Genomic DNA, 72,089 nt, shown 5'->3' on the forward strand with positions numbered 1-72,089 from the left:
AGAAAACACACCCAAATGATTGCCTTGCATACATGAGATAGTTTTTCCCTACCCTCTTCTCCAACTCACCCTCCAAATCCACTAACCATCACTGCCAAGTCTAATCAGAGCCGTTCCTCATGGTTTGTCATGCTTTCTTCTGTGCTCTCAAAGAAGGTGTGTGTGTGTGTGTGTGTGTGTGTTCATGAAGCTCATTTGAGGGGGAAATGAAATGATACATGATAAAGCCTTAGAAATCTGAGCTACTGCTCCCAAGGAGGGTGGTAATGGTGCCCCATCGGAAGTGTCATGGTACCCACATGTCTGCTTTGTTTCCAGTTTACACTTAATTTTGAAGACAAAGGGAATCAACCATAACACTCCCATCCCTTCTCCAAAGAACAAGTAGAACACACGGGTGGCTGCCCCAGGAGCTCACAAAGCTGGCATTAGACACTATTAATAATCACACTGAGACAAAGTCATCAATGAAACGGTCCCAGGCAAACTAAGATATATAGTTACCTGAGTTGTAAGCACCGTGTACTTCTCAGAGTATTTTAGAAGGCTTTTATCCCTACAAACACTGAACTCAGTAAAACTTTAGCAAGTGAATTAGCTGAAACTGAAAATAAGGTCCTAGCATTTCTGTCTCAGAGGCACTGGAGACATATCAGAGGGTTACTGAACCTGAGGCAACAGAAGAAATATCAACTGGATTAAACCAGTCAATTTACCTAAATTTGCTACATCAAAGTTTTTCACAAGTTCTTGAGGATAGAGTTCGATATTAACATCTATCTTCTCCTATCTTATACATGGATTATTATGCACAATTACGCTCAGGATAACTGGTTAGTACACAGTATGTAGTTCTGATTCCAAAAATTAAAGGTGGTGGTCCATACCACCACCACCAGTGAATCATTGTGGCTGTCATTCCTGAAATCCAAACAAAAGTACCTTTTGGTTTTTCAAAGAATGAAAGTTAGGCTGAGTGTTCTCTGCCTTACTAACCTGTTAAAATCCTGATCCTTCAAATGAACATACCCATTGAAGTAGACCTCCTTCAAGAATACTGAACTTACATGTTTTATTTCTATCTGGAGACCCATTTATCATACCTCCATTTCATGCTGTATTGCAATTATTTATTTATTTTCCCCACAATATTGCAAACATCTCACCTCATTGACAGGGATGACATCTCGTCCATCTTTGTTCCCCTAATGCCTGGAATAATTATTGGTGTGTAGCATGTGGGTTCACTTTTTGGTTGGTTAACTGGCTGCTTGGTTAATTTTCAAGTTAGTTGTTTAGCTACTTTGACTGGTTTCCCAAGAAAAGAAAATTAATTAGCTCATTACAACCCTCTTTAAGCAGAAAACTATAACTTCTTCAAGGTGTAAAATTACAATTTTACCATATGCCATCTTCAAGAGTATTTGTCAAGGCTTGGCAACTGCACTCAAAACATGATTGAGAGATTATTGAGCAGAATACTGTCAATACTGTCAAGTTCGTCACTTGTCTTCCTACCCTCAATACTTTCTTCAAGGCTCTGAGCACTTTGTCAAATGTAAATGAATGTCTTTAAACATGCTCCTAAAAATACCATTTAAATGCCACTGAAAAAAGTTTTATTAACACTTTAACAGATAAAACCTTATCAGAGACTAACCAGCTATGTGCAAATATAATGTAAAGAAGTTCACCTAAGGAAAGGAAAAGTCAACTGATTTTTCATGTTAAGACATTCTAGATCATAATGATTCATAGTTACTAAAACAGCATACATGATAATCTATGATTATTCTTCAAAAACTTGGGGAAAAAGTATGAATTGTTGCACTGACCTCATTGCTAATGGTTAGTTTTTGACATAAGCACCTGTGTTTGAAATGAATGTATATGCCAAGACCCCTTAAAGAATATAAAAGATACCAACAACTCATAGTCACCCAAAATAAACTAAAAGAGAGTTGCTTCCTGGAACCACTGTGTCTTCTTTGCTGCTTGGCATTGTGACAAAGCTTGGAAAACAGCTCCACTGTGTGTGTTCCATCCACCTTTATCAAAACTGAGGAGAAAGTAATGAGTATTTCTGGTTGTTCATTTTTGGTTTTGGCACCAACATGGTTTCTGAATGAACTTCATAGTAATTTTAATACCAAATAATAGATATCTGATGTTTGGGGGGAAAAAAACCCCATGAAAGTAATTAAAATTGATCAATTTAATTCATTGGTCATTTATTTTAAAATAAATGTTCTTATACTGATTATAAAATCATTCTGAAATAGGACTGGCATCAGCAGTGGAGAATAATTTTTAATCATTTAGAAATTGGGAGCCATATAAGACAAGTCACTGAGGTGAAATTCAGCAGCCATGAGAAGGCAAATGGGGACTCATTAATAAGCAAAGCATTGGGGCTTAGACCTGGAGGAGTCGTGACGTGCAGGAAACCACTATAACCGCTTGGGCAGTGCTCTCTGGCCCCTGCTGCCCACCCCCATCCCCCCCCCACCGCCCTTGCCTACGGTGCACATTAAAGATCCAAAACCATGACTGACTCCAAGTACTTCACAACCAATAAAAAGGGAGAAATCTTGGAATTAAAGGCTGAACTCAACAGTGAGAAGAAAGAAAAGAGGAAGGAGGCTGTGAAGAAAGTGATTGCTGCTATGACTGGGGGGAAAGATGCTAGCTCTCTCTTTCCAGATGTAGTGAACTATATGCAGATGGACAACCTTGAACTGAAGAAGCTTGTGTATCTCTACTTGATGCTAAGAGTCAGCCAGACATGGCCATCATGGCTGTCAACAGCTTTGTGAAGGGTTGTGAAGATCCCAATCCTCTGATTCAAGCCTTGGCAGCCAGAACCATGGGGTGCATCCGGGTGGACAAGATTACAGAATATCTCTGTGAGCCCCTCTGCAAGTGCTTAAAGGATGACGATCCCTACGTCCGGAAGACAGCAGCAGTCTGTGTGGCAAAACTCCACGACATCAATGCCCAGATGGGGGAAGATCAGGAATTTCTGGATTCTCTGCAGGATCTCATTAGCAAATTCAAATCCAATAGTGGTAGCTAATGCTGTAGCAGCATTATCTGAAATCAGTGAATCTCACCCCAATATCAACTTACCCAATCTATATCCACAGAACATTAATAAGTTACTGACAGCCCTGAATGAGTGTACCAAATGGGGACAGATTTTCATCCTGGACTGCCTGTCTAATTACAATCCTAAAGACGACCAGGAGGCTCAGAGCATCTATGAGCAGGTAACTCCCAGGTTATCTCATGCCAACCCAGCCGTGGTGCTTTCAGCAGTAAAAGTCGTAAGGAAATTTCTAGAGTTGCTACCCAAGGACTCTGACTACTACAATATGCTGCTGAAGAAGCTGGCCCCTCCACTTGTCACTCAGCTGTCTGGGGAGCCAGAGGTGCAATATGCCTGAGGAACATCAACCTAATTGTCCAGAAAAGGCCTTAAATCTTGAAGCAGGAAATAAAAGTTTTCTTTGTGAAGTACAATGATCCCATCTATGTGAAACTAGAGAAACTGGACACCGTGATTCGTTTGGCAGCCCGAGCCAACATCACTCAGGTTCTGGCTGAACTGGAAGAATATGCCACAGAGGTGGATGCTGACTTTGTGTGCAAAGCTGTACAAGCCCGTGGGTGGTGTGCCATCAAGGTGGAGCAATCTGCTGAGCACAGTGTGAGCACGTTGTTGATCTCATCCAAACCAAAGTAAATTATGTGGTCCAAGAGGCGACTGTTGTCATCAGGGACATCTTCTGCAAATACCCCAATACATATGAAAGTATGGCCACACTGTGTGAGAGCTTAGATTCCCTGGATGAGCCAGACGCTTGAGCAGCTATGATTTGGATTGTGGGAGAATGTGCTGAAAGAACTGACAATGCAGATGAGTTACTAGAGAGCTACCGGGAGGGTTTTCATGATGAAAGCAGCCAAGCGCAGCTCACTCTGCTCACCGCCATAGTAAAGCTGTTTCTCAAGAAACCATGAGGAACACAGGAGCTGGTACAGCAGGTCTTGAGTTTGGCAACACAGGATTCTGATAATCCTGACCTTCGAGACCAGGGCTATATTTATTGGCACCTTCTCTCAACTGATCCTGTCACAGCTAAAGAAGTAGTCTTGTCTGAGAAGCCACTGATTTCTGAGGAGACAGATCTTATTGAGCCAACTCTATTGGATGAGCTAACCTGCCACACTGGTTCTTTGGCCTCAGCGTACCATAAGCCGCCCAATGCTTTTGTGGAAGGAAGTCATGGAATCCATTGCAAACACTTGCCAATACACCATGGGAGCACCGATGCGGGTGACAGCCCTCTTGGCAGCATTGCCACTAACCTGGAACCGCCTCAGGTTATCCCCTCCCAGGGTGACCTTCTGGGGCATCTTTCAAACCTTGACATTGGTCCCCCAGTCAATGTGTCACAGGTATCTTCCATGCAGATGGGAGCAGTGGATCTCTTGGGAGGAGGACTAGATAGTCTGGTGGGACAGTCCTTCATCCCATCATCGGTGCCTGCAACCTTTGCCCCTTCCCCTACTCCTGCTGTGGTCAGCAGTGGTCTGAATGACCTGTTTGAACTTTCCACAGGGACAGGCATGGCACCTGGCGGATATGTGGCTCCTAAGGCTGTCTGGCTGGTAAAGGTTAAAGGCCTGGCGATTTCAGGAACATTTACTCACCCCCAAGGGCACATCTATATGGAAATGAACTTCACCAGCAAAGCTCTGCAGCACATGATAGACTCTGCAGTTCAGTTTAACAAGAATAGCTTTGGTGTCATCCCCAGCACCTCTGGCCATCCACACACCACTGACACCAAACCAGAGCATTGATGTCTCCCTGCCTCTCAACACCTTGGGCCCAGTCATGAAGACGGAGCCTTTGAACAACCTGCAGGTGGCTGTGCAAAACAATATTGATGTCTTCTACTGCAGCTGCCTCATCCCACTCAATGTGCTTTTCGTACAAGAGGGCAAAATGGAGCGCCAGGTCTTCCTCGCAACATGGAATGATATTCCCATTGAAAATGAACTTCAGTTTCAGATTAAGGAATGTCATTTAAATGTTGACACTGTTCCCAGCAAGTTGCGAAACAACAATGTTTATACTATTGCCAAGAGGAATGTAGAAGGGCAGGACATGTTGTACCAATCCCTGAAGCTCACTAACGGCATTTGGATTTTGGCCGAGCTATGTATCCAGCCAGGAAAGCCCAATTACACACTATCACTCAAGTGGAGACCTCCCGAGGTCTCCCAGTACATCCATCAGGTCTACGACAGCATTTTGAAAAACTAATAGACTGGTCTGGTGCCCTCTGGCTACCCTGTGATCGGTGCAGGCCAAGAACTCTTAACTGGAAGAAGTTGTTATTGCCATGCAGAATCTGAACCCGGACACCCTGAGGCCACCTGCCAAGGCAGTGACTGGTTTAACCTGTGCTAACGCGAGGGCAATGCCTGTTGGAGAGTTTTGGCTTCCTGTGAACGTCTGTAACCACTGCTCCAATCACTTCCCGCCTCGTGCCACCTGCTGCCATCTGTCCTTACCTGTGGGCTTCTCCATGCTGCCCTTACAGTGGCTGGCAGTTTTGAGTGTACTCTGATATTCTGCAATCAAGAGTTCATTTCAAAAGCAGAAAAAGACAAAAAAAAAAAATACTAAAGCAAGGAAAAGTGTCACTGAGACGTCAACTGCACTTTATTGTTTTATATTTTTGTACATATGAGAAATTGAGGGAATAGTGTGTAACTGAGAGAAGTGTTAAAGCAACCGCACGGTCCTGGAGGAAAGAGACGTGGTTTCTTGCCACCCTGTGGCAGCCTTGTTCTTGATCACCTTTTTTCTTTCCAAACTCCTTTTCCTGTGATTCCTCCTAGCCTCTTATTCTCATCTCATTTGATAATCTGCAGCTAGGAACAGTGGTCTTCCTTGAATGGTGCTGGAGGGTGTAGGAAATGGGGCTTGACAGTACCGAGGCGCCATCCAGAACACTGTCAAGGCTTTGGAGGGAGGCAGATCCTTCTGTAAGAGTGGATGATTACGACTCACTTCTCAGAAGCTGTGCTCAAGTGTAAAGTCAAAGACCAAGTTGACAGCAGGTGGGTCTAGGAGAGAAGTGACATCCCAGCCCAGGCCAGGGTCCTCAGAAGAAAGCCACACTAGGTCTATGAATAGTCCCTTAATGTGGAGGAAGAGGCCCCAGGACCCCATATGTGCCCTTGCAATCCATGCATACACGTGTGGAGTAAATTTAACCTCATTTGCATCAGCATGTGTGGTCTATCATCTCATTCATTTCTTTCATTATTTTTATAAGACCTGAATCAATAGACCACACCAAAAAGTTCTGAACCAGATGATAAGCATAGTCAGAAGTCTGTGTCCTTCTGGGACAAAAAACAGTGGGACAAAATCATGTCAGCAGCAGCTCCTACACTAACCACCAGCTCAGTTTCCAGCTTAGAAAAAAGAAAAAAGGTACTAATATCCTGGGGCCAGGTTTTAACTCTGAATCCCAGCTCCCCTCCTGCTCTTTAAAGGAAGTAACACCATCAAAAGAACTCACAGTTTAGGGTAACAACCACATGGGACTCGATTCTACTTCACTGCTTATTGTCTATTTAACTTTAAGCTCACTTTCTTTATTAGCAAAATGGGTAACACCCATTCTGTGCACCTTCCAGCACTGTTACAAAAATAAATAATATATGTAATGACACTTTTCAAAGTATATATGAAAGTGCCACCATAATGTTAGATAAGGTCACATATCCACCATCAACATCTATGGAACTGTCAAACATAAACAAAGGTGCAATCAAATATCATATGGTGATGTTTTCCTGAATAGTGGTCTCTCACACAGGCCTTTTAGCTACCAAAACCAAGTAAAACACAATGTAACATATTGGGTTATTTTTTAAAAACGGTTTCTTCACTTTTACAATATGGCAACAACAAAAAGATTTATTCATCCCTCATTTAGAGTACTCAATCAGATAGAATTTGATTGTCACCATCATTATCAATCACTGGAGTGATTGATATTTAGAGTGGCAAATATTATTGCAGAGGCCCCTGTTTTTTTTAAGACAGATGTTTCCAGGTGAGAACTATAAGGCAAGCTACCCTTGAGTTTACATGGAAAAGACTCAAAATCTTGTCAGGAATAGAAAAGTTGAACAGAGCAATAAACTTCAAGAATTTAACTTGGAGAAAATGTAAGGTTTACAAACTCATAGTGGATTACATTTTTATATTATCAGAGTAATAGAACATGCTTGTCAATAAGGGTATTGCCATAGAAGTTTTGATAACAGGTAAGAACCAACCTAAGAGATAGATCAGGTGGTTGGTTTCTTTTCTTTCTTCTCAAAGATGTTGTGATGAAATCTTGTTTATCATACTTACTAACAATCCTTGCATCCTTCTAAAATCTTGGCCACTGTGTCTCCCGCTTTAAATTCTCTTAAAGTTCTCTTTCAATTCTTTTTCTCATATTCATTCCTTTGGTCTTCTGTGAGAGATTTTAGGGCATGTACTCATTTACAGGCAACACATTATTTATTTATTTTTTGCATGCAGCACTAACAGTTCTTCCAGAACAGGTCACTTCCAGTTCTAAAATGTATAATCAATGACACTACACGTGTTTTTTAAAAGTCTGATCTGTTGAATTTCTGAGTGAGTTTCTAATTTAATGTGCAGACACATGATATTTCATCACATCATTCTGACCACTCAGATTACAGAAGGAGGAAAGATTGTAAAAGGTGCTGTAACTCCCATCATATCACTTGTTGAGCACTTACTACAAGCCAGGTCTGGTTTAAATGCTTTCGCATATGTCATCCCCATGAAGCCTTCCAGCATACAGTGGAGGGAATTATTATTGACAGAACCCTCATTTTACAGAAGGCGCAGTTGAGGATTAGAGACATTAAGGAACCTGCCCAAGGATATATGCCTAATGGTAAATGACAACACTGGAATGGAATTGGGGCTGCCTGTCTTCAGAACCCCATGAGACTCTCTTGGGCAAGAAGTGGTCCAGCCTTAGCTTTATAAAAGCCAGCTTCTTTGCTAAGTAGCAACTGAGGTCAGTAGATTTTATCAAAGAGAAAACATGAAGCCCAAGCAGTTTTTCTGAGTTAATAGGGGTTCTTTTTGTGATTTGGTTTTGTTTGCTTTGTTGTTGGTTTTTAGTTTTTGTTGGTGGTAGTGGTTTGATTTTTTTTGTTTGGCTCTTTTTTTTGAGATTTAAACTGGTTAAGCCAAAGATCCTAAAAAGGGACTAACTCCTTGGAGACACTGTAAGTTTCTTCTTTCCTCCTCTCCTCCCTCCTTCCTTCTCTTTAAACCCTTGGGACATTGGCAAACATTTGTCCAAACAAAAACAAGCTTGGATTTCTGTTCCTTCACACTTTAGCTGAAAACATCCAGAAATGTTCACAGGAACTTATGTGACTATCAGAGTAACTTATAACAACACAAGCTCTGCAAGAGCAGAGATGTTTTAATATTTTATTCGCTACAGCCTGCCAAGCTCCTAGACTGGCCCCAAGCACACAGCAGGCGCTCAAAAAAGATGCTCTGATTGGATGAAGCCAACTTTAAGTGGCAAGGGTGAGCCGGCCCTCTGGGGCTCCGGCCTGCTTCTTGATCCTGACACTCCCCTTAGAAATGGAGACGGGGTGGGCTCCCTACCTGTTTTAGACTATGCTCTGGGGTCCGGAACCTCCCTCTCCTCCCCACCTCTCCGCAGCTGGAAGCAGCTGCGCGCGGTCTGGCCACCAGAGCTTGTCTGCTAGGACTCCAGTCTTGCAGAGAAGAAGGGCGTTCGAGGGGAGGACAGAGCACTCAGGTTTCCGCGGGGCCGGAGCTCCAGGGCCCGGGCGGCGATACTGGGCCCGCCGGGGGCTCGGGGCCCGCGCGGGGGACCGTCAGGTCGGGCTCCACCCGCCGCTCCTCCCAGGGGCGGGTTGACCGACCGGTGTCGCACCGCCCTGAGCATCTTCTCTCCACCCCCAAGGTGTAGAGTGGGCTTCTGCGGAAGCATCGGCGGGACGGAGCGGAGAAGGGCGGGTGGCCAGTGGGTTTCATACACAGGAAAGAAAATGGAAACACAGATGGGAAAAGAAAGGCAGAATGGCTTTCAGAGAAGCAGCAGCCGCAGCTCAGAAAGCTGGAGCGCGCGGAGCTCATGCATCCGGCGTCTTTCCGAGAGGAAAAATGCTGAATCAGAACGGCGAAGGCGAGGCATGGATCGCTGCGTTGTGCTTCCCTAATCAGGGGTGCAGGGTGCCTTTTCTAAACTAAAAAAGCCAGAGTTCCTCAGCTCTGATGCCCTCGCCCCCTCAGCTCACACCGCGTTCGCGCCTCTGGTCTCTGGGTTAATCTTGCATTACTCATCTGTCACAGGGCGCGTGCAAGGTTGTCAGAACTCTGCCGATGCCCTTAGGAAGTTAGCAGCTGTCAGGGAACCAAGGAGAGCGGGGAGAAGGGAAGGTGGGCTTTTGTGCATCAGCCCAGAGCTTCTCAGAGTCCTTGGGAAATTCTTTCTAAAAGTTATTTCTCTAGCAATGAGAGAGAAATGCACCCTCTTAAACTTCTTAGGAAGGTTTTGCCCCAAAGTTTTGTATCTTTATTTGTAGTGGAATCTTCTTATTAAAAGGCCCCTGAAGCTACTACTAACAGAAACAGGCGTAAACATGCAATTGTCTTTATTTCCTGTATGCACAGAAATTTCACTGAACTTAGCTCAGTGCAAATGTGGGGGCCAGGTGTTTTCAATGAATGTTTTCTGATTTTTCTAATGTTGCATTTTCTATTTAACCTGTTTCCTAATATAACTTAGTGGGTAGAGATGTGGAAAGGGGGTACCACCTGACTGGTATGACAGGATGGGGAGCCCACTATTTGTTTTTCATTTGGATCACAACATCTGTTTTATGTCACAACTGAATTGGCCTTTTGCAGAGCAGACATGCCCTCATCTATTGCCTCGTGGCTATGACAAGATAGTTATAAGGTCAGGATTGCTTGACTCCTAGCCTAGCACAACTTGTTAAACTGCACAGAGTAATATATTCCAAGAAAAGAGCTTGGGGAATAAAGAACCCTCAGTGTGCAGCCCACCCAATGTTTCTGAAATATTAATGTTGATTGTTAAACAGAAATTGAGATTGAGTAGGAAAACCATCACCCACTCCACTGTTCTTGCCTGGAGAATCCCAGGGACAGGGGAGCCTGGTGGGCTGCCGTCTATGAGGTCGCACAGAGTCGGACACGACTGAAGCGACTTAGCAGCAGCAGCAGCAGGAAAACCACCGGGCACTTTAAAGAGGAACCTGGTATGGTCCTATGGGTCCAAGATGCTACGAGGGAATGAATTTCATGTGTAGTGTCAGCCTGCTTTCTTCAAACCCCAGAAATGGATTTGGGGAGAGGGTTACTGCAATCTAGTGATAAGTCTAGCATCTCGTTAGAGTTGAGCCTGTACCTCTTAACACAAGTGACGGGCTCAATGTGTAAGGTGCAGCAATTGTTCCACCAGACACCAAATTTCTCAATTAACTCGATTGGTCCCATAGTACGATATGGGGGTTCCCTCTACAGAACCTTTGAAAGCCCACTAGATCCAGTGGTCAGGGCAGTGTCTGCTCAGAGGCCCTAGGTGCCCTGGGAAGGAGAGTCACAGCTCCCAATCCACAAAGGACAAACGATGGGACATGCCCCGAAGACACTGGGACACTTCTACCTGTCACCATGACGCTCCCTCCTGCATGCCACCTGGAAGGAAGCAAGGCTTTCCCTTACCTCGCGTCCCACACTCACCCACCCCCAATCCCCTCTGCATTTATTTTTAACACTCTGATCCTCAGACGTGAAATGAAATAAATACAGGTGGGGGAAATTGGAGACAGCAGGAAATGGGGAAAGAGGGTGGAAGACTTGTTCATGCCTCAGGCCTGAGGAAAAGAAAGAACTTTTGTCAACAGCCTACTCTGCTTTAAGCAATGTTTGGGTGCTTCATTGTATTAAACCCCCACAAGTGCGAAGATAGAGAGTATCATTCTCCCACTTCACCAATGGGGAAAACGTGGGTGGGAAAAATGAGGCTCAGAGAGGTTGGTGACTATTGAAGTCACACAGCTAGAAAGTGACAGGGTTCGGAGTAGGCCCTAAACTGTCAGATTCCTCCAGGAAGGTAGCATGCTTGACCTGTGAGGGTGGAGAAGGAAAGTCCGCGTGCCTCTGTCCCCGCTGTGTGTCTAGCTCCTGGCTACCCTGAAGAGGAGGAACTTGGACTAAAACGATCAAAGGCTGTGCCCCAGGGATATAAAGAGATACCTGGGCCTCTTACAGAAGTGCTGGGCCTCGCAGATGGTCTACTCCCCTTCTCTCCCCATCCTCTATCTCCATGTCTACACTTTCTCATCCCAAACTAGGGGTCAAATGCTAGAGAACCCCAAATGCTAGGGTTCCAGAACCATTGACATGTATCCTTTTTCTCCCTGGGGTACCACCTTTTCACACCATACCTGGGTTTCTTCTTTCTATCCCATGCTAACGGGATTGGGGATGTTATAAAGATCCCTTGACCAGCCCTGGTGTCTGAGTGATTCCCTAGGTCCAGCAAAGGGACCAAGTTTCCAGAGCCTTGAAGACAAGGGCTAACACCCCAAAATACGGACTCATTTTCCACTCTACTTTCATTGGCCGAGCAGCTGCCAAGAACAAAGGCCGCATCTCCTGATACCTGGCAAACAAATGCAGTACTGTCTCACCTATCAATTGCTTCTCCGAGATGCCCACCAGTATTTTGGAGGAGAAGCTTCGAGAACAAGTTGAGGAGCAGCTGTCCTTCTATGAGACTGGAGAGATTCCCAGAAAGAATCTGGATGTCATGAAGGAGGCAATGGTTCAGGCAGAGGAAGCGGCTGCTGAGATTACTAGGAAGCTCGAGAAACAGGAGAAGAAACGCTTGAAGAAAGAAAAGAAAAGGCTGGCTGCAATTGCCCTGGCTTCTTCAGAAAATAGTAGTGCCCTGGAGGAGTGTGAGGAGACAAGTGAAAGACCCAAAAAGAAGAAAAAGCAAAAGCCCCAGGAGGCTCCTCTGGAGAATGGAATGGAAGACCCATCTGTCTCTTTCTCCAAACCCAAGAAAAAGAAATCTTTTTCCAAGGAAGAGCTAGTTAGTAGTGATCTTGAAGAGACACCTGGCACTGGAAGTCTTCCCAAGAGGAAGAAATCTTTTCCCAAAGAAGAACCAGTTAGTGACCCTAATGAGTCAGAAAACAAAAGGGTCCCCAAGAAAAGTGGAAATTGTCTTCCAAGGAGGAGCCACTCAGCAGTGGACCTGAAGAGGCTACTGCCAGCAAGAACAGCAGCTCCAAGAAAGAGAAAAGGCTCCGAAAGTTATCCCAGGAAAGTTAGAACAGACATCTTCCTAGTGGGGCATAACTTACGAAGGTATTCCCCATCCCATCCCCTAAAGCCCAATAAAAATTAAAAGAAAAAAAAAGATCCCTTGAAATATAGCAGCAGATGCACATCTAAGGCCCAAACTAAGTGTGGCTTCAAGGTCTGCAGAGTGTAGGGAAACCCTGCCTCGGGTGGGAAGCGGGAGAGGGTGGATGATTGGAGATGCTTAGGCAGACTCGGGGGTCTCTATCTTTGGAAAGGGCAGGGGGAAATGGAAAGGGAGGAGATGGAGAGGGAGAGAGAGAATGGTTCTGATGCAGGGAAGACTTTATGATTATAGAGAAGTTTTTAAAAATTAGATTCAACTGTGTAAAAATTAATGTTGACAAAATGACAGTCTTTAAAAAATTTCCTGTGACTTAGAGCTAATTATCATGCATCACAGTAACAGTTGTATTTCATTAAATTTCATAATAACTTGGGTACATTTTATTTAATTAATAAAACTCTTAACTCTTTCTGTATACTCAAGTAAAATAGAGTGGCTCACGGATCCAAGTATTTGGCATGATTACTGATTGCAATAAACACACACACAAACATACATACAAATATACCCACGTACTCCCATACAAAAGCAACCTGTTTCACTGTGCCCTGCCCGGCCCTGACAACCAGATGTTCCCAGGTCAGGTGACCTCTCCTTAGCATAAGAACGGTTCAGATATAGTAGAGGATGATGGAGTATACTGAGCTTCCTTTGGCCCATCTCACTCATCTGTGTGGGAGAGTTTGTGGTACTGAGGAAAACTCCTTCACCTGGAAACTAGTATTTAACAAAGCCCCACAGTTGACTGAATAAAGCTTGCCAGTGTGCTTTTAGAATGCTTACTTTCTCATTAATTTATAGGCAAACAATAAAACATAATAATCAGTATATAAATTGAAATTATCAAATTAATCAAAATATGTGCCAAACATAAGCCACTATATTCATATGAGACTATTTAACACTAGCAGATTTTCAGCAATGGACTCTCTTCTTAAAATAAAAAGCTTATAGATTAGGTGGGCAAAGAGTCAAGTGATTAAAAATATATATATATTTTTATTTTAACTGTTTTTGCCAAGAAGGAACATAAATTTTTCAGAAATTTTCTTCTTTAATCTTATTTAGGATTATACCCCATATAGTCCTTTAAAAGGATATGAAAAAAGAGATAAACTAAGGCAAGCTAAAAAGGATATGAGATAGGTTAGAATTACATTAATTAAATTGAATAATAGCAATATAAATAATTATTGTATGTTATCAAGGACATTTTCTCTAATCAGCATTCTAAGGCAGCTCTGTCCAATAGAAAAATGAGCTACCAAGGCAAACCACATATGTAATTACAAATTTTCTAGTAGCCACATTTAGAAAGCCAAAAGGAACAGGTAAGATTAATTTTAATAATATATTTCATTTAATCATTATATAAAAATGATCATTTCCATATGTAATCAACATAAACTTGTAATTAAGGCACTGATTTATTTTTTTATATTTAGTCAAATTCAAAATGTTGTGTATATTCTATATTTACAGTGCATCTCAATTCAGACAAGCCATTTTTCATGTGTTCAATAAGCCACATGTAGTTAGTGGCTGCTGAGGTGCTAGGGAAAGGTCAATTTCACATGTATACTATGCTACTATATTAGATGACAGGGAAAAAATGATGAATAAAACATGACTCCTGTCCTCAATGAAGGCAAAGTGTAGGAAGTCTTTTGAGCTAGGAATCTTCCTAGGGGGTCCAGGACCATTAGCCTATATGTATCTTTCTCCAAATTAGAGACTCTCTCCTTCCCCAAGCCACTTCACTCCCATCTGTGAGAAAATGAATGTAATACGCTGGTTCTATTGAAATAAGATACTCTACTACCACCAGTCAAAAAATGTTTTTATAAATATATAAACCTATGATGCCTACAAAGTAAATGAAACACCCTCCCCTAGATGTAGGGCTTCCCTGGTAGCTCAGACAGTACAGAATCCACCTGCCGTGCCGGAGACCTGGGTTTAATCACTGGATTGGAAAGATCCCCTGGAGAAGGGGATGGCAATCCACTCCAGTATTCTTGCCTGGAGAATTCCATGAACAGAGGAGTCTCGTGGGCTACAGTCCATGGGGTCGCAGAGAGTCAGACATGGCTGAGAAACTAACACTACAACCCTACAACAAAACATTATCTGAGCCTCAGTTTGCCCCATACTTTGAGATAGGTACAGTTCTTATTACTCTTTTACCAAGGGGGAAACTGAGAGTTAAAGTCCTCAACCAAAGTTACACATTGCAACTGGCAGAATGCAGTACAATTTATATAACCATAAACCCATAAATATTAGGATGTAACTCCAGGAAGCAGAAATCTTATGGGTTTTGTTCTTTGCTATAGACACTGTAATGTTTTGTTGAGTGAATGAATGACTTAAAGTTGAACATACCTGATCATTAAAATAAAGATTGCCCAAAGACAGGTTCAGCAGAATGGAAGGAGATGAGTGGATCAGGTGAAAAATAATGAGATCTCCCAGTTAGTTGGGCCACAACTTGGAGAGAAAATCTACGGGAACTCATAGGTATGTGTGCATGTGTATATGGACGGGGTGAAGGCAGGTATATACAATTGCTTTATTTTGTGCTTTGTGATTATTGAAGCATTCTTAATGATTTTACGATTTGTTAGCAGCAGATTTTTTTCCCCAGATGATTTTTTTTCTGATATTTAACTTGAAAATAGTAACTGGTAGCCATAAAGCTGGTTCATTAGATTCATTTAATCCCATCATCATGACTATGGTTACTGAAAAATAGTTGAGGATTATTATTTCAGGATTTATTTCTAAAAATAATCAAAATTGTGTGAAATTGTCATTCAGATGTAAATAAACTCATCATCTGTTCTTCTGATTTATTCTCCACATCATGCTCCTCTTTGCCATGTACATATTCTTATCACTTTTCAGACTTCTTAACACTTTCTTTTTTCTTTAAAAAAGTCTAATTTCCTTGAAACTCATTCCTTCTTTTGCTTGTCCTGGTCATCATGAATAAATTGTGTATGTATGAAGGTGTCAGTGTATATAGATGAACAATGTGTATCAGAATACATTAAACTGACACTGTCAGTATTCTTTCAACACCAACCTCACAAGCATAAATTTCCTTGTTGTTTTTTAAAGAAAAAAAAATATTCTTACAAAATGACATTCTCAACTACTTAAGACCAGTTTTCTAGGGTTATATTCCAAGTCAGTGTCAAAACTTGCGATTTAATAAATGAGAAAGTTTTCTACCCAGAAAAGTTTCAAGGGAAAGTATTGATTACTTGGGTGGATGGAGTCACTCCAGAGGTACCACATGATGAAAGACAGGGATAGTGCAAGGTGTTTCCTGCAAAAGAGTTTTTATTAAGTTAGTCTTATTTAAGCATTGGCTTTTTTTTTTTTTTTTTTTTTTTTGGTTGCACCATGTAGCATGCAGGATCTTAGTTCCCTGATCGGGGATAGGACCCAAGTCCCTTGCAGCAGAAACATGGAGCCTTAGTCACTTGACTGCTGGGGAATTCCTTAAGCATTGATTTTTGTTGTAATATTAGAGGGAGCTGACCTGGATAAAAATGACCCTTAGATATTATAAAATCATATTTAACAATTGAGACACTGTTTATATAAAAAGTTCTTTAAAATAACCTCCTGAGTAAATATTAATAAGATTTAAAATATGAACAATTTAAAAATAATGCTTAAAAGTTTTCAACAGCTAATATTTACCAGCCATCAGTGAATTCATATTTTCTTCCTATATATTTAACTAATGAGTAGTGTCTATTAAGGATAGGAATATAAGTATATGGAATTTTGTGAACCTTGTGAAGCACTAAACAGTATTGGACACCAGCTTTTCATGTTTGGCAGTCATATATCTGGAGGGCAAGCAGGCCATCACCCGCCATAGCTAACAAGACAAGATGAAGATCAAGGAGATTATTTTCCTTGACATGAATTTATTATTCAACTGATGAATTTCTGAAGTTTGAAATTAGGTGAATTGATCAAGTAAGGAAGTTCTTAAAAATATGATGGATTCACAAAATTTTACTTAGGATTTTCACAGATGCATCAGTTTGCCTTTACTTAGAATACTAACATTTACAGCAGATGCTAAGTATTTGGTTTTGATTGACAACAGGAAAACAGTCACAGCCAAGATACCAGGGATCTTACTCTGTCAGATTTTTACTGATATGAGTGAAAATTTTAGATTAAAGGTTGCAGTTTACTTTCAGAACTCTTTCTACACATAGTATTATTTCACAGATAACTTCCTTCCCCACTCTCTGAAGTCTCCATCTTCCTCAGAGAAGTTGAGAACTGGGAAATAAAATAAAGCAAGAGGTACAGTGAGATAGAAGGGTGAAGATAAAGAGATTTGAGTGGAGATTTAAATAGCCCAGGAGTTGTCACTAACATTTTTAACATTTGTTAAATGTTTTAAAAAATTAATGTATAGCCATATAGATTACACTCCCAAATTTTAGATGTGAGACTCTTAGTCTTGGAAACACACAGTGTGAATGTTGGCTAAAACTTGGGGAGTTATATTCCTGTATATTCTATTTGGAGGAGAGATATTGAAATACATAAATGATTTGGGAGATGATGGATATGCTATACATAATTCATTGGAAAAAGTTTGCATATGTCTTAAACTTAAATCACTGTTTCCAAAAGTACATATGTTTTCCAAGCCTATTAATTTGAATATATAATCCATATTTTCTTTTTCAACTTTGTGAAAATGCTAAAATGAAGTTGTCATAAAAGTTAAATTTTCACCTCTTATCTCGAATGCTAGATTTTTGTGTATCTCCTCAAATCACTCTTAAACATCATATTTTTTCATGACCTAATAACAGAATGAAAACTGGAATAAACAAATCATCTTGACTTTTTCAAATAGCCACGTTTGTTGTTTTAAAGACAACATGAGGTCACTGAGCGTGACTGTTTTTCTGCATGATATTTTTCAGAGTTCAGTCAGTCATATATAACTGTTTTGCCTGAAAATACTTCCTTTGCTAAGTTTTTGCATATATTTTGGCATCAAATTTCAACATAACAAAAGCACAAAGTTAACATTTATATTAGCTGATTTTTAAAGTTTGAAGTAACTGAATTGAAAAGTGGGAAAAATAAGATGGAAATAGGTACTAACATTAAAAAAGAAGAATGAACATAAATTTAGGTTATTGCCTTAAAACTACATGGTCGATGTCAAACTGCTTTGTAAAAACTATTTTTACTGTCAATAGTACCTGCAGAGCCATATATAAAACCCTCTCTTTAGCAATGACCATCAATCTGATTTTTTTAGTTATCGCTTCTTTGCTTTTCTTTATATTTTTACTGTTATCATATGTACCTGTGGAAAATTATTAAAGAGATGGGAATACCAGACCACCTGACCTGCCTCCTAAGAAACCTGTATGCAGGCCAAGAAGCAACAGTTAGAACCAGACATGAAACAACAGACTGGTTCCAAATCAAGAAAGGAGTACATCAAGGCTGTCATCCTGCTTATTTAACTTATATGCAGAGTACATCATGAGAAATGCTGGGCTGGATGAAGCACAAGCTGGAATCAAGACTGTTGGGAGAAATATCAATAACCTCAGATATGCAGATGATACCACCCTTATGGCAGAAAGCAAAGAGGAATTGAAGAGCCTCTTGACAAAGGTGAAAGAGGAGAGTGAAAAAGTTGGCTTAAAGCTCAACATTCAGAAAACTAAGATCACGGCATCCAGTCCCATCACTTATGGCAAATAGATGGGGAAACAGTGGAAACAGTGACAGACTATTTTCTTGGGCTCCCAAATCACTGCAGATGGTGACTGCAGCCACGAAATTAAAAGTTGCCTGCTCCTTGGAAGAAAAGCTATGACCAACCTAGACAGCATATTAAAAAGCACAGACAACACTTTGCCAACAAAAGTCCATCTAGTCAAAGCTATGGTTTTTCCAGTAGTCACGTAAGGATGTGAGAGTTGGGCCATAAAGAAGGCTGAGCACCAAAGAATTGATGCTTTTGAACTGTGGTGTTGGAGAAGACTTTTGAGAGTCCCTTGGACTGACTGCAAGGAGATCCAACCAGTCCACCCTAAAGGAGATCAGTCCTGAATTTTCACTGGAAGGAGTGATGCTGAAGCTGAAGCTCCAATAGTTTAGCCACCTGATACGAAGAGCCAACTCATTGAAAAAGACCCTGATGTTGCGAAAGATTGAAGGCAGGAGGAAAAGGGGATGACAGAGGACAAGATGGTTGGATGGCATCACCGACTCTCTGGATATGGGTTTGAGCAAGCTCCAGGAGATGGAAAAGGACAGGGAGGCCTGGCGTGCTGCAGTCCATGGGGTCGCAAAGAGTAGGACACGACTGAGCAACTGAACAACAGCAAATATGTATCCCTAATAATACTAAAAAGAAAGTGGAGCGCCAAAGAATTGATGCTTTTGAACTGTGGTGTTGGAGAAGATTCTTGAGAGTCCCTTGGACAGCAAGGGGATCCAACCAGTCCATCCTAAAGGAGATCAGTCCTGGACGTTCATTGGAAGGACTGAGGTTGAAGCTGAAACTCCAGTACTTTGGCTACCTGATGCGAAGAGCTGACTCATTGGAAAAGACCCTGATGCTGGGGAAGATTGAGGGCAGGAGGAGAAGGGGACGACGGAGGATGAGATGGTTGGATGGCATCACCGACTCGATGGACATGGGTTTGGGTGGACTCTGGGAGTTGGTGATGGACAGGGAGGCCTGACATGATGCAGTTCATGAGGCCACAAAGAGTCAGACACGACTGAGCGACTGAAGTGAATTGAATAATATAGATTAGTTTTGCCCGTGTTTTAAAATTCTACCTAAATGGAATCATACTATAAAAAATTTTGCTTTTTACCCAATCTTAAGTTGTTAGATTCATTCATGTTATTGTGTCTGTATATATTGTATCTGTTATATATTGTTATCAGTTCTCTTCTAATGCTGTACAATATTTCATTATGTCAATTTATCACTTCTGGTAACCATCATTTTACTCTGTGTTTCTGTAAGATCAACATTTTTAGATTCCACTTGTAGATGAGAACATATAGTATTTGTCCTTCCCATCTTATTTCACTTAGCACAATGCCCTTTGAGGCTCATCTATGTTATCACAAAAGGCAAGATTTCATTCCTTTTAATGGCTCAATATTATTCCTGTGTGTGTGTGTGTCACATTTTCTTTTTCCCATCAGTGCACACTGAGACTGTCTCCATGTTTTGGCAAATGTAAATAATGATACAATGGACATAGGAGTACACGTATCTTATGATACTGATGTATATTCATTTCTTTCACATGTATACCCAGGAGTGGTGCATTAAAACCAGTAGTTCTAGTTGTTAATTTTTTGAGGAAAGTCCATTCTGATTTCCATAGTGGCTGCACTAATTTACATTCCTACCAATAGTGCAAAATGATTCACTTTTCTCCACATCTTTGCCACTTGTTCTTTTCTTTTTTTATAATGGCCACCCAAACAAGTATGAGAAGATAACTCATTGTAGTCTCATTTGCATTTCCCTGATAGTTAGTTTTGTTGACATCTTATCATATACCTGTTGGCCATTTGTATGTCTCCTTTGGAAAAAAATGTCTATACAACTCCTTTGTGCTTAGTCACTCAGTCATGTCCAACTCTTTGTGACCCCATGGACTGTAGCACACCAGGCTCCTCTGTCCATGGGGATTCTCCAGGCAAGAATACTGGAGTGGTTTGCCATGCCCTCCTCCAGGGGATCTTCCCAACCCAGGAATCAAACCCAGGTCTCCCACACTGGAGGCAGATTCTTTACCATCCGAGCCAATTGGATTGCTTGTATTTTGCTAGTGAGTTGTATAAGTTTCTTATGTATTTTGGATGTAAATCACTTATCAGATGGCCGATTTGAAAATATTTTCTCCTGTTCAGTAGGTTGTCTTCTGATTTTGCTGATTATTTCTTTTGTTGTACAGACTCTTTTTAGTTCGATGTAGCCCCATTTGATTATTTTTGCATTTGTTCCTTCATTTTGATGTCATGTCCAAAAAATCATTGCCAAGACAAGTGTCAACGGACATTTTCCCTGTGTTTTCTTCTTTTAGTTTTATAGTGTTTGGTCTTAGGTTTAAGTCTTGAATCCATTTAAATCAGCATATAAGCAATGCTTGCATCTTTGCATGCTTGCTGGTCATTGTCCTCAAAAATATTTTGAGGATTTTCTGATACCTGAGGATAGTTGTTTTTACCTTTAAAAAGGATTTGCTTTTCTATCTACTTGGTATCTAGGGGGCTTTTCAGGCGTGGACCACCTAAGTTCAAGCCTTGAGAATCCATGGCCTGCCTACTCATGGTATAAATCTGTGAGGATTCTTCCAGAGCTTCCTGGCGAAAATCTGCTTTTCTTTTCCTTCTCTGTCTACTCACCATTCCATTCCAAAGTCACCAAGGCAGCTCCCTCAGAGCTCCCACTGGTTGTGGAGGTAAGAAAGGAAAATGTAAATCAGGTTCATTCATAGCTCAGACTTTGCCCCTGGGGCCCCAACTCAGAAGAAGGGTTCTTCTGCAAACTTCCCTCCTTTAATAGGCTGAGAGCCTTGATGTCCCTCTGGACAAAATACAGACATTCACCCAAAGTTCAAATTGCTGTGGCATTAATAAGCACCTTCTGGAGAAAGATAGCCGTGATGATTCAATACTCCTCTTACCTTGTAGTTACTGGATCTCATCTAAAAACTAGCCAAGGAGGGCCCACTAGTTTTTCAGATCTTGAATATTTTTAAATTGCTCTGTACACGCACACACACACACACACGCACAGACATACCCACATATACATTTTGCTCATAATATTTTATTGCTTTCAGTGAGAGGGTTAATCTGAGTTACTCAGTTTACTATTACCAGAAACAAGACTTAGATGGCGTTTTTTTAATGTCTTTTATCAAGATGGTTGACCAAGCAAATAATTTCCCAGCTCCATTGGTTTGCTTTGTTTACTTTTTATTTTCAGGTTGGTTGCTGGACATTTTCTCCTGTGCCGTAATTCTTCTTTGAACATGGTCCCCTGACTTGCTACAACAGTTCCCTTCCCACACAGTCCTTTACTGGTCTAACTCTTCCTCATCCCTCCAGACAGGCCAGGAATCATCTTGGGAAGTCTTATCCCACTGCTTTTCTAAGCAATCAGCGTTGGAGTCTCCCATTTATTTTTATCAGAGATAGAGAAGATATACTTAACAACCTAGGCACTGTGGGGGTTCTAGCCAATACGACTGATATGTAAGTCAACAAGAACAAATACCAGCTATAAACAACTAGTACCAGTGTGTCCTGAGTAGATATTAGCTGTGCTTGAAGCGTGTACTACAATCAGGTGGAGAACATGTAGGCACTATCCTAGTATACTGTTCAATAATTTACTGTTTCCATGTCTCCTCTGGTAATTCATCACATCATATGGACAGGAGGCAATCATACTCACCCTGGAATCTTATGTTGCATGAATTCTTGGAGCAAAGAAAGCCCCAATAAATGTTTTTGGAATTAACAAAAACTTATATGGAAGGAATTACCTCAAAATGTCATTAAATAAATCACATCCTATTCCTTCACAGCTGTAACTACTGGGAGTTCATGGACAACGAATTTACTTCACTCCTCCTGTTGTAACACCTCTGCTGAACTTTTGAACAAATCATGGAATGGAGAGTTTGCTATCAAACCCTCAGCATGGTGGATACTGTCATCCTTCCTTCCATGGTTGGGATCCTCTGTTCAACAGGGCTGGTTGGCAACATCCTCATTGTATCACTATAATAAGGTAAGGGCTTCTTTTTCTTTTCCATAATTAACTATGTTCTATAATTCCTAAATGAATCCTTTCTCCCGTGTAGAATTTTTCCTAATGGAATCAGATTTTGGAAACATTTGTTTAAGATACTTAAAGAAGATCTATAGATATTTTCATCATGTAAATATTTTCATCAAGTAAATGCTGAGTCACAGATTTCAAAATGAAAAAACCTAGGCCAATGCTGACTGCTGAGTCAGTAAATTTTTAGAGCAGCAATTCTTATTCTTAACCACACATTAGAACCATGATGGAGCTTTTAAAAATCCTAATACACAGTTTCTCCCCCAAACAAATTAACTCTGAATCTCAGGCAGCAGAGCCTAGGCAAGGATTGAAACTATTTCAAGGCAATTATTTTATTTTCTGGCAATAAGAGTTATCCTAAGAGGCTGATCTGGTTTGGCTGGTAAAAGAGACTCTTCTGCACTCATTTGGGCAAGAGAGAGACTCTACCCCAATCACCCAAACATTCAGTCAGTCGTGCGTGGTGGGCTGTTCCCTACAATACAGACCACCCCAGTGTGGGCCAAGCTGAGAGGCATTTGCTCCCTTTCACCTCCTACCTTTCTGTCACAACCCCCACCTAATTCAGCTAATTTCCTGCTTCCTCTCAAACCTACAGCATAAGGTTTAATTGGAGCATGAAGAACAAATTAGAATTGGCCCCCAGTATCCATGGGCTCAGGATCTGCAGGGTCCACACCTGCAGATTCAAGCAATGTCAAAAATATCTTGAAAAAAATTTCAGAAAGTTCCAAAAAAGCAAAACTTGAATTGACCATGCTCTGGCAGCTATTTCCATAGCATTTATGTTGTATTTAATACCGTTTACATAGTATTTTCATAGCATGAGGTACTATAAGTAATCTAGAGATGATTTAATGTATTAGGGAGAATGTGTGTTGGTTATAAAGAACACGGCACCATTTTATGTAAGGGACTTGAGCATCTTCGGATGTTGGTATGAGGGGTGGGGGTGGTGGCTGTCCTAGAAACGATCACTCATGGATATAGAGGGACCACTGTACTTGCTCTCTACCAGCTTCAGAAAATGGATTTAGAGTTTGTATACACATGCCGCATTATTACATGATTATCTTTGCTCTACTGATTATTTTCACGTTTAAGTTTTACTTGTTTTAATACATACAAGATGTTAAAACTTTTTTGACCTGGTCTCTGATCATGCTTATAGCCACCATTTTAAAAGACTTTCGTCCTCAGTTCAGTTCAGTTCAGTCGCTCAGTCATGTCCACCTCTTTGTGACTCTATGGACTGCAGCACACCAGGCCTCCCTGTCCATCACCAACTCCCGGAGTTTACTCAAACTCACTCATGTCCATTGAGTCAATGATGGCATCCAACCATCTCATCTCTGTCGTCCCCTTCTCCTCCTGCCTTCAATCTTTTTGTCCTTATTTATATATTATAAAACAATTTTAGGGCTTCCCTTATGCCTCAGTGGTAAAGAATCCGCCTGCCAATGCAGGAGACATGGGTTCCATCCCTGGTTTGGGAAGATCACACATGCTGTGGAGCAATTAAGCCCACGTGTCACAACTACTGAGCCGGTGTTCCAGAGCCTGGGGACCACAAAGACTGAACTCGTGTCCGGCAACTGCTGAAGTCCACACATCCTGCAGCCTGTGCTCCACAACAAGGGAGGCACCACGATGAGAAGCCAGCGCACCACAGCAAAAGGTAGCCCCACTTGAAGACCCAGCACAGCCAAAATTAAAGAAACAAAATTATTTTTTTTAAAAAAACACATTCTGGATTTCTACCGAAAGGTGCTTTCAGCATTATAATAACACGTGACTACAACAAGCTTCTGTGTAGTACGTTACACTACAAAGCACATTATAAACGCATTTACTCCCCCCTCCCCCAAACAGCAGTATTATTATTATTATACTCATTTGAAGAAAAAGGCTCAGGAGAGAAAATAACCTATCTAGCATCACACAGCTATAAAGTAACAGTCCTGGCACTTGAATTCAGATCCCATGATTCCAAATTCCAGGCTATTGACCCCACGTTAATGACATCAAACTGGAGAAGGAAATGGCAACCCCACTCCAGTATTCTTGCCTGAAGAGTCCCATGAACAGAGGAGCCTGGAGAGTTACAGTCTACAGGGTCGCAAAGAGCCAGACAGAACTGAAGGGACTTAGTACGCCGGCAGCGCACATGAAACAAATCAGCAAAACTGTCATTAAAGCTAGAAAGATGGTTGGACTTCCCATGTGCATGGAAGAGTCCTCACAGGACCAACCAAAAACAAGAGCAGCCCTCGGGATGGTAACACGAATGACACTCTCCCTAAGAAAGCCCATCACTAGTCACTTTGCCCATTCGGATTCTCATCAGCCAGGCCACTTTCAAATTTTTATTGGCATTATCTCTGTCGTTAAATATTGTTTATCAATGGTATTTTTATACCATCCATAATTGAAGGTTTATTTGGTATACCGGAATTCTACTTCTAATAAATTCAGGCATTCCTTACTGTGTCCTGTAAAACCATTTGTGAATATCAAGCATTTAAAATTATTTCTTAAGTTCTGGAAGCAGTTCAGCTCAATACGTATTACTAAATACCTGTTATATGCCCAGCACTTTTATAAGTGTTACGTACATACCAAAGAAATATGGCAGCATCTGTCTCTAACAGTTCACGATTTAGTGGAGGAGATAAGATTCAAATACATGAACCCGTTTGAAAAATAATGCAAGGTATTAAAAACAATCAAATGGGAGGGGGAAAGGTGGTTCAAATAATAAGTTCCAGGAAGGGAGAAGAAAGTAATCAAATAGTCTCAGAAAACTTTAAGGAGGCAATAGCATGGAGTAGAAAGCTAATAGAGGACTTTCCTGGTGGTACAGTGGATAAGAATCTGCCTGCCAATGCAGGGGACACGGGTTTGATCCCTGGTCCAAGAAGATTCCACCTGCCTTGGGGCAACTAAGCCCATGTACCACAGCTACTGAACCACACTCTAGAGCCCACGAGCTGCATCCACCAAGCCAGTGCACCACAGCTACTGAAGCTCAGGAGCCCCAGAGCCCATGCTCTGCAACAAGAGAAGCCACTTTGAGTAGTCTGAGCACCACAATGAACAGTAGCCCCAACTCCCTGCAACTAGAGAAAATCTGGGCAAAGCAACAAAGACCCAGCACAGCCAAAAATAAGCAAATAAATAAAAATTTTAAAATGAAAGAAAGTTAATAAAGACCTGGGGTGGGGGGTGCGGTTTCCAGCTCACTCTGTTTGCCTGTTGCACCTGATCACTTCTCCTTCCATCTTTCCTCATGCCCCTCAGAATTTCTGCCATCCTGTCCTAAAGATTTCCTGGTAGCTCAGCTGGTAAAGAATCTGCCTGCAATGAGGGAGACCCCAGTTCGATTCCTGAGTTGGGAAGATCTGCTGGAAAAGGGATACGCTACCCACTCCAGTATTCTTAGGCTTCCCTAGTTGCTCTGCTGGTAAAGAATCTGCCTGCAATGAGGGAGACCTAGGTTCAATCCCTGGGTTTGGGAAGATCCCTTGGAGAAGGGAAAGGTCACCCACTCCAGTATTCTGGCCTGGAGAATTCCATGGACTGAATAGTCCATGGGGATCAAAGAGTCAGACATGACTGAGCAACTTTCACTCACTCCTAAGGATACAAATTGTGTGCCTCATGCCTCTGGAGCCTTGGTCCCACAGTTAAGAAACCAAATTCTTATAAGGTGTTAGTCCTCCAGAAATAGTTGCATTTTTACAGACAACTTTTATTTGCAAAGACTCGAGTGAAATTCAGGCCCCGTGACAAGCAATTGAAGAAATATTTGAGCCAGAGAAATTTCTTGGTCCCTCTCAAATTACACCAGTAGACAATGGACCTGATTCCATCTACTCACATGAAGACCAACCTGGCAAAAAGAAGAAATTTGTAATTTGAACTCTTTTAAAGTCAATATTGAGCTGTAATTCCTAGAAACAGATTCTCAGTAGTAAGTAAACTGCCATTAAACTGGAATAAAAAAAAAGACAGAAAGAAGGAAAACCTGAGCTGTCATCCTTACAAACTATTTGCAATGATTGTGAAAAATCTATTACTTCTTCATATCATCACCATTTTACAGATAACATGTGAGAAGATATATATTAATAGAGCTTTTAAGATAAACCTTTTATTTGTTCAAAAATCATTTGAAGGCAACTTAGTCTTTATTTTTATTGCTAAACTGTTAATATTTTTCTTTGCAAACTCTTCTCCAAAAATTTATTAATCAGTCCAAAGTCATTTGAAAGTAAATTAGTTTTAATATTTTGGGCTTAAAATTTAACACTTTTTGTTAATTAATCTCCAAAATTTTTAAGGCAATTTGCATTAATGTTTCTAATCATGCTTTGCCATGATGTTTTACTTGTTACCTTCTTAACAGAAGGTAGCTCAGTTCAAGAATACACTGAATATTAGTAGTACTACACTAAAAATAAGGAGAAATAGATACACTTAGAGAAGATTTAGGGCTTTCTCATTTATGATAAATACTGTATCAGAAGAGAATGAATAGAATAGTCAGATCATTAGTGACACTAGGAAGCAAGAAATAACCTAACTTCTGACTTTGCCAATGGAAGACTACAAATATTTGAAAATAATAGATTTAAAGAAGATGGAGCTTCTGGAATAAGATATCTAAAATGGCTTTCTTAAAAACTGATTTATGCTTTAGGAGTGTAACTATAAAGTAATAAGGCCAGATCACTATTGGTCTGTCATATTTTAAATTCATAGCAGGTCAAAAGGGATTTAAAAATGTAGGAGGAAAATTGGGCCAATTATAACATAAGACTTTCCCCCTTTTCTTCTTGGGAGAGGGACTTACGAACTCGGCCCCATTACTCAACTATTCTCCATAGCCACAGTGGGTCCTGGGGAACTACTTCGATAAAGGAGACGCCATTTTTCTCCACGGTCCTCCCCCGCCACCCTCAGCGTCCTGAACACATCCTTCTCCTGTCTGCTGACAGACTGTTTCCCAGTGGGCAGAGACTCTCGCAAGGATGCTCTGTCTCCCTGTAAATAAAATGTTCCCATTGTGTCTTCCCCTGCCCTAGACTGGTTGTCAAGTCAACTAATTTACACTTAATCATGAATTACTGAAACATCTTACTTTTTAACCACCTCCCCCGGGTGATGTCTACATTTTACACAGAGGTTACAAGAAGGATAGTTAGTGTTCCTGAAGGAATACTAATGGCCCAGTGATGGAAATCCAGTTGCTAAGACAAAGATGGGAAATGCTTGAGACAAGCCTCCTCCTTTTTCCCACCCAGCTGAAATAATAACTAAAGCCCCCTCTGACCCAGCCCTCTACTGCTCTCCGAGGATCAGCCATATGTAAGCTGTTGTTGGGGTTGACCCACACCCATGCTGCACACATAACGACATGTTTAGATGCTATGAACCTCACAGCCACATTTGTTTAAATGAACTGGAAAGATGGCTGGAGACCCTCGTTGCTATGGTCCAGTGCATCAAGACAACTCTGGAACCTAAAGGGGTTGAATGTCTTCTCCCAAGGACATAATAAATGAAGGCACAGAAATGAAACTAGAATTTCCAATTCGATTCTCTTTATGCAGAGTTAGCAAATATGTCACTCTGCTCTAAACTCTCCCATCCTTGGCAGTCATCTCTAATCACACAGGTCTGTCCTTTCCCAGTGCCCGTGTGATGACTCAAAATTCTTTTTCAGCACAGCTCTTTATGAAATAAATCACTGCTAATCCATTGGAGTTGGCTCATGCTGATCTCAAAACAAATGGACTGCCAGTTATTTCTCCAACAAAAGTGGAGTTTACTCGGGCTCACCAAAGCACAGCAATTTGGGATCCACAGCTATGGCAAGCCATGAGCAAAACCAATCCAACATGGGAAGAACAGTCTCTCATTAGCTAAGCTTTTGCCAGGCAAGAAGAGGAAGTCTTTCTTCTCTTCAAGCTCTGCTACTGCAGAGCGTGAGAGTATCCTCTTCTGGTGCTCTGACTCCATTTGAATTGAGGTTTCTGTTTATTAATTTTTACACTCACAATAGGAATTTAATTCAATGAGAGTTAAATGCCAAACAGGGACTGGTGAGGCAACTCAGAGATAAACAAAATTAGGAAGCTACCCCAAGGCCACCACCCCTTTCCTGGCCCTAGGTTGGATAGAGGGGGGAAAAAGTGGCTTAACAAATCCTGGAAATGTGGGCTGCCTGGTGGGGGCTGCAACCACAGTGGGATCTGGGCCCAAGGAACAGAGTCTGCAGGGAAGGAGGTGGAGCCATGGGAGGGAGGCTGCCAGGGCCACAGATGCCAACAACACAAAGGGGAAGGAAATGCCCCGCCTATCCTTTCTTCTCACCCTCCAATTTCCCTCCAACAGTGCTTCCTATCGGCCAAATAAACCAAATACCAGTTAGCAAGGAGACCTAGAAATAAAGGGCAGAATAAGCTGATCATCAAAGCATGATCCTACATGTGTGTTATTACATGGTTTTTTGGTTCTATTTAACCTATTGCATATATGCGCTCAGATCATGAACTCCTTATTGCCAAATTCAGACTTAAATTGAAGAAAGTAGGGAAAACCACAAGACCATTCAGGTATGACCTAAATCAAATCCCTTACATTTATACGATGGAAGTGACAAATAGTTTCAAGGGATTAGATCTGATAGAACGCTTGAAGAACTATGGATGGGGGTTCATGACACTGTACAGGAGGCAGGGATCAAGACCATCCCCAAGAAAAAGAAATGCAAAAAGGCAGAACGGTTGACTGAGGAGGCCTTACAAATAGCTATGAAAAGAATAGAAACAAAAGGCAAAGGAGAAAAGGAAAGATATACCCATTTGAATGGAGAGTTCCAAAGAATAGCAAGGAGAGATAAGAAAGTCTTCCTCGGTGATCAATGCAAAGAAATAGAGGAAAACAATAGAATGGGAAAGACTAGAGATCTCTTCAAGAAAATCAGAGATAGCAAGGGAACATTTCATGCAAAGATGGGCTCGACAAAGGAAACGGTGTGAACCTAACAGAGGCAGAAGATATTAAGAAGAGGTGGCAAGAATACACAGAAGAACTACACAAAAAAGACCTTCATGACCCAGATAACCATGATGGTGTGATCATTTACCTAGAGCCAGACATCCTGGAATGTGAAGTAAAGTGGGCCTTAGGAAACATCACTACTAACAAAGCTAGTGGAGGGGATGGAATTCCAGTTGAGCTATTTCAAATCCTAAAAGATGATGCTGTGAAAGTGCTGCACTCAATATGCCAGCAAATTTGGAAAACTCAACAATGGCCACAGGACTGGAAAAGGCAGTGTTCATTCCAATCCCAAAGAAAGGCAATGCCAAAGAATGCTCAAACTACCGCACAATTGCACTCACCTCACAGGCTATTAAAGTAATGCTCAAAAATCTCCAAGTCAGGCTTCAACAGTATGTGAACCATGAACTTCCAGATGTTCAAGTTTAGAAAATGCAGAGGAACCAGAGATCAAATTGCCAATATCCACTGGATCATGGAAAAAGGAAGAGAGTTCCAGAAAAACATTGACTTCTGCTTTATTGACTATGCCAAAGCCTTTGACTGTGTGGATCACAAAAAGTTGTGGAAAAATTCTTCAAGAGATGGTTATATAAGACCACCTTGCCTCCTGAGAAATCTGTATGCAGGTCAAGAAGCAACAGTTAGAACTGGACATTAAAGAACACACTGGTTCTAAATCGGGAAAGGAGTAGGTCAAGGCTGTATATTGTCACCCTGCTTATTTAAGTTATTTGCTGACTACATAATGTGAAATGTCAGGCTGGATGAAGCACAAGCTGGAATCAAGATTGCTGGGAGAAATATCAATAACTTCAGACACGCAGATGACACCACCCTTATGGCAGAAAGCAAGGAGGAAGTAAAGAGCCTCTTGATGAAAGTGAAAGAAGAGAGTGAAAAAGTTGGCTTAAGACTCAGCATTCAGAAAACTAAGATCATGGCATCTGGTCCCATCATGTCATGACAAATAGATGGGAAAACGGTGGAAACAGTGACAGACTTAACTTTGGGGGGCTTCAAAATCACTGTAGATGGTGACTGCAGCCATGAAATTAAAAGACACTTGCTCCTTGTAAGAAAAGTTATGACCAACCTAGACAGCATATTAAAAAGAAGCAAATTACTTTGCCAACAAAGGCCCATCTAGTCAAGGCTATGGTTTTTCCAGTGGTCATGTATGGATGTGAGAGTTGGACTATAAAGAAAGCTGAGTGCCGGAGCATTGATGCTTTTGAACCATGGTGTTGGAGAAGACTCTTGAGAGTCCCTTGGACAGCAAGGAGATCCAACCGGTATCAGTCCTGAATATTCATTGGAAGGACTGATGCTGAAGTTGAAACTCCAATACTTTGGCCACCTGATGCAAAGAACTGACTCATTTGAAAAGACCCTGATGCTGGGAAAGATTGAAGGTGGGAGGAGAAGGGAACCACAGAGGATGAGATGGTTGGATGGCATCACCAACTCAATGGACATGAGTTTGCGTAAACCCCAGGAGTTGGTGATGGACAGGGAGGCCTGGCGTGCTGCAGTCCATGGTGTCGCAAAGAGCTAGACATGACTGAGCAACTGAGCTGAACTGATACATGGTTATTTCTGGCTGCAAAAAGAAAACATTTTTAATAGAATTTCTCTTATACATTAAACATATAAAGAATAAGTCAAAATCAGTCATACAGCTACTATCAAACAGATAATTACTGTGATTACTCAGACATACTATTTCAGTGTACTTTAATATTTAAGTAAGTTTGGAAAAAATAAAAATAAAATAAATAACTAAATAAATAAGTTTGGGGTCATAACTAGTTACATAGTTGATTTTTTTTTATTCAATAAGTATTTTCCCATTTGGGCTTCCCTGTGGCTCAGACAATAAAGAATCTGCCTGCAGTGCAGGAGACCCAGGTTAAATCCTTGAGTTGGGAAGATCCCTGGAGGAGGGAATGGCAATCCACTCCAATATTCCTGCCTGGGAAGTCCCAAGGACAGAGGAGCCTGGTGGGCTACAGTCCACTGGGTCTCAAACAGTCAGACATCTCTGAGCAACTAACATTTTCACTTTCCCATTTGATTAAATATTCTTCCAAAGTATGATTTGTAAAAACCATATCATGACTGCAGTCATGAATAAAAGATACGTGCTCCTTGGAAGAAAAACTATGATAAACCTAGACAGTGTATTAAAAAGCAGAGATATTACTTTGCCAACAAAGGTCCATATAGTCAAAGCTATGGTTTTTCCAGTAATCATGTATGGATGTGAGAGCTGGACAATAAAGAAGGCTGAGCACCAAAGAATTGATTCTTTCAAATTGTGGTACTGGAGAAGACTCTTGAGAGTCCCTTGGACTGCAAGATCAAACCAGTCAATCTTAAAGGAAATCAACCCTGAATATTCATTGGAAGGACTGATGCTGAAGCTGAAGATTCAATCCTTTGGCCAACTGATGTGAAGAACTGACTCACTGGAAATGACCCTGATGCTGGAAAAGACGGAAGGCAGGAGAAGAGGGTGACAGAGGATGAGATGGTTGGATGGCATCCTTGACTCAATGGACATGAGTTTGAGCAAACTCTGGGAGACAGTGAAGGACAGGGAAGCCTGGTGTGCTGCAGTCCATGGGGTGGCAAAGAGTCAGGCATGACTGAGCGACTGAACAATATCATTTATCATGTGGTATTGTGGTATACCTTAGTTTATCATATTTAGACACAGTCATATTAACCATATGGAAAACATGTTAGCTGAAATGATCATTGGTTTACATCTTTTTATTTTAAATGTTTTGTTCGTAAGAAACAGAAATCTGATGAAGTCTGACAACAGGAAATCTGAAGATTAATTAGACCTAAAAGGAGAATACAGGTTATATACTTAGAAAATTTACCGTTCCTATTTAACTACTTTTAATTTTATGTTGTTACTTTCAGTTAAAAAAAAAAAGCAATAATAGGATGTTATACTTGTTGCCCTAGTATCTATGACCAGATAAATATATCACTTGCTTCAGAATTCTCTTTTGCTATAGACAGTGTCATCTAGAAACACTTTATTTAATTCTTTTGAATTGCCAGGCAATGACCTGCACTGTCCTCAACAAAGGAATTACCATAATTCCTAATCAGTCAATGTTGGGCACCTATCTGAAGGAGAGCAAGGCTAACAGGTCTAATTGCTGCAATTAGGACCTATGCAACCACTTATGGGTTACATCCCAATTCAAATGGAAATAACATCTATTTAACAGACTAAGATTTATAGGATTTTATATTATTGTGTTTCTGCTTTTTTTTTTCCACCTGACCTCTAGTGTCAGTTCCTCCGCACTGACCCTTCTCCTGGAGGAAAACCTGGAGGGGGACAAAGGAATAGAGACCAAGAACAGCCACTTAGCAGCTCTTTTGGTTGACATGATCTTTTCCTCAACACTCTTCTTGGTTTTTCTGATATGAGTCACTCAACAATGCCCAGAGTGTGTTGCTGAGTAAGGATTTGATGGCAGAAACTTCCTCACATGGTGTGTGGGGCCAGGGCCTGGGTAAAATATCCTGGCCCTGACTGATGCCTCACATGAGCCTTTGATGGCTTAGACGTAAAGTTCACAGGCTGTAGAATTTGTGGGCCCTGGATAACGAAGACAACCACTAGCTTTCAAACAAAAAAGCAATAGCACCAGATCCAGAGTGAACTAGTAATTGTGGTGTAATCTTCAGGCTAATTCTTCTGTGCTATTTAAATCTTTATATGTTCTCAGTACATATGCCGCTTCCTCCAAGAAATATGCCTTGACCACCCCCAGAGGAGAGAGGAGAGACTATTCTTATGTGCTCCTTGTGCTTTTTCTAGCTTTCTTTCATAACATTGTAAAGTCATCACTTATTTACCTATGCTTAGACTATAAGCTTCTTAATATTAGGGTTTATAGGTTATTTACCTTTGCAGCCCAAAGCACAATATTATGCCTGACATATAACTGGTGTTCAATAAAATATTTGTTGAATTAATAAATAATATCTCGTAGATAAAGGTGATACATGTTTATTACTGAATGTCCCAACTCTGACAATAGGGATCAAGTGAATTTTACATTAAAATTTCTGCTCTCAGAAAATTCTTTTGCCTTCATTTTCCCAAACAGGAGGATGGGAAGCTCTCTGACCACCTGTTCAGTCATTTCATATGTCTACTCTACACAGTCTGGATTTCAAGGTCTTAATTAATAGGCTTTTCTTTGAGTTAGATTTTATTGGAATCTTTCTAAATAATGGTTGAAATTTTTTTTTAACAATGGCTTCAGTTGAGATTTGAACTTAATAGCTTCAGTGGAGGGAAAAAAATCACATTGCACAGTGGAAACATTTATTTTTCCTGTTTAGCTGTATTTGATGATGCTGCTGCTGCTGAGTCTCTTCAGTCGTGTCCAACTCTGCGCAACCCCATAGACGGCAGCCCACCAGGCTCCGCCGTCCCTGGGATTCTCCAGGCAAGAACACTGGAGTGGGCTGCCATTGTCTTCTCCAAAGCATGAAAGTGAAAAGTGAAAGGGAAGTCGCTCAGTCGTGTCCGACTCTTAGTGACACCATGGACTACAGCTTACCAGGCTCCTCCGTCCATGGGATTTTCCAGGCGACAGTACTGGAGTGGGGTGCCATTGCCTTCTCCATATTTGATGCTAGGGATAGGTAAATCCAGTCTTCTGCATGAATGAGTTTAGAGTTGGTATAATTTGTTGCTGTGTAGAAATTACTTCAAAACTTAGTGGCTTACTATGGAAAACAGTATGGAGACTCCTTAAAAAACTAGGAATAAAACTACCATATGACAACAATCCCACTATGGGGCATATACCCTGAAGAAACCATAATTGAAAAAGATACATGCCAATGTTCAATGCAGCACTATTTACAATAACTAAGACATGGAAGCAATCTAGATGTCCATTGACAGATTAATGAATGAAGAAGTTGTGGTATATATATACATATATACACACACAATGGAATATCACAGCCACAAAAAGGAACATATTTGAGTCAGCTCTAATGAGCTGGATGAACTTAGAGCATATTATACAGAGTGAAGTAAATCAGAAAGAGAGACAAATATCATATATGGAATCTATAAAGATGGTACTGATGAACCTATCTTCAAGGCAGCAGTGGAGACGCAGACATAGAGAATGGACTAATGGATACAGCGGGGGAAGGAGAGGGTGGGAAGAATTGAGATAGTAGCACTGAAATATATGTATTACCATGTGTAAAACTATTAAGTTGGTGCAAAAATAATTTCATTTTTGCATTGTTGAACTTTGCATTTGATATTGGAATGCATTCTTAAATAAACGTGCTTATGTTATATAAAAAAAACAAACAGTGGGTTAAAACAATCAACATTTGTTCTCTCACACCGTTTTGAGGGTCAGGAGCAGCCCTGCTGGGTGACTGGCTCAGGGTCTCTCTCGCTGTTGCAGTCGAGCCGTGCATCTTTAGATGACCATCCAAAGGCTTGGCTGGGACCGGAGCACCCATTCCCAGGTCGCCCCCTTACAGATCTGGCAAGCTGGTGCTGGCTGTTGTCAGGAGGACTCAATGCCTCTCCACGTGGACCTCTTTATAGTGATACTTGAGTTATTTCACAAGAGGGCAGCTGGCTTCCCCCAGAGAAAGCAATCCAAGAGATAGCAAGGAGAAAACCCCTCCGTGCCCTTATGTCCAAATTTCGAATGTCATACTGTCAATTCCACGACATCCTATTCACTAAAAGTGAGTTACTAAGTTCAACCCACTCTCAAAGGGAGGGAATTGGGCCACACCCTCCTGAAAGCAATATCAAAGAATCTGTGGACATATTTTTAAACCATGGCAGGCAGTTATCAAACAAATAGTTTAAAACGCTTGAATATACACAAGACAAGGCATTCATATGTGCATATGTGGTGCTTTCCTTTTAACTTTTAAACTTAATTTTAGCAATTGAAAAATCTGTTAACAGATGGCATAAACTGAAGATGTACCCTCTCAATGTCAATCCTCAGCTTTCCCTCCATGTCTTTTAGGTCCAGGAAAAAAAATGATTCCTGACATTTTTATCTGTAGCCTGGCTGTGGCTGATCTGGTCCACATCATTGGAATGCCATTTCTTATTTACCAGTGGGTGTTTGGGGGGGCCTCTCTGCAGGATCATCACATCCCTGCAACCAGTTTGCCTGTAGTGCCATCATGACTGTAATGAGTGTGGACAGGTAAGTGAAGAGATTCTGAAATATCTCAACCTTATTTAGAGGTTCCTGTACTTCCCCGAAGTCATCCCAATTTCAGCAACATCAGTGCTGGTTTGTAATAGCAAAGCTCCTCTCCATTCATTTGTTTCATTGTAGGACAAATCAGTTAATATTTTCCAACTTTCACAGAGGTCCATTTTTTAATGGAAAACTTAAAACACTGAACATTTCCCTTTTCCCAATCATTCTTTCCAACTCAGTTTCATTTACAATTGACTGCAAGAAAAAAGCCCACAAAATCATGAACTACTAGCAACCAGAATGAATTCACTCCCCCCACACCTGCCCATCATTATTGCAAGAAGGAAGCCAAAGTCCTGAGAAGTAAAGGAAACAGCTAAAGACACACAGAGTCAGTGGCAGAGCTGATAACTGAAGTGGCTCTCCTCACTCCCTGTTCAGGGTTCTTTCTGGTAAGTTCTACATCTCACATACCCTTGTTAACACCTAGCGGCTTTAGAGAATACATGGGATAGAGGGCTCCTTTATGGCTATGAAGAGAAGTCAGAGTTACAAGAAGACTATCCTTTGCACTCACTATTAAGATCAATTAATGCAAATGCTGCCATTTTACATCACTAGACATATCCCGGAACGTTGATTGAAGGCAAAAGGAGAAGGGAACAACAGAGGATTGGATGATTAGACTGTATCACCAACTCAATGGATATGAATTTGAGCAAACTTGGGGAGATAGTGAAGGACAGGGAAGCCTGGACTGCTGCAGGCCGTGGGGTTGCCAAGAGTTGGACCCAACTTAGCAACTGAACAACAATCCCAGAACATGCCATAGCCATGTTTACCAAACTTGTAAGCCAATGTTACTCAAGGAGATGATGGTGATGGTGAGATGTTTGTGGAGCCAGTGAGTGGTGAAGCCCAGTTCAGAGCCAGGCTGTCCAACTCTAGAGATGTCAGGTAGCTGGCAACTACCTCAGCATCTGGCTTCTTGTAGGAAGCACGTGAGCGAGGGTGTTAGGATGTTCCCTGTGGCATCTAGATGGTGTGGACTTTCACACCAGGTCTTAGCAGCATGCCCCAAACAGAAACAAATCCTGAAGACAACGGTAAAAAGCACAACAGTAATTCGCCCACTCAGAGAAAAACCCCTGTAAAACCTCCATCCATCTTCTTTCCACCCCAGTCCCAACCCAGCACACTTAGTCCCTCTTGGTCTGATCTACTTTTTCTTTCTCTCTTGCTTTGGACATATTACAGACTTTAATTTCCTCGGTATACAGAGATAAGTGTGTGTTGTTTCTTGTCTAACTTCCCCCACCCATCGAATGTGAATTACACAAAAGCAGGGTCTTTGGTCACTAGTACATTCCGAGTGTCTGTGTAACAGTGCCTGGCATACGGGCACTCAAACGCTATTATGAATGGATGAGCGTTAGTCTTAAATTTCTCTGAGTCTATGGAGGACTCTTTCTTGAGCTCTGCCTCTTTTACCCTTCCAACAGGGCCTTTTAGGGTTGGGAAGGGATGAGCAGTTCATCAGATGGCTGAACAAAGGAATAGCAACATTCCTATAAATCAAATTTGCTGGATCATTATTATTCAGGCATGAATAATGATGGTAATGTTTAATGCATTTTTTAAATCCTGCTGCCTTCCTACAAAAGAATTCTCAAAATATGCAGAGTATACTTCTCAACTTATAATTAACATCACATTTTTTAATCTACATGCTAGGTAGGTAGGATCTGGTGAGTTCAGCTGATGCCACCAAAGCTCACAGTGTGTGGAATAAAGCCTGTAAGTTTAGGGTTCCAATACCAGGGTTAGGGCCCCGTGCAGGGCAGGAACCACCGCAGAGAAGCAGCTTAAAGTACGAGCCTCACTGTTGTGATCCCATTCTCAGAAGAAGAAAAGCTTCTTCAGACCACATACGTACCATGAAGGCAGAAGAGCATTGGCTTTTCCTTTTAAGAGGGGAAACTGAACCTCTTCTGTACACCCCTTACGGCAAATAAAGTGAAAGCTCATTGTCTGCCTTAGAACAGACCACAGAACATTTCCTAATCTTCACAGGGTTTTTCTGAGTGTGTTTATGTGTGCGTATCTTACACAATTGAATTGAATAGCATGTATTTTTTTTTAAACTTATGGCCACAAAATGCTAAGGTTTTACTTTCAAATAAAGATACTCAGGCCTTTATCTTTCTCCCAGAGGATCACATAGCCAGAGACAAATGAAGATTTTGTAACACTGAACTTTTTTCCCAGCCTCTGGAATTTCTTGTAGTTTTAACTCTACTAAATTCATAAAAATTCAAGAAAATGTGTAATTTTGTAAAACAGAAATGAAGTTTTCTCTGTAATACCAAAACTAAATGTCAGTGCCATCAGTATGTAGTATTATTTATACATTTATTTTTATTTTCAACTTGTTCAGTCCCTAAGTCCATGTCTAACTCTTTGTGACCCTATGGACTGCAGCATGCCAGGCTTGCCTGTCCTTAACCATTTCCTGGAGTTTGCTTAAACTCACATCCACTGAGTCAGTGATGCTATCCAACCATCTTGTCCTCTCTCCTCTCCTCCTCCTGCCCTCAAATTTTCCCAGCATCAGGGTCTTTTCCACTGAGTCAGCTCTTTGCATCAGGCGGCCAAAGTGTTGCAGCTTCAGCTTCAGCATCAGTCCTTCCAATGGATATTCACAGTTGACTTCTTTTAGGGTTGACTGGTTTGATCTCCAATTCAGTAGACCATAAATATCAAGTGTTTCCCCAAACTCTTTGATTTTCCTTTCTCTGGTTAGTTAATAATTGCAAGTATGTGAAATATTTTAATAGTGGGTTCCTACCTTTAAAGTCATATGAAAAAAATTTTAAACACCCAAAATATTAAAAATATTTGCCTCCAGGTGAAAGCTACCTAGACTTTTGTTAGTGGTTACTTTTATTTTATTTTATTTAGTGGTTACTTTTTAAATTAAATTTTCTGGAACAACAACCAAGCCAGTAAAAAGAAGCCAAAATTCCCTATTCATTCATTTAACCAATATGTATTGAGCATGGACCATATGCCAGGAACCATGCAAGACACATGAGATACAGCAGCATTAAACTAATAGCCAAGGCTCCTGCCTTCATGGTGCTTCCATTCCAGAGGTGTAGACATTCTGTGAAAAGTCACATGGGTAAATGTTTATTACTGTTTCCACACAATGATACATCCTAGGAAGGAAAAGTAGAGTCCCCTAAAACCCAAATTTATAGTCATGAGCCCTCGTATAGAGTGAGTGGTCAGGGGAAGCTTCTCCAAGAGGGAGACCTAATGGGGATGATAGGAAAGGCAGCGGGAACTAGAGGCAGGTCCTGCCAGTGGGCTGAATAGCAGGTACCCGGTACCGCAAGACACAGAACCTGAGGGAAGGCCAGAGACGGGCACAAACTTCAGCCTGAGTGACAGGAAGGCCAGGTGGGAAAAGACCTCAAGGGTCATGGTGAGAGCTCTGAATTTTATCTGAAAGGCAAAGAAAAGTCACTGAAGGGTTTTCAGCTGGGAAGGTCATCAGAGACGATTCCCTAACCCACTGACGCCATGACTCCATCGTCTTTAATCCCAGACAGAAAGATGGTGGGGCTGCTTACAATCACTACCGATTCCCTTCCTCAGCAGGGAGGGAAGGGGAGTTTGTCTCCTTAGCGACACGTGACTGGTAACGCAGGTGCCGTGTGGGGAACGAGGGGCAGCTGAGGTACCCGGGGCCACAAGTCCCTGCAAGGGCTCCCTTAACTGAGTGCAGAACTGAAAAGAGAGGAGACAGAGACTTCCATTTTCATAAATCTTCATTAAGTAGCTCTACAAAATCTTGGAGAAAATTAATGGACCATAGACCATATTTCACATTTATTGAATGCCCACTAATCTTGCTTTCCTACAGCCCCCAGGCCCCTCAAAACTGTGCTTTCTCAAATCCCCTCCTCTGGATCTGAGCTCTCTTTTTCATACTTTAGCTTGTCTCTGAAAAATTATTCTTGGATTTGCTGGAGGACCAAACATGTTTGCTCTATCAGGATTTTCAAGTCTAATTAATGATTATCTTTTTTTCTGGATCAAAATGAGGGAAAAAAAGAAAAAGAGAACCCTTTCCCCATGAAATTAGTCCATTTCCACACCCCCATCAGCCTCAAGCTTCAGTTCTCTGAGGGATTTGCATTGTCTGTGCTAGGCATGTTTGATTATTCTCACTGTTCGTTCTGTGACCTGAACCTCTAAGAGCCTTTGACCCTGACTCTAATGCCATCCAAGCAGGATGTCTGTCCCAGGGGCCTGAACCTCATGCTGCTGAGGATCCTCCCACCAGCCATCGCTCCTTCCTCCTTCCTGTCCTACATCCGTACACCTTCCTGGGAAGTAGGCCACTCCCATCTGGAGGGAATCTCCCTGCCCTCATTCAGAGGCAGTTTTCCAGAGCCTCCTGCACAAGGGAAGCACCTTTGTAAAGAAAAGGGTTGTGGGACTTCCCTGGTGGTCCCAGTGGCTGAGACTCCGTGCTCCCAACAAAGGGGGCCAGGGTTTGATCCCTAGTCAGGGAACTAGATCCCACATGCTGCAACTGAGGATTTTGGATGCCGCAACTAAAGATCTCGCATGCCACATCCCATGTGCAACAACTAAAGATCTCACATGCCACATCCCATGTGCCACAACTGAGACCACAACTAAAACCCAGCTCAGCCAAATAAATAAATAAATATAAAAGGGTCAGCAAACCTCAAAAAGTTTGCATGGCAGAGTTTTTCAGGGTCTTTATGGAAGTGACTGCTGTGTATCAGTGAGTGGTTTATTCAGACTTACAGGGTCAAGAATTGTTTTCTCTACAAGTACCGGCCAGCTCTTAAAAAATATAACTTTCTTTCACCCTGATAGAGGTGTGCTTCAGGGAGGATCATAATACTAATAATTTACTCTTGTCATGAACCTTTCATCCTTGGAGCTCAGTGCTTTTATTGATTGTTCCCAAACCCTTCTCCACTGGCTTTGCAGGTACTTGGCTCTTGTCCAGCCATTTCGACTGACAAGCTGGATAACCAGGAACAAGACAATCTGCATCAATCTGGGCCTCTGGGCAGCTTCCTTCATTCTGGTGTTGCCTGTCTGGGTCTACTCGAAGGTCATCAAATTTAAAGACGGCGCTGAGAGTTGTGCTTTTGATTTAACATCCCCTGACAATGTACTCTGGTAGGTTGTTAAAACTTAAGAAAAATAGAGTTGAATTAAGTTGTGAAGTGCTTCATCCTCCTTGTGAACACGTGAGCAGCCACACGGAGTGTCCTTGGGGAGCCTCTCCGGGCCAGTCTCTCCACTTAAATTCTCTGCTTCCCACCATCAAGTCGATAGTTTGATTTTTTTAAGGATGGGGTAACCTTTAGAAAAAATTTTGCACTTAATCATGTAACCTCAATGGGTGCAACTATATTTAAATATGTATTCTAAAGACCCATGCAAGCCAATTTCAGCGGGGACACAGCAATCAAGGACAGGGGGACATCACAGAAGGGTCTGGGGTTCTGAGACTCAAACCTTAACAACACGCAGCTGGAGTTTGGTTGGGTCGCTGGGAAAGATCTTTCCGAGTCCTAATTCTCAGCAGTTGTGGATATGATCTTACATAGAAATGAGGTCTTTGCAGATATGATCAACTTGAGATGACGTCTTACTGGATTAGGGTGGGCCCTAAATACAGTGACTGAGGCCTGGTAAGGAGAGGAAGATTTACAGAGACACATAGAGAGCATGCAGAAGCAGAGACTGGAGTGATGTGTCTGTAAGCCAGGAACACCAAGCATGACCACACAACTCCAGGGAGGCTGGGAGATCACATGCTCAAAACCTCAAAAAGGAACAACTCTGCCAACACCTTGATTTAAGACTTCCAGCTTCTAGAACTGAGAAACAAATTTCTGCCATGTGAAGCCATCCAGTGTGTGGTAATTTGTTGCGGGCAGTCCTAGGAAACCAGGACAGCAACCTACACAGGCACTAATTATGTTTTAATTTTTTATTGATTCGTGTATTTATTTTTGGCTGTGATGGGTCTTTGTTGCTGCACACGGGCTTTCTTTAGTTGCAGAGTGGGGGCTACTCTCTAGGTGCGGGGCACAGGCTTCTCACTGCGGCGGCTTCTCCTTGAGGAGCATGGGCTCTAGACGCAAAAAGGGCTCAGTAGTTGAGGCTAGCAGGCTTAATTGCTCCAAGGTATGTGGGATTTCCCTGGACCAGGGATCGAACCCAGGTCAAAATTTTTCTAGTTGAAACTTTCAACAGAGCATTTGGAACCCCTAACTGAAATGTTTTAATCTCCTGCTAAGGGCCAGGTATTGTGCTGTGCTTTTTACATCCATTATGGCGAGTCGGTCTGGCAGATTCCTTTTTCCTATACCACCACTTGTCAAACAGACAGGGCATTTCTGTATCCCATAGACACAGCCCCAGAGGGATGGAGCCAGAGGCCTGACAAGGCCAAGAATCCAGCAGCAAGAAATCTCCAGAGGAGTGCAACAGTGAAATTAATACCATGATTGCTTATTTGCTATTTCTCACACCAGTGCTGGCTCCACTCACAGACAGAAACCATCAGCCCATCTCAAGGTGAAGTGATGTTTAATCATGGTGGGCTGATGGATTAACCTGGGCCCCACCTGTCTAAAAGGAGGGCAGAACCTGAAGCTCACCGTTTGACTACAAGGCTTCGGCCTGTGTCAAATAAACAAAGACTAGCTATTTTGCACCTACAGCTGGTTCTGCTCCTTAATGTTGGTTATGGTAAGGGACATTCTGAGGTTTCAGCCTCTATTGTTTCTCTCAGAATTAAGTCCTCAAGACGAACAAAAGGCTGGGACTAGCGTGCTATGTTCAGAAGCCCTGTGGTCCCGGAGCTCTTTCTCTGCCACCCTGTCCACACCCACGCAATCCGGGTTGCCTTCTTCCAGGGCCTCCCTGGGTAGCTCGGCTGGTAAAGAATCTGCCTGCAATACGGGAGAGCGCGTTCAATTCCTGGGTCGGGAAGATCCCCTGGAGAAGGGATAGGCTATCCACTCCAGTATTCTTGGACTTCCCCGGTGGTTCAGACGGTGAAGAATCTGCCTGCACTGTGGGAGACCCGGGTTTGATCCCTGGGTCGGGAAGATCCCCTGGAGGAGGACATGGCAACCCACTCCAGTATTCTCGCCTGGAGTATGGACAGAGGAGCCTGGAGGGCTACAGTCCATGGCATCACAAAGAGTCGGACACGACTGAGCGACCAAGCAGAGCATACAGCACAGGTCACCCGAGTTCCGCCAGGAAGGACACCCGGAGTCTCTGCAGAAACGGAGCTGGCGCACGCAAGAGCGCCCCCTGGTGGAGAATCGGGAAACAATAGCTGATTTGACAACAGGTCCTCCTGGGGCTTCCCTGCTGGCTCAGAAAATAAAAATCTGCAGGAGACCTGGGTTCCATCCTTGGGCAGAGAAGATTCCCCTTGAGAAGGGAATGGCAGCCCACTCCAGTAACCTTGCCTGGAGAATCCCGTGGACAGAGGAGCCTGGCGGGCTACAGTGCCTGCTGCCACAAGAGTCAGAAAGACTGAGCAAGTAAGCATGCACACCCACCTCCTGGGTGCCCATTGAGAGGACACCTGGAGCCTCGGTTACCACTGGCTTCAAATCTCACCTCTGCCACTTACTTTGTGAGTAACCTTAGGGAAGCCGCCTAATTTACTCGGCTTGTAACCTGTGCCTTAGTTTCCTCTTCTGCAACATGAAGATGCTACTGACATTGTATTCACGGGGATGCACAGATTCAGTGGGTTAAAATAAGTAAAGCGCCTGGAACAGCGCCTGCTACAGAACGAATGCCACCTGTGGCCTCTTGTTGCTAATAACACTAAATATAATAACAATAATAAGCCCGCTCACTAGTTCTGTACTCAGTAGCGTTGGCTGCTGAGAAGGGCTGGCGAGGGAAGAGTCGTTGTCTCTTAATAATGAAAAGCATAACTTCACACCTCTGGATGTGAAAGGACCCAGAGATCCTTAACTTTTGCTCCAAGCACTGTTATTCTGGGCCCTGAAAAATCAGAGAATCATAAACCGTGAAAGTCAGTTCTAGCATTGTGAATGTAACAGTCATGTCCTCTCTCTCATTTTATAGGTATACTCTGTATTTGATGATAACAAGTTTCTTTTTCTCTTTGCCCTTGATTTTGATGCACTATATTTTAATTTTATGCTATACTTGGGACATGTATCAACAGAATAAGGATGCAAGATGGTAAGTGTATGCCTTATTTGTTAAAAGAACAATTCAGAATTCTATGATATCTACAAAAGAAACTTAAGCAACAGTCACTTGAAACATGCCAAGCTCAGACATATGGGCATTAATGTCTATGTAAGGCATTTTCAGAAAACAAGTCATGTTCTGAAGCAGCTATTTGAGGATCTCTCAGTGATAAATATTGAAATTAATGATGTAATGGTTTCATAAAAATGAATGTTTGTCATCAGCACTGTTATTTAAATGTTTTATTTGTACATTTTGCAGAATTGTGTACATATATAAAGATCCTAGATATTGTGTATAATTTATAGCCTTTTCATTTTTGTGACTTTTTAGTGTAGAGAAGCAGGATTTCATTAATATTTGAATACTTAGAATAAAGTCAATTAGGACTAAATAAAGCCAAAAACTTACCTAAAGACAATAAACTTAGGAACGATCTTTAAATATTTGCTGTTGTTTGTCATTTAGTAACTAACTTGTGTCTGTCTCTTTTGTGACCCCATGGACTATAGCCCATCAGGATCCTTCTGTCCATGGAATTTTCCAGGCAAGAATACTGGAGTAGGTTGCCATTTCCTTCTCCAGGAGATCTTCCCAACCCAGGGATCAAACCCACGTGTCCTGCATTGGCAGGTGAATTCTTTACCGCTGAACCCCTGGGGAAGTCCGCCTTTAGATAAACTTATCCCTAAAGCTACATGAATAAATCTAAATTATTTTCCACTGAAATTGTATATATCAAGTTGTTTAAATGAGTCAGTAATTATATGTTAGGTTATAGATCATTATTAAAATTTGTCTTTAGAATATATCATTGTATTTCTTTTGAAAAGACAAGTTGCTGGGTTTCCCCATACATGATACATAACATGGTGAAGATTTTTTTTTAAAAAGAATATGTGAACTACTTTACCACCATTAGTCAAAATTTGTGGCAGAACCTGGTACCAGAGGTTTAGGTGGTCTATTGACCCATGACATTTTTATTGACTTCTTTAAATTCTTTGGATGTATTATATTATTTTAAAAGAAGTCTATTTAGAATGAGAACAGGAAGCAGCCACAGTTACAGGAAAAGATAGTTTCTAAATGTATCATGGGGAGCTGAGTTGGTGAAAAGGTTGAAATGGAAGCATATGGAATATTATGACATGACAGCTGGAGAGGATATTCAAGCGCTTTTAAAACAGTTCTCCAAATCAGATCACTCTGCTCCTAACACTTTTCTCAGAAATGTTACGAGCATCTTATGAAACAAGGTTCATACTGTCCAGTTATCCTTCAAAGGCAATAAGTTAGAGGAATAATGGAGCCTACACTGATGAGCTGCACAAGAATCACTATCTCAGAATGACTTTCAGCTACCATGCTTTTATTTTATAATATTCTCCAGGCTTATTCATCTGTTTCAGTCATGTCCCAGAGAAATCTCTATGAAATGTCTAAATATGACAGAACAGGACAAAATTTGGAAATTTTAAGCATTTTTTAATTTTAGAATAAATTTAAATTTGCAGAAAAGTTGCAAAAATAGGACAGAGAGTTTCCATATAGTCCTTACCCACTTTCCCCCTTAACACCTTACCATGATGCGCTTGCCAAAACAAAGAAAATGGCATTGGTATATTACTACTAACTAAACTCTACCCTGTATTGAACTGCAGCAGTTTTATCATAAAGTCCTCTTTCTGCTCCAAGACTCAATCCAGGAGATCACACTGCATTTAGCTGTCTCCTCTGGTCTTTCCTTGTTTTTCATAACCTTGATGATCTTAAGTAAGCACTTGAGTAGGTATCCTGTAGACTGTCCCCCAATCTGGGTTTGACTGATAGTGTATCACGAATAGACTTCGGTTACGTATTTTAGGAGAAGTCTTCTCCGCACAACATGTCGGGGGGTGTGTGATAACTACACGACAGCTCTGTTGATGTTAATCTTGATCACTGGTTAAGGAAGTATTTGCCAGGCTTCTCTGATACAAAATTAGTATTCATCTCTTCCTCTATTCTATTATTTGAAAAATGAGTCATTAAGTATAGTCTACCCTCAAAGGGAAAAGAAGGAGGGTGAGAATTAACCTTGGACCCCTGGAAAGGGGAATATTGGTATATATTATTTGGAATTTTTCTGTAAAGAAGATTTGTCTCTTCTCCCACATATTATTCAATTATTTACATCAATGTAGATTCATACATCTTTATTTGATACTTTGGATTATAATTAAGTCCTTTGTTATTTATTTTGTTTCTCAAAATTCTCCAGCTTTGGAAAATCAGGGAAATTTTTAATGGGATGAAAAAGGGTATTTTTACAGCACTCTGAATAAGTAGGAAGAAAAATGAGCTTTGCATTTCACTGCAGAGCTATTATGGATTGTCCAAAGAGTTCTGGGGAATCATTGCCCATAATTTCTATGGTTATGTTCTGTCTTTCCAAACTTTTCCCCAACAACTACAATCCCAGTGATCCAAGGCAGAGAGTGATAAAGCTGACCACGATGGGGCTGGCGCTGGAGGCGATCTTTATCCTGAGTGCCGCCCCCTATCACGTGATGTAACTGGTGAACTTACTGGTGGAGCGGCCCTCAGAGGCTTTCTATCTGAGATATCACCTGTCCATTTGTCCCAGCTATGCCAGCAGTAGCATCAACCCTTTTCTCTACATCCTGCTGAGTGGAAATTTCCAGAAACACCTGTCTCAAGCGCAAAGGAGAGTGACTGAGAAGGAAACCAACAATATGGAAAACATCTTGAAACAGAGCTTTGAGGTGAGTACATGGATCATAAAAGTATAGACAGTACCATTTTTTAGATTCTGTATATATGTGTTAATATACAAAACTTGCTTTTCTCTTTGACTTACTTCACTGTGTATAACAGACTCCAGCTTCAAACACCTCACTAGAACTGACTCAAATGCATCCATTTTATGACTGAGTAAAAATTTGTGATCCAACCAGTCCATCCTAAAGGAGAGCAGTCCTGGGTGTTCATTGGAAGGACTGATGCTGAAGCTGAAACTCCAATACTTTGGCCACCTCATGCGAAGAGTTGACTCACTGGAAAAGACCCTGATGCTGGGAGGGATTGGGGGCAGGCAGAGAAGGGGACAACAGAGGATGAGATGGCTGGATGGCATCACCGACTCCATGGGCATGAGTTTGAGTAAACTCCGGGAGTTGGTGATGGACAGGGAGGCCTGGCGTGCTGCGATTCATAGGGTCGCAAAGAGTTGGACACGACTGAGCGACTGAACTGAACTGAACTGAATACTCCATTGTATCTGTGAACCACAAGTTCTTTATCCATTCCTCTGCTGATTAACGTCTAGTTTGCTTCTATGTCCTAGCTATTGTCAATAGTGCTGCCATGAACATTGGCATACATGTGTCTTTTTCATTTATGGTTTTCTTAGGGTATGTGCCCAGCAGTGAGATTGCTGGGTCATATGGTAGTTTTATTCCTAGTTTTTTAAGGTACTGTTGAAATTATTTGCACAGCAGGCGTAGAGACACAGATGTAAAGAGCAGACTTTGGATACAGCAGGGAAGGAGAGGGTAGGACGAATTGAGAGGGTAGCACTGACATATGTATACTATTGTGTAAAATAGAGAGCTGGTGGAAACCCGCTGTGTGGGCACAGGGAGCTTAACCTGGTGCTCTGGGACAACCTAGAGGGTGGGATGGGCGTGCGGGTGGGGGGACAGGTTCAGGAGGGAAGGGACGTGTGTGTACTTGTGGCTGACTCGTGTTGTTGTATGGCAGAAGCCAACACAATACCGTAAAGCAATTATTCTCCAATTAAAATTTTTTTAAAAAAATAGAAAAAATATATAGACAGGCTTGCCTATGTTATTGGTATTATTAGAAAGAGCAGGCTGCTTTAGCCTGCTTGTGGTCCATGATTCTTGTGTCCCCGCGACTCAGAAACAGTGCTGTAACCATTCAAATGCAGTGAGTTTAACATGCTCACCTTAGTGACACATAAAATATTTGTCTGTGTAGACATTAGGAAGTGCGAGATCAGAGTTCCATGGCTGTGAATGTTATTTCCAGTATCTTATAAACTAGTCACTGCTGAATATGGCCATCCCTGATCATCAGGTGAAAACTCACCAAGGAAATTGACCTTGCCGTGTACACTATGGCCTCACTTTAACAGTGCCCTTGAGGTTCCTAAGAGGGGACCACCTTACAATGAGATCTGAAATTTGGCCATTTTTTAAATCTATAGAAATGTCAATTTTATATGGTCTAAGCTAATGCCTCCAATAATCAGCCCTACCTGTTAGCATGACCATATAGCATGACTATATGTAATGAACACACATAACAAGTAAGACTGCATCTGTGCTAAGTCACTTCAATTGTATCCAACTCTTTGCGACCCTATGAACTATAACCTGCCAAGCTCCTCTGTCCATGCGATTCTCCAGGCAAGAATACTCGGGTAGGTTGCCGCCCCTTCCTCCAGGGGATCTTCCCGACCCAGGGATCAAACCCACGTCTCTTGCATCTTCTGCATTGACAGGAAGGGTCTTCACCACTGGCGCCCACCTGGGAAACCCTACCGTGTGAGACTACATGTGGCACCCCTGGGAGGTTAGGGCTCGCCTCAGCTTACTAAGGCTCAGAAGGGTTAAGCGGCGGCTGTAACACTGCACATCACATGACAGCGATACTGGCGTCCAGGTCTGCCTGCTGCTTCTCCCGGCACCGCCTGGCGACCGGTGCCATCATCCTGGAGAGAGCCAGTAACTGGGCTTCATTGTTGTTGGGCTTTTTGCTTTCTCCTACACCCCTACCGGAAAAGAACTAAGCCTGAAAGAAATGAGTTCATATTCTTAAAGAAATGTTTATGCATATTATCTTGCATTTAGCTTTGTTCTCTTATCTACAAGCGATAGAAACCAGCATCTGCATTATATTCAGGCTTCCTTAGTGGCTCAGACAGTAAAGAACTTCCTGCAATGCAGGAGACCCCAGTTCAATTCCTAGATCAGGAAAATCCCCTGGAGAAGGCAGCCCACTCCAGCATTGTTGCCTGAAAAATTCCTTGGAGAGAGGAGCCTGGCAGGCTACAGTCCATGGGATTGCAAAGGGTCGGACATGACTGAGTGACTTTCCCTTTCACTTTTCAGGATATTAAGTCCACTCAGGCATATTCTCTTTAGGTTAGAGTGTATATTTGGTCAAGACTGCAGAAAGTAATTAGCTTTTAATCTCATAGATGTTCATTATGTTTGTATTTTCCTTTTTTGATTTGTATAAAATATGCCCTTTGATATAGTAAGAAAAAATGCTTTTAAAGCCAACACTCTCAACAAAAGTAAATATTTTATTTTGTTTGGGGCTGAATCTGTAAGCCCACATCCTTTGTCTAAATACTTAAAACTGCTTGCTCCATGGCTATTTAAAACTGATGCTGATTTTTAATAATAATCAGCCCTTTATATAAAAGAGTCATGGAAACCAGATTTTTAATAACCTGATCTCCACTTTTATATCTCAGTTATCAAGACAAATGACTTTTAACCCAATGTACTTGGTTCTAGATCTTTTGGAGACCATTTTGGAACAAGGTAATATCCAAATGCATATCTGGATGAAAGGTTGTATAAACAGCGCAAGAACTACAAACTGAGACAGGTCATATCTGAGATATTTCGGTTCTGTAACTGAGATCTAGAGCCACGCACAGAGGCTGGGTGTTCTTTTATAGTTTCCATCAGAGGCTGCGCTGGGGCTACGATTCCTGGAAGCTTCATTCTCGAATCTCTAAGGTGCAACAATCAGGGTTCAGTGAATAACCCTGACATCTGAAGACCCAACACAACGGGTCTTATAAATAAACAGGGTCTATCACAATAAACAGAAGTTATTATTTGATCATTGAAAAGCAATGGAAGAGTTTACCTCCATTGTCTTTTTAATATGGAAAATATATGACTCTAAAAATGTAAATGGCTAAACCAACAGACATTTTTCTAATAACATTTCCAACATGCCTCACATAAGTCCAGTATATAAAGTGGTCAGTGAATTGTTTTAATTTAAATTTATTAAGAGTTTTATTTTTAAAAGTTAGCACTTAATCAAAGTATAAAAGAAAAAGCATGACTATTAAATTTATTTTTCTGCCTTTATATAGCTTTTCTATGCGTAAACATATATACATGCAGATTGGCAGAGGTGGTCTGACAAAGATTTTTCTGTGTATTTCGTATTTGTGTTGATGATATGTATGCATGTTTACTTTCAAGAGAAATCAATGATCAGTTTCATTTATCTAATTAATATTTAGGTATTTGTCATTATGTAAACTCATAACTGTGTCCCTCCTCCATACTTATTCAATTTTAAGTGACTTATTTAAATTTTGATTAATACAAATCAGTGAATAAAAATTATTTGTATATTTATTTCTAGCTTGTCACTTCTATTCTTAATATTTTCTTATGTAAAAATTTTCATATTTCCTTAACATAGTTTCTCCTGAACAGTGAAGAATTAGTAAAGATTTAATAATTATTAAAATATGTTATAAGTATGGCTAATTGTCTGAAGGCACTCATCACACCAGATTCTCAGAAATCTAGGCACTTGCATTACATTTGACGTCCCAGGAATTACTGCTTTTAAAAGGTATGATGTCACAGTGATCATGGAACCTTGGACCTGAAAGATATTTTAGAGACTATCAAATGAACCTCAGTTAGATCAAATTATTTTTAACACAGTCCAATGTGTGCCCAGAGACCTGTACCTAATGTGAGAAGAGAGAAACCAGCCCTGAGATTTTCTTACAACTAGTAAGAAAAAATCCACACCAAATGGCCTTAACAAATTGCTGAGTCTTCAGTGAGTAAATTAAGACTGGACTGAATTATGTTTTATTTTTTTTTTTTTTTTTTTTTGCGGGTTGGCAGAGCCAACTGAAGCTTTATTCTGAAAAAAGATACTCGAATTGGATTTATTCTGAAAAAGACGCTTACGTTGGCTTTTAGTTGGGGTCATGGGCAAAAGGGGCAACCCCAGGCAGTCGACTCCCCCCAGGTGTGGGCGGAGGTCAGGGGCGAAACCTCAGGTCTCCCATGCACATGCTCCCCCGCACAACTCTATCTGCGGGAGCCAGTGAGCGGGGGAATGCTGGGAGGGACCGCAGGAGCCTTTCACTTAGACAGGACATCAGAGGACTCAGACACCAGCTTCCCATCGCGGGTCTCAATCTTCTTCACAACCACAGCCTTGGAACTGGTGCGGCTGAAGGAGCTGGGGCCACCGCCAGAGCCCAGGCTCAGGCTGTAGTTGAAGCCAGGGGTCCCGTAGGACGAAGTCAGTCCACCTGCGTAGCCACTGGTGGTCCTGGTGTGGATACTCATGTTCTGCATCCCAGACTCCAGCCGGCTCTCCTCGCCCTCCAGCAGCTTCCTGTAGGTGGCAATTTCCACGTCCAGGGCCAGCTTGACGTTCATGAGCTCCTGGTACTCACGCAGCTGCCGTGCCATGTCCTGCTTGGCGTTCCTCAGAGCGGCCTCCAGCTCAGCCAGCTTGGCCTGAGCATCCTTAACAGCCATCTCACCACGCTGCTCAGCATCAGCGATGGCAGCCTCCAGGGAAGCCCTCTGGCCTTTGAGGCCCTCGATCTCTGCCTGGAGACGGCTGATGTTCCGGTTCATCTCAGAAATCTCCGTCTTCGTGCGACGGAGGTCATCCCCATGCTTCCCAGCCAGTGTCTGAAGCTCCTCATACTTGATTTGGTACATGGTCTCGGCCTCAGCCCGGCTGCGGTTGGCGATCTCCTCATACTGGGCCTTGACCTCAGCGATGATGCCGTCTAAGTCCAGGTTGCGGTTGTTGTCCATGGACAGGACCACGGACGTGTCAGAAATCTGAGACTGCATCTCACGGATCTCCTCTTCATACAGTTGCCTGTAGAAGTTGATCTCATCAGTCAGCCCCTCCAGGCGGGACTCCAGCTCGACCTTGTTCATGTAAGCTTCATCCACATCCTTCTTGATGATGACAAATTCATTCTCCATGTCTGTGCGCTTTTGGATTTCTTCCTCATACTTGGTCTTGAAGTCCTCCACCAGCCCCTGCATGTTGCCAAGCTCTACTTCCAGCTTCAGCTTCTCCTGGGCCAGAGTTTCCAGCTGCCGACAGAGGTTGTTGATGTAGCTCTCAAACATGTTGTCTATGTTGCTCCGGGCAGTTTTCTGCTGCTGCAGGAGGTTCCATTTGGTCTCCAGAACCTTGTTCTGCTGCTCCAGGTGCCGCACCTTGTCGATGAAGGAGGCAAATTTGTTGTTGAGGGTCTTGATCTGCTCCTTTTCCTGGGTGCGGACGGCCTGGATGTTGGGGTCCACCTCCAGCTTGAGGGGGCTCAGCAGACTCTGGTTCACGGTGACAGCTGTGATGCCCCCCAAACCTGGGGCCCCACCGTAGCTCCCAGCCACACCCATGCCGGTGCCCAGGCCGCCCCGAAAGCTGCTGCCGCTGCCCACTCGGGAAAAGGCCGAGGAGCTGATGCGGGAGCCGGGCCCACTGGTGTAGGAGCGGCTGCTGAAGGACCTTGGGGCGGAGGTAGACACCTTGTAGGACTTCTGGGTCACCCTGATGGACATGATGGAGGCTGGAGAGGAGGCGAGGAGGCCGGAGGCGAGGAGGCTGAAGCTGAGTAAGAGTCGAGGAGTTGAGAAGCTGCTTCTCGGTCCTGAATTATGTTTTAAAAGTTGTACACTTTTTAAAAAATATCCAAGTCTTCCTGATTGCTTTGGACTTCTTGTCAGGAAGGCAAAGATTAATTTTCCATTTACTTCAAAAGCTCAATGAAATGAGCCCAGAGCAAAACATAAAACTTCACGATATCTTCTTTTAATATCCCATTTTTTGTTGACACCTCTCTATGCCAAGAGTCTGGTTCCTTCTATAGGTAGCCTCCTCCCTCACCTAAGGTTAAGCCTATAACTAAAACTCCTTTCTGACTTCACCCAAAAGGGATAGAAGCAAATTGTTTCATTTGCCCTTTCAGCTATTAGCTCAGACACAGCTATAGTCCATGCAAAACACTAGGCTAAATTGGTATTCTGATTTCTGGTGTTTGCAAATTTATCACTTAATATGCATTTACAGAGGGGCTTCTCTAGCAGGTCAGTGGTAAAGAATCCTCCTGCCAATTCAGGAGAGGCAGGTTCGATCCCTGGGTCAGGAAGATCCCTGAAGAAGGAAATGGCAACCCACTCCAGTGTTCTTGCCTGGGAAATCTCACGTATAAAGGAAGCTGGTTGGCTACAGTCCATGGGGTTGCAATAGATCTAACAACTAAACAACAACAACATTTACAGAACAATTTACCCCCATGCCGGGCTCCAATGAAATGAAAAAATTTGTAATTGCCTAAGACATCATCCAGTCTCAAGGACTGGATATCCAGTGTCTCCTGTTTCCTGCAGATAACTCTACCTTCTCGGGTGAACCAGAAAACAACCTACAGCAGTTTCTCAACTCTGAATTACAGTGGAAGGGCCTGCCTGGGGGCTCAGTGGTAAACAGTCCGCCTGCCAACACAGGAGACACTGGCTCTATTCCTAGTTGGGGACGATCCCACATGCGGTGGAGCAACGAAGCCTGTGTGCTACAACTATTGAGCCTGTGCTCCAGAGGCTGGGGACCGCAACTGCTGAACCCACACACCAAAACTACCAAAACCCATGTGCACCGCAACTAGAGAGCAGCCTCCGCTCGCTGCAGCCAGAGGAGAGCCCACACAGCGATGAAGTCCTAGCACAGCCAAGGGTAAATAAACACGTCAACACAATTAAAACAAAAGTCAGTGGATCTGTAAAATGTGCCACTGATGTGCCGTTGGGAAACTAAAATACAACAATAAATGTTCACATTACCAGGACACTACACTCCATCAGAAACACCAACATGGGAAAATGCACATCACAAAGGTGAGGGAAAAAAACAAGACTGACAATCAACATTTGATGCATTTTCTTCTAAGATTACATGCGCTCATCTCTACTGCTCAATGAAAGAATTCTCCACCAAGTGATTTCCTCACTGCTAATAAATACTCAATCCAAACACATAAATAAATCATATAAAAGGATCAAAATAGATTTAAACACCTCATAAAATGTTTTACTTTTTTCAGGCACAAGTTTGAGGGAAAAAAATGTAAATAATTTTGAAATCAATTGTATTTCTATAGCAACAAAGCCACAAGCACTTGCTACCTTAACAACTGAAAATCTTAATACTACATCCTGAAAATAAAGCTTTGAGTTTCTTGAGGATGAAAAGTTATCCTGGGTTTCATCACACTATTATTAGGAATGCAATTCTGGGATACAGCTTTAAAGGTATTCTCTTCTATCAAAATCCTATTTAAAAGTATAAAGTCACCCCCTAATCAAAAGCAAAAAAATTTTCTAAAACACTGCCTGATTTCTACTGAGAATACAGTTGTTTCTGTAGCATCTTAAATAAAGTGGGGTGCTTTCCTTAACTTACAAAACTGAATACATTTGCTACCTCCCTGAAAAACTTCAAAACAAATATCTATATTTTGCTAATAAATTTAATTATTACTGAGCACTTCATTTTTTCAGATATGTACTCAGAAGTGGGACTGATGGATCATGTGGCAGTTCTATTTTTTCTTTATAACAATTTTATTTTTATATTTCTTTTTAAAATTTTGTTTATTTTTTAACTGATGGAAAATTGTGTTGGTTTCTGCCATACAACGTGAATCAGCCATAATTATATATAAATATCCCTTCCCTCCCGAGCCTTCCTCCTCTCCTCATCCCACCCCTCTAGGTCATCACAGAGTTGACTCCTTGTGTAATTTAGCAACATCGCACTATCTATTTTACACATGATCGTGTATATATGCCAATGCTATTTTTCAATTCATTCCACCCTTACCGTCCCCCATAGTGTCCACAAGTCCATTCTCTACTACATTAATCAGTACCATTTTTCTAGATTCCATATATATGTATTAACACATAATACTTGTTATTCTCTTTCTGACTTATTTCACTCTGTATTAAAAGGCTCTAGGTTCATCCATCTCACTTTGAGGAATCACCATACCTACCATACCATAATGGCTGGACCAATTTACATTCCCACCAACAGTGTATAAGGGTTCCCTTTTCTCCACATTCTTGACAAACATTCTTTTGTCTTTTTGGTGATAGCCATTTTAACAGGTATGAAGTGATATCTCATTATCATTTTGATTTGGCTTTCCCTGGTGACTAATGATGTTGAGCAATTTATCCTCTGTTAATTATTTGTATGTCTTCTTTAGAGAAATGTCTATTCAGGCCCATTGTTCATTTTTTAATCAAGTTGTTCTGAGTTATTTGAATTCCTTATGTATTTTGGACATTAACCCTCCCATTAGACATATGATTTGAAAATATTATCTCTCATTTAATAGGTTGTTTCTGCACTCTATTGATTGGTTTTTGTGTGTGTGTGTGGTTTTTTTTTTTTGGTGGTTTTTTGTTTGTTTTCATTTTTCTTTGCTTTGCAGAAGCATTTTTATTTGATCAAACATCAATTGCCTGTGCTTTTGATGTCATATCCATGAAACCAATGCCAAGACCAATGTCAAGATAATTTTCCCGTATGTTTTCTTCTTCTAGTTTTACAGCTTCAGGTCTTAGATTTATATAATCCGTTTTGAGTTGATACTTGTATATGGTGTGAGATAAAAGCCCAGTTTCATTCTTCTGCATGAAGGTATCCAGCTTTCCCAATACTGTTTATTGAAGAGGTTCTCCTTTCCCCACTGTGTATTCTGGGCACCTTGTCAAAAATTAGTTGACAATAAATGCATAGATTTATTTCTGGATTCTCTACTCTGTTTCACTGGTACAAGTACCATATTGTTTTGAATATTATACCCTTTAATATATTTTGAAATCAGTAGTTATGATGCCACCAGCTTTGTTCTTATTTAAGAGTGCCTTAGCTATTTGGGCCTTCCCTGATGGCTCAGAGGTTAAAGCGTATGTCTGCAACGCGGGAGACCTGGGTTCAGTCCCTGGGTCCAGAAGATCCCGTAGAGAAGGAAATGGCAACCCACTCCAGTATTCTTGCCTGGAGAATCCCATGGACAGAGGAGCCTGGTGGGCTACAGTCCATGGGGTCACCAAGAGTCGGACACGACTAAGTGACTTCACTTCACTTAACTATTTGGGATCTTTGGTATTTGCATATGAATTTCAGTGTTGTTTTTTCCATTTCTGTAAAGAATGTCATTGGGATTTGGAATTGCACTGAATGTATAGATCACTTTGGGTGATATGGATATTTTAACATTACTGTTTCCAGTTCATGAACCCAGGATATGTTTCTATTGGTGTTTCATTTAATATCTTTCATCAATGTTTTTGATTTATAGTATACAAGCCTTTCACCTCTTTGGTTAAGTTTATTCCTATTTTTTTCTTTCAGTTGGTATTGTGAATGGATTGTTTTCTTAACTCCTTCAGATAGTTTGTTGTTAGTGCACTGAAATTTCACTCATTTTTGCGTGTTGATTTTGTATTTTCCTGAGACTTTACTCAATTCATTTATTAGTTCTAACAGTTTTTTATTGAGTCTAGAATTTTCTACATATATGATCATGTCATCTGCAGACAGAAAAAATTTTACTTTTTCCTTTCCAATTTGGTGTCTTTTATTCCTTTTTCTTGCCTCAATAGACTTTTAGTACTAAGTTGAACACAAGTGGCCAGAGTGGGCATCCTTGCCTTGTACTGAATCTTAGAGGAAAAGTTTTCCAAAGTCGAGGCCTCAAGAAGCCTTGAAGCTTCCACATTTGCCCTCTTGGAATCCTGCACTAAGACACTGTGTAAGAAAGCCAGTCTAGCCTAGTGGAGGATGAGAGGCTACCCGGAGCAGAACTGAGGTACCCCAGCAGGTCGCTAACACCAACTGCCAGACACAACTGAACCATCTTGGATCTGACAGCCCAGCTGACTGTTTCAGCATTTATAGTGAGTGACCCAGGAGAGGGCAACAGAGGAACCATCCAGCCAAACCACAGGATAGTGAAAAATAACAAACTGTTTACATTTTAAACCACGAGCTTTGGGGCAATTTGTTCTGAAGCAATAGGTAACCAAAACAGCATCCATGAAAGTAAAAATTAATAAAATGGTACTTGGTGATAAAAACAAGTGTGAGTCTCTGAAGTGTTAGAGTTATTATAAATCTTGAGTCCTTCCTTTCTTCCTTCATTCTATAAATATTTATTGAGCACCTAGCATATTCCAGGTAATATATTCTTTCAGACACAGATTGACAAAATATTTTCCTGCCTTTGCAATGTTTATGAGCCAGCTAGCATTAAAAATGCTAACACGCAAATATGTACTTAACTATAAAGTGAGATAGGTGCCTAGAGAAGAGAATCACAGAAACAGACCTTAGCTGTTTTGGGAAGTTTTTTATCAGTGCTTAGACACAGAGCAGCTGTGAAATAATTTCTCTCCCCTTGATTTTATTCTAAAAGAAATGGTTATTGCATTGAACTCAAAGGTTTAAAGTACGAGGAAACTGTTGTTCCATCTCTTTTCTATTTAAAAGAGTAGATATAAATAAATTGTCTACAGATATGAAGAAAACAGATGGATTTGAAAATTCAAGCTCACACTGAATATAATTAACTTGGAAAGAGAAGACAAGGATGGCTGTGATCATAGGTGCCCAGGAGACAGGCAAAGGGCTAACTTATTTTTAACACCTAGTAGTTTCAGCAGTAAGGAAAATTCAAACTCCATTAAAGTCTCTGAAAAGGTGAAAGAGTAAATGAAAAGAGAAAAAAAAATGTGACTACTGGGGAGTAATTAACATTTTGACCCAGTTGCCAGCCTGAGGAGGTGTTCCTTGCTGATTAGCAAAGTTGGGTTTCCTAGGTCATTGCAAATGAGGTCTTGTGAAGCACTCTGGGTGTTGTTTACTATTAGATTCTGAAAGAAGTATACCTGAAGAGACAAAGAGGCTTAATTAAGCAAAGCACCACTTCAGCAAGAATGGAGGAGTGCTTAATGCACAGAGGGGCCTGATTTGCATACCCAAACAGAATGCCCTGGGATAACTGACCAGGCAGATAACAAAATGATCTTTGGCCTTGAAGGGCTTGATAATGGTCCTGTGCCAGGCCACAGGTGATTGAGACTTAAATGGAGCCTGGAGTATGAGGCCCCTCACCTTTGAACCCCAGCAGCTATTACCCATTTAGAATTCATTGGTCAGTCCTACATATGTTGTTGTTGTTCAGTTGCTCAGGCATTTTCTGCTCTTTGCAACCCCATGGACTCAGCACTCTAGGCTTCCCTGTCCTTCACCATCTCCCAGAGCTTACGCAAAGTCATGTCCATTGAGTCAGTGGTGACATCCAACCATCTCATCCTCTGTCATCCCCTTCTCCTCCCGCCTTCAATCTTTCCCAGCATCAGGGTCTTTTCCAACAAGTCAGCTCTTCACATCAGGTGGCCAAAGTATTGGAGCTTCAGCTTCAGCATCACTCCTTGCAATGAATATTCAGGATTCATTTCCTTTAGGATTGACTGGTTTGATCTCCTTGCTGTCCAAAGGACTCTCAAGAGTCTTCTCCAACATCACAGTTCGAAGGCACCAATTCTTTGGCGCTCACACTTTTTATTGTTTAGCTCTCACATCCATACATGACGACTGGAAAAACAATAGCTTTGACTACATGGACCGTTGTCGGCAAAGTTAATGTCTCTGCTTTTTAATATGCTGTCTAGGTTTGTCATAGCTTTTCTTCCAAGGAGCAAGTGTCTTTCAATTTCATGGCTGCAGTCACCATCCACAGTGATTTTGGAACCCAAGAAAATAAAGTCTGTCACTGTTTCCATTGTTTCCCCATCTATTTGCCATGAAATGATGGGACTGGATGCCATGATCTTCATTTTTTGAATGTTGAGTTTTAAGCCATCTTTTTCACTCTCCTCTTTCACCTTCATCAAGAGGCTCTTTAATTCCTCTTCTCTTTCTGCCATAAGGGGAAATGCCTACATATAGGGTAGACATTCACAAATCCAAGGTTTTTTTAACGTGAATAGATTCCTGCTACCTAGAATATCCTATTCTCTTCTGCCTCACAACCTCCCACTTTCTAGACCCAATTTAAGTGTTATTTCTTTATACACTCACCCCAAAGGAGGCCAAATTAATCATCCCCTTGTTAGTACTTACTATTCTGTGGCTCCCTTTACTATAACATAACCAGCAAAAACACTTACGATTTTGTCTTACTCACTATTTTGTAAAGTCTTCAGACACTGTGGGGATTCCCTGGTGGCTCAGCTGGTAAAAACATCCTCCTGCAATTCAGAAGACCTGGGTTTGATCCCTTGGGAAGATCCCCTGGAGAAGGGAACAGCTACCCACTCCAGTATTCTGGCCTGGAGAATTCCATGGACTATAAAGTCCATGGAGTCAAAAAGAGTCAGACACAACTGAGCGACTTTCACTATCTGTCAGACACTGTAAGCCCCTCAGATGTGTCTGACTCATCTTTGGTATTGATGGTGCTTAAGCATCTGATGCTGAAGCTGAAACTCCAATACTTTGGCTATCTGATGCAAAGAACCAACTCATTAGAAAAGACCCTGATGCCGGGAAAGATTGAAGGCAGGAGGAGAAGGGGATGACAGAGGATGAGATGGTTGGATGGCATCACCGACATGATAGACATGAGTTTGAGTAGGCTCCAGGAGTTGGTGATGGATAGGGAAGCCTGGTGTGCTGCAGTCCATGGGGTCGCAAAGACTCGGACACAACTGAGCAACTGAACTGAACTGAAGTGTCTATCACATTACAGATATTCAAGAAACATTCAACTGATGGAATAAATAAATGAAGTAATTGATGAGAAAGAAAAATACTTGAAGGAATGCTGGGTATGTGTCTCTGTGCATGCGTGCATGTGTTATGTGTGTATATTTGTACCTATATCCACAGACATAGTATGGAAAGAAATATATTTAGTTGTTAACAAGTAGGAAGATTTCTCAAACTATATGATGACTTTTGTGATTGAGATGGCTCTTTAAACCTCTTCATTTCTTTTTTTATTATTATAGTTTTATTACAATGAAAGGATCCAAATTAGAACCAAAAGAAGAGATACATATGGCAGAATCTAGAACTGAGGGGGTTCCAAATGCAAAGTCTTGTGTACTCAAGAATGTGATTTCCCCCTCCGCTGGCATCCCTGTGTTGTAATACGCAGAGTAGTACCAACCCCAAGAAGTTCATCCACATGCTGTGTATAGTCAAGCAACAGCAAGAATACAATTCTTTATCTGAAAGTATTAATAAAACACTGCCATATCACTTGTGAGTTAAAATACTCGCAGACACTTTATCTTTAGTTGGGTCTTAGCAACGGTTTTCTAAAAAGCAACTAATTTGCACCCCTCAAGATTAAATGTGAAAAATATTTTTAAAAAACAAGATTAAAAGATTTAATGTGGTTTTAAATGGCTTACTGCAAATCTATGAGAATAATATTTAATAAATATATAAGTGCTTAACTTAAAGCTTGCATCCTGTAAACCAATTTCTAAACTTCAAAAATGTCTACGACATTTTAGTATCAAATGACCTTTTCAAAATTATACATCAGGTATCAAGTGGAAAATACTCATTTCTGTCTTTTTTTTTAAATCAAAATCCTATCAGTTCAGTTCAGTCGCTCAGTTGTGTCCAACTCTTTGCGACCCCATGAATCGCAGCATTCCAGGCCTCCCTGTCCATCACAAACTCCTGGAGTTTACTCAAACTCATGCCCATCGAGTCGGTGATGCCATCCAGCCATCTCATCCTCTATCATCCCCTTCTCCTCCTGCCCCCAATCCCTCCCAGCATCAGGGTCTTTTCCAGTGAGTCAACTCTTCTCATGAGGTGGCCAAAGTATTGGAGTTTCAGCTTCAGCATCAGTCCTTCCAATGAACACCCAGGACTGATATCCTTTAGGATGGACTGGTTGGATCTCTTTGCAGTCCAAGGGACTCGCAAGAGTCTGCTCTATCATCATTGTTCAAAAGCATCAATTTTTCGGATTTTACAAAATCCCATAAATGTAATCAATTAAATAACCACAATTTCTAAAGACAGCTAGGTCTACCTGGTATCTTCTCTATGTAAGTAAGTTCTTTCCTGCTTCCATAGAATTCTTATAATTTGATGGATATTTGAAGATGGATTTAAATACATTCTTGCAGTCAAGATGTGTTTTTAAATAAAGTTTAGCTTTTCTCTAAACTTATAAAAGATATAAAAACATTCATTGTAGAGATTCTGGAAAAATAAATAAATAATTTTCTTTAAAAGAAAATAAAAATCACCCCAAATTCAGCAGTCTGAGAAAATTATTGCTAATATTTTATATTAATAACATTTCATTAGAAAAATAATATACATAAAAAATTTAGAAATACAAAAGCAAAAATTAAAATATTGGGTAATTTTTCTACATTAGTTTTTTCTAAGTATGTATGTTATTTTAGCACAATTTGTACCATAGTATATATTTTTAAACAGAATTAAATCAGTCTTAATTTTTTGAGATAATAATTAATACTGCAATGGACTTGTATGTATTTGAGTTTTCAATTACTGTTTTGGAACCAATATAGAAGAGAAATAAATAGATCAAAAAAGCACTTACTTTTGAAGACTCTTAACACGTGTTTCAAAAATACTTTCCAAAAACTTGCCATCATGGACTGTCCTACTACAATAGATAAAAGCATCTGTTTCCCATCTCCTCAATAATATTCAGTAATATTATTTTTCACCTCTCTTAATATGAGAGGCCAAAGTTGTTTCTGAATAGTTTTGTGATTTCTTTTATTATGAAGTGAAGTTGGGCATTTTTTCACATGTTAATTGACCATTTGCTTTTCATTTATTGTCAATTAAGCTCCTTGAAAATAAGAGTGTTTGTCCCAAGGCCCCCCTTTTCTGTCACATCATAATAACTCAATAACTGCTATAAAAATAATATTTTTACATACTATGAGCATTTGTTACAATGGTTTTTAATGGTTTTATTGCTGACTTCTAAAACCCTTCTTCATCCTAAATGTTTATTGCAATTATTTTCCCCCAATTTCTCATTTTCCTTTTAATCTTGTTTATGGTATTTTTTTGTGAACAGTCTTTCATTTTTATGTAATTTCCCATTGGCCTTTTTACTTTCTTTTATTCTATTTCTATTTACAGTTCTGAGAGTGATTTCATCCATGGCTTTTATGTTTTATGAACTCCCTTACAATTCTGAGATGATTTCCTCATGTACATATAATTCACCGTTATTGTTAGGGGGGTGGTATTTATTACTTTCTGTTAATGTGGTTTTTTTTTTAAGTGATGGAGGTTTTTTTAATTTTTTTTAATTTTTATTGAAATATATTTGATTTACAGTATTGTGTCAGTTTCAAGCGGACAGCAAAGTAATCAGTTACACATATATAGATACCTAGTCTTTTTTAGATCCTTTTCCCATGCAGGCCATTTACAAACTATTCGTAGAGTTTCCTGTGCTATACGGTAGGTCCCTGTTATGTTTTATATCTGTTAATGTGTTTAACTTACACAAAGAGATTCAGTGCTGAGTGAGAATAACTTGAAATTCAATTGGTGTGTTCTGCCAGCTCCTAAGAAGTAAGAATGTGAGTCTTTGGAGAGGATACATTTTTCCTTAGAAGGATTCCTAATTCGTGGTGAATCCTCTGAGCCTATACTATTTAATATTCCACTTTCCTGGGTAGGATCTGAAAGGATTCTGTGCTTCCAAAATTCTTAAGAATCATTAGGAGTTTGTCAAAGAACATTCACATCTGAGACTACCTGGATTCCCCAGTCTTTAAACTTGAACGACTTGCCTTCAAATCCAGAGCTTGACAGTCCATGAAAAGAAAGAATAGGTTAAAGAATAGTGACTGAAGATTTCAAGCTAAAGAATAAATTCAGCACAAGCTTTTCTGAAGTTGCTGTCATGATGAACCCAAACTTTACTAGTGATAACTTAGAACACCAGATGCCAGCCTTACATGGATGCCAGCCTGTGTATATGTCATTAAAAATTCAATAAATCCTATGTCAGCCTTTTTACATAATCTAGACTTTGAAAATTTCTCAATTGGTTAAGAACTTACAAGCCTATAAGCCTTTCAGTCTCACATCAGAATCCTCTACCAAAAAATCTCTCCAACAGCCATCACCAAGTCTATGATTAAACATTTTTAGGGAGAGGGAACTCTTTACTTCTTGAGAGAATTCATTGCAGAATTGCTCCCTCCAGCCCGTCTTTCATGAAGATCTAAGTTTTCCATTTATCTTACTGAAACAGTGGAGTCCAGGTAATCGGATCCACCTGCAGGAAATCTGCTGAAACAACTTTTCAGCCTCCTTAAACGGATGAGCTAAGACACAATCAAAACAGCATGTTGCTGCTCTTAACAGATTCTTGCTGAAAGGTTTATGAAACAGTATGAGATTCTGAATACAGGGTGCTCCTTAAAAATCATGGCAGAATTTAAGTTGCAAAAAGCATGTAGTAAAGTAGGAACTGTACTAGTGTTCATACCCCCTAACTTGGGGAAACAAGGATAGTAGCTAATTTCTGTGTAGGTGATCATTAAGACATAAGATCTTGCTGTTTTTACAAATCTGTCCTGTCATTTTAACAAAGTTAAACACATGGACAGAGAGATTCTCTTTTTTGACTTGGGGAAATGTCCCATTGCCAACACAAGCAAATGTCTAAATACTCCCAAGATTGTGACTGAGAAAATGGACCGTCGTCGAGATTCCTATCAAGCAATGAGGGTGAGGCCAGCAGGACTGAGTGTGCAGCTATCTTCAAGTACAAATATGCATATGGATGCAAAACATATGAAATAACTTCTATCTCTTTAAATACTTATTTTAAAATAATGTCCTTGTGGTTTGTCCAAAAATAATATAGAGACTAGATATGGGAATTAGCATGTTAATTTCTACATCACTCACAATGATGAAGAGAGGAAATTTCAATCAGAAATCCCATAGAGCAGTACTGGATTAGGGTGAACTTACTACCATCTCTGGGTCCCTAAAGTAAAAAATTTTGCTCTAGTTAAACACTTTTCTGAGTCTTGTGCTCTGCTTTAAAGTATTTTTATAAAAGGTTTTGAGGTACAGATTTTTTAATGCTTATCTGTATATTTAGGATATGAACTAATAGCATTTTTTAAGGTACAGGTTGTACATAATCAGAGATTCATGAAACCAGGTTAGTAGCTCTCAAGGAGTTGTTTTTCTATTTTTCCCTTGGTTTCTAGAAAATACCACAGTTGTGCATATATACGTGGGTGTGGTATGCACACACGCATACACCAGCATGTAATATAAAATGTGTTTCTTATTCTAAGCCAAAAGCAAATATGTTTGAAAGACATTCTTTTATAGATTAAATAGAGACTAGATAGATAGATGATAGACAATGATAGATTCTCATTTAAGAATAGATTTTGCCCCTATATACGCCAGTGATATAACTGATAAAACCACAACCCAGAAATGATTATATTTTTGTTAAAAGGCTTTCTACCATATGCTATCAAAGGAATGTTTTCAATGACTTCATTAATCTTCATTAATGAAGACCCCATGAATCGCAGCATTCCAGGCCTCCCTGTCCATCACAAACTCCCGGAGTTTACTCAAACTCATGTCCATCGAGTCAGTGATGCCATCCAGCCATCTCATCCTCTGTCGTCCCCTTCTCCTCCTGCCCCCAATCCCTCCCAGCATCAGGGTCTTTTCCAATGAGTCAACTCTTTGCATGAGGTGGCCAAAGTATTGGAGTTTCAGCTTCAGCATCAGTCCATCCAATGAACACCCAGGACTGATCTCCTTTAGGATGATCAGGTTGGATCTCCTTGCAGTCCAAGGGATTCTCAAGAGTCTTCTCCAACACCACAGTTCAAAAGCATCAATTCTTTAGTGCTCAGCTTTCTTCACAGTCCAACTCTCACATCCATACATGACCACTGGAAAAACCATAGCCTTGACCAGACAGACCTTTGTTGGCAAAGTAATGTCTCTGCTTTTTAATATGCTATCTAGGTTGGTCATAACTTTCCTTCCAAGGAGTAAGCGTCTTTTAATTTCATGGCTGCAGTCACCATCCACAGTGATTTTAGAGCCCAAAAAAATAAAGTCTGACACTGTTTCCACTGTCTCCCCATCTGTTTCCCATGAGGTGATGGGGCCAGATGCCATGATCTTGGTTTTCTGAATGTTAAGCTTTAAGCCAACGTTTTCACTCTCCTCTTTCACCTTCATCAAGAGGTTTTTAGTTCCTCTTCACTCTCTGCCATAAAGGTGGTATCATCTGCATATCTGAGATTATTGATATTTCTCCCAGCAATCTTGATTCCAGCTTGTGCTTCTTCCAGCCCAGCATTTCTCATGATGTACTCTGCATATAAGTTAAATAAGCAGAGTGACAATATACAGCCTTGACGTACTCCTTTTCCTATTTGGAACCAGTCTGTTGTTCCATGTCCAGTTCTAACTGTTGCTTCCTGACTAATTAGGCCAGTTTAAATGCTGATTCCTTTGTTCTACATAGAGCTGCCTCTCAGCCACCTCCAAAAATTAAGAAAGCAAGGGTTTGATAAGATGGTATAAAAAGAATTCATTTGAATCAGTTCTAACGAGATGGATGAAACTGGAGCCCATTATACAGAGTGAAGTAAGCCAGAAAGATAAAGACCAATACAGTATACTAACGCATATATATGGAATTTAGAAGGATGGTAACAATAACCCTATATGCAAAACAGAAAAAGAGACACAGATGTACAGAACAGACTTTTAGACTCTGTGGGAGAAGGCAAGGGTGGGATGTTTTGACAGAACAGCATAGAAACATGTATATTATCAAGGGTAAAACAGATCACCAGCCCAGGTTGGATGCAAGAGACAAGTGCTTGGGGCTGGTGCACTGGGAAGACCCAGAGGGATGGGGTGGGGAGGGATGTGGGAGGGGGGATCGGGATAGGGAATACATGTAAATCCATGGCTGATTCATGTCAATGTATGGCAAAAACCACTACAATATTGTAAAGTAATTAGCCTCCAACTAATAAAAATAAATGGGGGGAAAAAAAAAGAAAGCAAGGGTTCAATTTCATAGCATTTACTTCTGATGTATTAGGTCTAGGTCTACAAAGTGTGAGCAGGGATGTGGGGTGTTCACACCAATTTTTCAGGACCAATACATGGGATGAAAAAGGAATTGTCCAGGAAGGAGAGCTTTTCATAGAGAAGGGTTCTAGAGGCAGAAGGGACCAGCAGGCAGGTTGCCCAGTCAGTTATGAGGACTTCAAAGATGTGATTGTTTGTCTCCAAGGATGTATTGGAGTTTCTTCTCTCCTGAATAGCTGCAGCAGATGAATAAGGACTAATTCATAAACCAGTAAGTTATGCTTTGAATTATATAAAGAAAGAAACTCTAAGAAAAATCAGACTTTGGATTCATGAGAAGGCTTGCATTCTGTAACTAAAGGAAATATATCAGTCCCACACTGGTGAAGGAAAACATCCTGATTACAGTAGGCAAATTGATTTCCCAAATTCTTGAGGTGGGCTACAACATCCTTGATTCAACAATTTTGAGTAAAAATGTATTATGTCTCAGTCATCATTGATTCTACCTCCTTTAGCATTTCTCATCAATAAGAAATTCAGAGCCATCATGCCCTAGTCCATCATCAGAGCACTCTTCCAACACACTCTGCACATTTGCCATACCTGTGGATCTTTGGATGCTCAGCTAGGACATCACATCTCTTCTTACCTCCTGGTAGTATCTCTGGAATTAACAGCAGCAGTTCGGCCTCAGGGTCCCACCAGCAGCCACTGCACTTGCAGTTAACAGGGGTGGCACCTGAAGTCTGGGTAACATGCCCTTTTATTATTTGCTTGTCCATCCTTCCAACCTGTAATTGTGGCCAACTCCCTGCATTAATTCCTCTCTACTTGAAATACCTAAGGTGGTTTCTGTTTTCCTGACTGGACCTAATTAACACAGGCAATATTTATCCTCAAAGCTCATCTTCCCTCATTTATTTCTCATATTTTATTAATTTACAAATTAAATGTTTTGTTCCAATTTATAGGACTCCTAGGAAATTTTTAAAGAATTGGGGACAGGCACATTTCCTTAAGCCTGCCCTGATTACATCATTTCCCAATCCTTCCTCCAAGAAACATTTGCCATCAGAGTACAGACTGGAAGAACTTGTTGGAGACAAATTAATAAATTATTCTTCATTCTAACTTTTTTCCACAGAAAGAAAAATATTCAGCTCATTTCAAAGGAGCCACTTAGAGCACAAATAAAATCTTGAACATTTTTTCCACATGACCTAGCATGGTAGTTCTGATTATAGAATGAGAAAAGAGAACACTCATGCTGAATGCTTAATGCTAAACATCTTCTACTCACGATGATTTAGAAGGATTCTTTTTCCAGCAGAGTAAACATTTATCTTACAAACATGTTTAAAAACATTATCCTAATTACATAGCCTAAGAAGAAACAATCATTTTCACAAGTAAAGAAACTTTAACCAAATAAATTATTCCTTAGTTTTCTCACTCTCAAATAGCTGTCATATTGCCCATTTATACCCAAGGAGTTTCCATTGATTGGTCTGAAAATTGACTACAGTCTGTTTTGATCTTCTGATGATAGGATAACCACTTAACAAAGTAAGACCTTTATTCTTTACCAGCCCAATATCTTCCAAAGAACCTACAAAGGGACCAGCTGGCAGAAGGAGGCAGGAGTGTTTGAAGATTAATTCTTCTGAATCAATTTAAAACGCTAACTTGGAAGTGTGGCAAAAGCTGACCGTGTAAGTGAACATTAAATGAAATATGGTATTAAATTATCTCTGAGACACATGTGGGCCCTGAAACTATTGAAACCAAGTCTAAATGTGTTTGGAGTTGAACATGAAACATTCAGTTGGTAAATCTAATACCACCAAAACAAATTTTTTTTTTTGTTTAGTTTCATAAAAATGACAATACTGAATTTCCCAAAGGCATCTTTTTTGCCCACCCCAGTTTAAAATTGAGCAACTCACAGTATTGTTGCCTGAGGAATCAGAGATCATGCTACAAATCTGGGAGTCAATTAATGACTTTCTTTGAACTATCAGATATATTTGAAAACAATCTGTTACAGCATAGTGACAGAATCACGGTCTCATTCTCTGTAAGCCCTAGTTAGTTGCACACAGTTTCATAGCAGTGGGCTGCTCTCCAAACTCAAAAAAGCACCCTAAAAATATATTCTATCCATCCCAAGAAAATGAAACAATCAATGAATTATGTCATTTTAGAACATCACTGAACTTCAGAAATCTTTTCAACATATTATAATATTTATCCAAAGTTTTATCCAAAGATTTACCCACATTGATGAGTGAGCAGTCAGGATCAGAACTGAAAAGTTCCAGCTCAGTTCATTTTGTCTTGGTGGTGGTGGTTTAGTTGCTAAGTTGTGTCTGACCCTTGCGACCCCATGGACTGTAGCCCCCCACCTGGCTCCTCTGTCCATGAGATTTTCCAGGCAAGGATACTAGAGTGGGTTGCCATTTCCTTCTCCAGGGGATCTTCCCCCTGGGTTGATCTTCCCAACCCAGGAATCAAACCTGGGTCTCCTGCATTGCAGGCAGATTCTTTACTGACTGAACTATGAGGGAAACCCTCATTTTGTCTTAAGCACATGGATAACAATCTTGGAAACATGTTACCACATGCAGAACATTCTCAGAGTATGATCTGCTCACAGTTAGTTGATCACACACCCTAGTCATTTACTCTTCCTAGGTCTTTGGAATCCACTCTGACTACAAATTCTGAGTTCTGATTGAAAATTAGTCTGAAAGACACTGGATTTGACCTGTGAACTCATTTCAAAGGGGATAAATGCCTTCAGCTCTCTGCCCATTTTTAAGAAAATTATCACAGAGCTATGGTTTTTATAGTAGTCATATATGGATGTGAGAGTTGGACCATAAAAAAGGCTGAGCACCAAAGAATTGATGCTTTCAAACTGTGGTGCTGAAGAAGACTCTTGAGAGTCCCTTGGACAGCAAGGAGATCAAACCAGTCAATCCTAAAGGAAATCAACTCTGAATAATCATTGGAAGAGCTGATGCTGAAGGTAATGCTCCAATACTTTGGCCACCTGTTTCAAAGATCCACCTCATTAGAAAAGACCCTGATGCCAGGAAAAGACTGAAAGCAGGAGGAGAAGGGGGTGACAGAGGAGGAAATGGTTGGATGGCATCCCTGACTCAATGGACATGAGTTTGAGCAAACTCCAGGAGATAGTGAAGACAGGGAAGTCTGGTATGCTACAGTAAATGGGTTCACAGTGAGTCAGATATGACTTAGCCACTGAACAACGAACAATAGTAACAGAGTTTACCAAAGCTAGTAACACCATAATAAATTAATAAATAGCAAAAGTGATGAGTAAAGCTCAGGTGAAGACATTTTTTTATATGACAACATTCTAGTAAATGTATTTTCTTGTAATAAACACTCTAGTCTAAAGATTATATGTCAACCGTTTGGAGAACTACTTAAAAATCTTTCTTTGTTACAAGAAGGATCTTTCCTCTGATTATAACAGAGGCTTAGAGAGAAATACAATTTTATAGTGATGGGATACAAATAAATATTGATCTAATTTAAACTTCTTAGTAACAGGTATGGTAAAGAATCTGCCTGCAATGCAGGAGACCCTGGTTTGATTTCTGGGTTGGGAAGATTCCCTGGAGAAGGGATAGGATATTCTTGGGCTTCCCTGGTGGCTCAGATGGTAAAGAATCCACCTGCAATGCGGGAGACCTGGGTTTGATCCCTGGGTCAGGAAGATCCCCTGAAGGAGGACATAGCCACCCACTCCAGTATTCTTTCCTGGAGAACACGAATGGGCAGAGGAGACTGGTGGGCTACAGCCCACGGGGTTGCAAAGAGTCAGACACGACTAAGCAAACAAGAACAGCGCAGCACACGCCAAAGTCACTACCATTGTTCTTATCTCACAATAGATAATGGCTAGTTCTCCCAGCAAGCCCACAGGCTCACTTGTCTGAGCTTCTTCATTTGTGGCCATTTCTGCTATAAAATATTTTCTAGACAAAACTGGGCTAAACTGTATGCGGATTAAAATTTTATGTTCCAACAATCTCTCTTTCCCTATTTTCACATTTCTAGATCATCATCACCCCATGATGTGGACATGGGAAAGAGACTAGAGGAATAAATCCCCTCAGGCATCTCCCCATTACCTGTGCCAGAAGGAAAAATCTATTCTCCCAGTGTAGTCAGGTTAATCCTCAAAACCACATCACAGATCTCTGGTCTTTTCATTCGTCCAAATTCTGCCTTTCTCTCCAGAATGAGTTAATGAAATCTGTCTTTATTCTTCAGTGATAACGCCCTCCACTGACTTTTCCATCATTTATTGTCTATATGGCTTGCTACTTTAAGTAGCATCAATTATATTCTCACATACTAGTTCAAATTCTCACATGCTAGTTCAAATATTGCAGTCTTTGATTATTACTTTTCTACTCTTACACTAAAGTAGAAGTAAAACTTATCTTCTGTGGCCCAAATCACCTTGAATTTATCTCCAAGAGATAGCATTGTCTGATTAATCGATTGATTTTTATGACCCCTTTTGATTTTAAGAGCAATGACTTATTTACCTTTGGATTCTGGTACTTAGAACTGTCCTTGACATGAATTCAAGACTCAGGGCATGCTTGTTGGAAGTACTCAGGACATATTTTCTCCATTTTTCTGCCACTTTAGGGTAGAGAAAAGTCTTGATTTTGCCAAGCAAAATCTAAGGCACTTTGCTTTTGTCTTGGAGAATTCTGGGAAAGGAGAACTTGTGACTGTCATTAGAAGCCTTTTACTCTTTTTTAAAAAGAGATTTTAAAAGTTTATTTATTTGGTTTGGCTGTGTCAGTTCTCAGTTGTAGCTTGTGAGGTCCTTTGCTGTGGGCTGCGGACTTCTCTAGTTATAGCACACGGCTGCTCTCTGCCGTGCGCAGGCCTAGCTGCCCTGTGGCACATGGGATCTTCATTCCCTGACTAGGGATCAAGCCCACGTTCCCATGCATTGCAATGCAGATTCTTCACCACTGGACCACCAGGGAAGTCCCAGAAGCGATTTACTCTTAGTTGGCAACTTTTATCTGATTAACTAAAATCTCTCACGCTGTAATGGAACATACAGTCCAACCCCAGTACATTCCTCCTGGAGCTTCTTCGTCTTTTCTTGGTTATTCTTTTCTGAACCCTATAAAACAGCATTGTAAAGAGGAGAAAATAAAGCGAGCATGATCCTGTAACTCTCTTGCTGGAGGAATAGCTGTGTATAACACGGGGGTCAATCCTCTGAGCCCTGTGCAGGGTGTGAGGATTACCCAGAAGTTCCACGAGAGTGGAGAACTGGAGAGCCCTTTTTCCTAGAGTAAATACTCTGAATGAGTGCAGAGGTAAAATGTCTCAGCGGAATGCCAATGTCTCGGCATGCCTGCTGTGCCATCTTCTTTGTTTGCAAAAGACAATGCCTACATAGTTGAAGCCAGAACCAGAGTCGAATTTTGGTAGAGCTGAAACTCAGCCTGCTTTATCCCTGAGTCAAGGAGAAATCAAAGTCCTCTAAGGCCCACACAGTCTGTTTAGGGAGTGACTGTGTGGATCACAACAAACTGTGGACAATTCTTAAAAGAGATGGGAATACCAGACCGCCTTACCTGCCTCCTGAGAAACCTGTATGCAGGTCAAGAAGCAACAATTAGAACT

General features: G+C 41.0%; 2 protein-coding genes and 1 pseudogene across 2 annotated transcripts; 2 read left to right on the forward strand and 1 right to left on the reverse strand.

Moving 5' to 3' along the window:
- Positions 1-2,508: 2,508 nt before the first annotated feature.
- On the forward strand, positions 2,509-5,335 carry LOC133048029 (AP-2 complex subunit beta-like; annotated as a pseudogene).
- Positions 5,336-11,849: 6,514 nt separating this feature from the next.
- Positions 11,850-51,255, forward strand: MCHR2 (melanin concentrating hormone receptor 2). Its single transcript, XM_061131812.1, is given in 12 exon segments — positions 11,850-12,099; positions 22,217-22,312; positions 22,315-22,406; positions 25,028-25,043; positions 35,616-35,715; positions 35,717-35,749; positions 35,751-35,801; positions 40,839-41,033; positions 43,986-44,105; positions 46,570-46,885; positions 49,630-49,699; positions 51,125-51,255. Coding segments are annotated over 12 exon segments (1,470 nt in total).
- LOC133048049 (keratin, type II cytoskeletal 8-like) lies at positions 51,033-52,828 on the reverse strand. Its single transcript, XM_061131586.1, has one exon. The coding sequence runs from the start codon at positions 52,742-52,744 to the stop codon at positions 51,290-51,292; it is 1,455 nt and encodes a 484-aa protein (XP_060987569.1). The 5' UTR covers positions 52,745-52,828; the 3' UTR covers positions 51,033-51,289.
- Positions 52,829-72,089: the final 19,261 nt, after the last annotated feature.

This window comes from Dama dama, chromosome 28 (genome assembly GCF_033118175.1).
Source record: "Dama dama isolate Ldn47 chromosome 28, ASM3311817v1, whole genome shotgun sequence".
Taxonomy (NCBI): Eukaryota; Metazoa; Chordata; class Mammalia; order Artiodactyla; family Cervidae; genus Dama; species Dama dama.

Coding starts and splice junctions, on each gene's coding strand:
- LOC133048049 (XM_061131586.1), bottom strand. CDS start 52,744: ATGTCCATCAGGGTGACCCAGAAGTCCTACAAGGTGTCTACCTCCGCC.